This window comes from Hordeum vulgare, chromosome 2H (genome assembly GCF_904849725.1).
Source record: "Hordeum vulgare subsp. vulgare chromosome 2H, MorexV3_pseudomolecules_assembly, whole genome shotgun sequence".
NCBI classification, from domain to species: domain Eukaryota; kingdom Viridiplantae; phylum Streptophyta; class Magnoliopsida; order Poales; family Poaceae; genus Hordeum; species Hordeum vulgare.
Window position 1 is genome coordinate 664,859,697 of NC_058519.1, and position 72,089 is coordinate 664,931,785.

At 43.6% G+C, this 72,089-nt stretch overlaps 3 protein-coding genes across 4 annotated transcripts; all 3 read right to left on the bottom strand.

Moving 5' to 3' along the window:
* Positions 1 to 22,551: 22,551 nt before the first annotated feature.
* On the bottom strand, positions 22,552 to 24,950 carry LOC123428581 (ras-related protein RABC1). Of its 2 annotated transcripts, none has more exons than XM_045112804.1 (6): positions 24,642 to 24,950; positions 24,447 to 24,515; positions 24,087 to 24,152; positions 23,683 to 23,804; positions 23,383 to 23,511; positions 22,552 to 23,016 (listed from the first exon to the last, which is right to left on the bottom strand). In XM_045112804.1, the coding sequence occupies exons 1-6, from the start codon at positions 24,796 to 24,798 to the stop codon at positions 22,909 to 22,911; spliced, it is 651 nt and encodes a 216-aa protein (XP_044968739.1). In that variant the 5' UTR covers positions 24,799 to 24,950; the 3' UTR covers positions 22,552 to 22,908. The 2 variants fall into 2 exon arrangements, with proteins under 2 accessions (XP_044968739.1, XP_044968740.1); XM_045112805.1 differs by having other exon boundaries at positions 24,480 to 24,515; positions 24,642 to 24,929.
* Positions 24,951 to 27,290: 2,340 nt separating this feature from the next.
* LOC123428582 (NAC domain-containing protein 20-like) lies at positions 27,291 to 30,739 on the bottom strand. Its single transcript, XM_045112806.1, has 6 exons — positions 30,537 to 30,739; positions 29,681 to 30,084; positions 29,299 to 29,576; positions 28,386 to 28,766; positions 27,882 to 28,294; positions 27,291 to 27,761 (listed from the first exon to the last, which is right to left on the bottom strand). Exons 2-5 carry the CDS (start codon positions 29,835 to 29,837, stop codon positions 27,902 to 27,904), a joined length of 1,209 nt encoding a protein of 402 aa, XP_044968741.1. The 5' UTR covers positions 29,838 to 30,084; positions 30,537 to 30,739; the 3' UTR covers positions 27,291 to 27,761; positions 27,882 to 27,901.
* A 26,724-nt stretch (positions 30,740 to 57,463) lies between these two features.
* On the bottom strand, positions 57,464 to 58,006 carry LOC123431378 (cytochrome c-like). Its single transcript, XM_045115181.1, has 2 exons — positions 57,718 to 58,006; positions 57,464 to 57,615 (listed from the first exon to the last, which is right to left on the bottom strand). Exons 1-2 carry the CDS (start codon positions 57,961 to 57,963, stop codon positions 57,523 to 57,525), a joined length of 339 nt encoding a protein of 112 aa, XP_044971116.1. The 5' UTR covers positions 57,964 to 58,006; the 3' UTR covers positions 57,464 to 57,522.
* Positions 58,007 to 72,089: the final 14,083 nt, after the last annotated feature.

Consider the following 72,089-nt stretch of genomic DNA (forward strand, 5'->3'; position numbering starts at 1 on the left):
TGAACTGCGAAACAATTTCCACATTGTCTTAACTGCGTATCAAAACTCGTAACTCAGATATTCATTTCCATGATCATATCGTAGACAGTTTATCCTCTTGTTACGACGAATTTCACTCTCAAACAGAATTGAACTTTTCAACATTTGAGACTTGTGATTCATTAAGTAAATACTCCTGTATCTACTCAAATCGTCAGTGAAGTAAGAACATAATGATATCCACTGCGTGCCTCAACAACCATTGGACTGCATACATCAAAATGTATCACTTCCAACAAGTTACTATCTTATTTCATCTCAATGAAAACAAGGCCTTGCTCATGTGGTATGATTTGCATGTCACTAGTGATTCGAAATCAGGTGAGTACAAAGATCCATCAGCATGGAGCCTCTTCATGCAATTTATACTAACATGACTCAAGCGGCAGTGCCACAAGTAAGTGGTACTATCATCATTAACTCGTATCTTTTGGCACCAATATCATGAACATGTGTAACACTACGATCGAGATTCAATAAACCATTGAAGGTGAATATTCAAGAAAATAGAGTAACCATTATTCTCTTTAAATGAATAATCGTATTGCAATAAACACGATCCAATCATGTTCATGCTTAACGCAAGCACCAAATAACAATTATTTAGGTTTAACACCAATCCCGATGGTAGAGGGAGCGTGCGGCGTTTGATCATATCAACCTTGGAAACACTTCCAACACGTATCGTCACCTCGCCTTTAGCTAGTCTCCATTTATGCCGTAGCTTTCATTTCGTGTTACTAATCACTTAGCAACCGAACCGGTATCCAATACCCTCATGCTACTAGGAGTACTAGTAAAGTACACATCAACATCATGTATATCAAATACACTTCTTTCGACTTTTGCCAGCCTTCTTATCTACCAAGTATCTAGAGTTGCTCCGCCTCAGTGACTGTTCCCCTCATTACAGAAGCACTTAGTCTCAGGTTTGGGTTTAATCTTGGGTCTCTTCATTAGTGCAGCAACTATTTTGTTGTTTCACGAAGTATCCCTTCTAGCCCTTGCCTTTCTTGAAACTTAGTGGTTTTACAAACCATCAACTATTGATGCTCCTTCTTGATTTCTACTTTCACAGTGTCAAACATCGCGAATCTCTCAAGGATCATTGTATCTATCCTTGATGCTACTCATTATACCTCTGATCATGATTATGATTATGCTTTGTGAGTAGTTACTTTTGTTCCTGAGGACATGGGATAAGTCATCCTAATAATAATCATGTGAATTTGGTATTCGTTCGGTATTTTGATATGTTGTATGTTGTTTTTCCTCTAGTGGTGTTATGTGAAGGTCGAATACATAACACTTCACCATTATTTGGGCCTAGAGTAAGGCATTGGGGAGTAGTAAGTAGATGATGGGTTGCTAGAGTGACAGAAGCTTAAACCCAGTCTATGCGTTACTTCCTAAGGGCTGAATTGGATCCACTAGTTTAATGCTATGGTTAGACGTTGTCTTAATTCTTCTTTCGTAGTTGCGGATGCTTGCGAGAGGGGATAATCATAAGTGGGATACTTGTCCAAGTAAGGGCAGTACCCAAGCGCCGGTCCACCCACATGTCAAACTATCAAAGTAACGAACGCGAATCATATGAACATGATGAAACTAGCATGACAGAAATTCCCGTGTGTCCTCGGGAGCGTTTTTCCTCTTATAAGACTTTGTTCAGGCTTGTCCCTTGCTACAAAAGGGATTGGGCCACTTTGCTGCACCGTTGCTATTACTTGTTACTTGTTACTTGTTACTTTTCACCTGCTACGTTTCACCTCACTACACCATCACTTGTTACCGCTACTTTCAGTGCTTGCAGTTATTACCTTGCTGAAAACCGTTTATGAGAGCCTTCTGCTCCTCGTTGGGTTCGACACTCTTACTTATCGAAAGGACTATGATTGATCCCCTATACTTGTGGGTCATCAAGACTCTTTTCTGGTGTCGTTGCCGGAGAGTGAAGCGCCTTTGGTAAGTGGAATTTGGTAAGGAAACATTTATATACAGTGCTGAAATTTATTGTCACTTGTCACTATGGAAACTGTTCCTTTGAGGAATTTGTTCGGGGTATCTTCACCACGAAGGGAAGCACGAGGAGTTGCTCCTCAACCTAAGGTACCTACTGAAAATATCTTTTATGAAATTCCTTCGGGTATGCTTGAGAAACTGCTGGCTAATCCTTTTACACGAGATGGATCATCACATCCAGACTTGCATCTAATCTATGTAGATGAAGTTTGTGGTTTATTTAAGCTTGCAGGTTTGCCCGAGGATGAGGTAAAGAAGAAAGTCTTTCCTTTATCTTTGAAGGATAAGGCGTTGACATGGTATAGGCTATGTGATGATACTGGATCATGGGACTACAATTGGTTGAAATTGGAATTTCATCAAAAGTTTTATCCTATGCATTTAGTACATCGTGATCGGAATTATATTTATAACTTTTGGCCTTGTGACAGGAAAAGCATAGATCAAGCTTGGGGGAGGCTTAAATCAATGCTATATTCATGCCCCAATCATGAGCTCTCGAGAGAAATTATCACTCAAAACTTTTATGCTCGGCTTTCTCATGAAGATCGTACCATGCTTGACACTTCTTGTACCGGTTCTTTTATGAAGAAGGATATTGACCACAAGTGGAATTTATTGGAAAGAATCAAGCGTAACTCTGAAGATTGGGAGCTTGAAGAAGGTAAGGAGTCAGGTATGAATTTCCAGTTTGATTGCGTTAAATCTTTTGTTGAAACAAACACTTCTAGAGATTTTAGCGCTAAGTATGGACTTGACTCTAAGATAGTAGCTTCTCTATGTGAATCTTTTGCTGCTCATATTGATCTTCCCAAAGAGAAGTGGTTTAAGTATCATCCTCATGTAGAAGTCAACATAGTTAAACCCAATCTAGTTGAAGAGAAAGTCATTGCCTATAATGATCCTAATGTTCCTTGTGCCTACACTGAGAAACCACCTTACCCTGCTAGGAAAAAGGATTATTCTAAAGCTCCAACTGTGATACGTAGGGGTTACATTAGACCACTTGCACCCCCTGCGGAAATTAGAGTTGAACCTAGTGTTGCTATTATCAAAGATCTCTTAGCCGAAGACATAGACGGGCATGTTATCAAATTCTGTGAGGACTCCGCTAGAATTGCTAAACCTCACGCGAAAGACAAATACGGACCTGTAGTTGGCATGCCCATTGTTTCTGTCAAGATAGGAGATCACTGTTATCATGGTTTATGGGATATGGGTGCTCGTGTTAGTGCAATACCCCGGTCCCTATATGATGAAATCAAAGATGAGATTGCACCTCCTGAGTTAGAACCCATTGATGTCACTATTACGCTAGCTAATAGAGACACTATCTGCCCTGTGGAAATTGTGAGAGACGTAGAAGTCCTGTGTGGTAAGACAAAGTATCCTACTGATTTCCTCGTCCTTGCTACTGCACAAGATAGCTTTTGTCCCATCATATTTGGTAGACCCTTTCTCAACATTGTCAATGCTCATATTGATTGCATTAAACAGACTGTCACTGTTAGTTTCGAGGGTGTGTCTCATGAATTTAACCTCTCCAAGTTTGGAAGACAACCCCATGAAAAAGAGTCGTCTGGTAGGGGTGAAATCATTGCTCTTTCCTCTGTTGTCGTGCCTCCTACGGATCCTTTAGAGCAATATCTGCTTGAGCATGAAAATGATATGCATATGGATGAAAAAGGTGAGATAGATAAAATTGTTTTAGAACAATATCCTATTCTTAAGAATAATATGCATGTTGAACTGCTTGGGGATCCTCCCCCACCAAAGGGTGATCCTGTGTTCGAGCTAAAACAGTTACCAGATACACTTAAGTATGCCTATCTTGATGAGAAGGAGATATATCCTGTTATAATTAGTGCTCACCTCTCGAATCACGAAGAGAAGAAGTTATTAAAAACTTTGGGGAAGCATTGTGCTGCTATTGGATATACTCTTGATGATCTTAAGGGTATTAGTCCCACTCTATGTCAGCACAAGATTAAAACCGATCCTGATTCTAAGCCAGTCGCTGATCATCAACGGAGGTTAAATCCTAGGATGAAAGAGGTCGTGAGAAAAGAAATATTAAGGCTTCTGGAAGCAGGAATCATTTATCCTATTGCCCATCGTGATTGGGTAAGTCCAGTACATTGCGTACCTAAGAAGGGAGGTATCACCGTCGTTCCTAATGATAAGAATGAACTAATCCCACAGAGGATTATTACTGGCTATAGGATGGTGATAGACTTCCGGAAACTGAACAAGGCAATAAGGAAAGACCATTATCCTTTGCCGTTTATCGACCAAATGCTAGAAAGGCTATCTAAACACACACACTTCTGCTTTCTAGACGGTTATTCAGGTTTCTCGCAAATACCTGTTGCACAATCTGATCAGGAGAAAACCACTTTCACCTGCCCCATCGGTACCTTTGCTTATAGACGTATGCCTTTTGGCTTATGCAATGCACCTGCCACCTTTCAAAGATGTATGATGGCAATATTCTCTGACTTTTGTGAAAAGATTGTTGAGGTTTTCACGGATGATTTCTCCGTTTATGGTTCTTCCTTTGACGATTGCCTTAGCAACCTTGATCGAGTCTTATAGAGATGCAAAGATACCAACCTCGTCTTGAACTGGGAGACATGCCACTTCATGGTTAATGAAGGCATCGCCTTAGGACACAAAATCTCTAAGAAAGGCATTGAAGTTGATAAGTCTAAGATTGATGCAACTGAGAAAATGCCTTGCCCCACAGATATCAGAGGTATACGATGTTTCCTAGGTCATGCTGGTCTCTACAGAAGGTTCATTAAAGACTTCTCTAAGATTTCTAGGCCTCTTACCAACCTCTTGTAGAAGGATGTTCCTTTTGTTTTTGATGAGGATTGTGAGGAAGCTTTCGAAATACTCAAGAGGGCCTTGATAACCGCACCTATTGTTCAACCACCTGATTGGAACTTGCCCTTTGAAATCATGTGCGACGCTAGTGATTATGCTGTTGGTGTTGTTCTAGGACAAAGAGTTGACAAGAAGTTGAATGTTATTCACTACGCTAGTAAAACTCTAGACATTGCCCAAAGAAACTATGCTACTACGGAGAAGGAATTTTTAGCAGTCGTGTTTGCATGTGAAAAGTTCAGATCTTATATAGTTGACTCCAAAGTCATTATTCACTCTGATCATGCTGCTATTAAGTACCTTATGGAGAAGAAGGACGCTAAGCCTAGGCTAATCAGATGGGTTCTCCTGCTACAGGAATTTGATCTCCACGTTGTTGACCGAAAGGGTGCTGATAACCCTGTAGCAGATAACTTGTCCAGGCTAGAGAATGTCCTTGATGACCCACGACCTATTGATGACAGTTTTCCTGATGAGCAATTGAATGTCATCCGTACTTCACATAATGCACCGTGGTATGCTGATTACGCAAACTATATCGTAGCCAAATACATACCACCCAGTTTCACCTACCAGCAAAAGAAGAAATGCTTCTTTGATTTGAGACACTACTTTTGGGATGATCCTCACCTTTATAAGGAAGGAGTAGATGGTGTTATTAGACGATGTGTGCCTGAACATGAACAGGGACAGATCCTGCAGAACTGTCATTCTGAAGCCTACGGAGGACACCATGCTGGAGATAGAACTGCTCATAAGCTATTGCAATCAGGTTTCTATTGGCCCACTCTCTTCAAGGATGGACGTAAGTTTGTCTTGTCTTGTGACGAATGCCAAAGAATAGGGAACATCAGTAAACGTCAGGAAATGCCTATGAACTATTCACTTGTCATTCAACCATTTGATGTTTGGGGCTTTGATTATATGGGACCCTTCCCGAGTTCCAATGGGTATACTCACATCTTAGTTGCTGTTGATTACGTCACTAAGTGGGTAGAAGCTATCCCCACTAGAAATGTTGATCACCACACCTCTATTAAGATGCTTAAAGAAGTCATTTTCCCACGATTTGGAGTCCCTAGATATCTGGTGACTGATGGCGGTTCACACTTCATTCATGGTGTTTTCCGCAAGATGCTCGCTAAGTATGATGTCAACCAAAGAGTTGCATCTCCTTATCATCCTCAGTCTAGTGGTCAAGTGGAGTTGGGTAATAGGGAGATCAAATTGATCTTACAAAAGACTGTCAGTAGATCCCGAAAGAATTGGTCTAGCAAACTTGACGATGCACTATGGGCTGTTGGGGAACGTCGCATGGGAAACAAAAAATTTCCTACGCGCACGAAGACCTATCTTGGTGATGTCCATCTACGAGAGGGGATGAGTGATCTACGTACCCTTGTAGACCGTACAGCAGAAGCGTTAGTGAATGCGGTTGATGTAGTGGAACGTCCTCACGTCCCTCGATCCGCCCCGCGAACTATCCCGCGAACAGTCCCATGATCTAGTGCCGAACGGACGGCACCTCCGCATTCCGCACACGTACAGCTCGACGATGATCTCGGCCTTCTTGATCCAGCAAGAGAGACGGAGAGGTAGAAGAGTTCTCCGGCATTGTGACGGCGCTCCGGAGGTTGGTGATGATCTTGTCTCAGCAGGGCTCCGCCCGAGCTCCGCAGAAACGCGATCTAGAGGTGATACCGTGGAGATATGTGGTCGGGCTGCCGTGGCAAAAGTTGTCACAAATCAGCCCTAAAACCCCACTATATATAGGAGGAGGAGGGGGGAGACTTGCCTTGGGGTCCAAGGACTCCCAAGGGAGTCGGCCGAGCCAAGGGGGAAGGTCTCCCCCTCCCAAACCGAAATCTACTTGGTTTGGAAGGTGGAGTCCTTCTTCCCTTTCCCACCCCCTTCTTTTTTTTCCTTTCCTCTTTGATTTTCTTTCCTATGCGCATAGGCCTCTCTTGGGCTATCTCACCAGCCCACTAAGGGCTGGTGAGGTACCCCAAACACCCATGGGCTTCCCCGGGGTGGGTGGGCCCCCCCGATGAACTCCCGGAACCCATTCGTCATTCCCGGTACATTCCCGGTAACTCCGAAAACCTTCCGGTAATACAATGAGGTCATCCTATATATCAATCTTCGTTTCCGGACCATTCCGGAAACCCTCGTGACTTCCGTGATCTCATCCGGGACTCCGAGCAACATTCGGTAACCAACGATATAACTCAAATACGCATAAAACAACGTTGAACCTTAAGTGTGCAGACCCTGCGGGTTCGAGAACTATGTAGACATGACCCGAGAGACTCCTCGGTCAATATCCAATAGCGGGACCTGGATGCCCATATTGGATCCTACATATTCTACGAAGATCTTATCGTTTGAACCTCAGTGTCAGGGATTCATATAATCCCGTATGTCATTCCCTTTGTCCTTCGGTATGTTACTTGCCCGAGATTTGATCATCAGTATCCGCATACCTATTTCAATCTCATTTACCGACAAGTCTCTTTACTCGTTCCGTAATACAAGATCCCGCAACTTACACTAAGTCACATTGCTTGCAAGGCTTGTGTGTGATGTTGTATTACCGAGTGGGCCCCGAGATACCTCTCCGTCACACGGAGTGACAAATCCCAGTCTCGATCCATACTAACTCAACGAACACCTTCGGAGATACCTGTAGAGCATATTTATAGTCACCCAGTTACGTTGCGACGTTTGATACACACAAAGCATTCCTCCGGTGTCTGTGGGTTATATGATCTCATGGTCATAGGAACAAATACTTGACACGCAGAAAACAGTAGCAACAAAATGACACGATCAACATGCTACGTCTATTAGTTTGGGTCTAGTCCATCACATGATTCTCCTAATGATGTGATCCCGTTATCAAGTGACAACACTTGCCTATGGCCAGGAAACCTTGACCATCTTTGATCAACGAGCTAGTCAACTAGAGGCTTACTAGGGACAGTGTTTTGTCTATGTATCCACACAAGTATTGTGTTTCCAATCAATACAATTATAGCATGGATAATAAACGATTATCATGAACTAAGAAATATAATAATAACTAATTTATTATTGCCTCTAGGGCATATTTCCAACATGGGCTTATAGGACTGCTTATAAGAATCCCATGGGCATGTCGCCGTATAAAATGGTTTATGGTAAGGCATGTCATTTACCTCTTGAGCTAGAACACAAAGCTTATTGGGCAATCAAAGAGTTCAACTTTGATTTCAAACTTGCCGGTGAGAAGCGGTTGTTTGATATCAGCTCATTAGATGAATGTAGGGGCCAGGCATATGAGAATGCCAAGTTGTTCAAGGAAAAGGTTAAGAGATGGCACGATAAAAGAATACAAAAACGTCAGTTCAGTGTAGGTGATTATGTCCTGCTATACAATTCTCGCTTAAGATTCTTCGCAGGCAAGCTTCTCTCTAAATGGGAAGGTCCCTACGTTGTCGAGGAAGTATATCGTTCCGGTGCCATCAAAATCAATAACACGGAAGGTAATTTCCCGAGAGTGGTAAATGGGCAAAGAATCAAGCATTATATCTCTGGTACTCCCATAAATGTTGAGACCAATATCATCAATATCATAACTCCAGAGGAGGGATGTTTATCAACCTGTTTCGGACTCTGAAAACGAAGAGGTATGTGTTTTGGTAAGTAATTGGACTCCAAAACTTTTCGAGTAGGAAATTTTCTCTGTTTTGGAATTTATGGAAAAATAGAAAAATAAAAAGCACTCCGGAGAGCGCATGAGGCAGCCACAAGCTTGATAGCCGCGGCCTCCCCCTGGCCGCAGCTACAAGGCTTGTGGGCACCTCGTGTGCCTCCCGGACTCCGTTTTCTTGCGGATCACTCCTTCTGGTCCAGAAAAAATCATTATATATACGCCCGAGGGTTTTGATCTCCGTATCACGCAGTTTTCCTCTATTTTCGTTTCGAGCGTGTTTTCTGCCGCAGATCTAGGTCAAGATGTCTTCTCGGGATTTAGAGGGGGAGAGCTATGTGGTTGATTACCTTGCTAACCCCAAGGTCTATGGGGACTTGGAACCATATGGCTGGACCACTGACGAGGAAGAGGACTATGATCCCAAGTGGGAGGAACAAACGAGTTCCGATGAAGAGGAGGCTCCTCTACCTCAACCTGGACGCACTCATGTGGAGTTCAAGAAGTCGAGCCTCCCTGTCTCAAGGAAGAAGCCTAAGAACTTGTTTATCCCTTCTCATTTCTTGCAGGAGAGTAAGCAGGAACTTTGTTAAAGGGTGTTGAAGCTTGAGGAGGAAAATGATGATTTGAGAGAGCAGAATTTTATGCTCAAGTGGAAATTAGACAAGCTCAAGACCTCTGCAACAACTCCTCCACCACCACCAAAGGAAGAGAACTAAGAATTGGTATGGGCAACTCCCTTGGCTTATGCCAAGCTTGGGGGAGTTGCCCTGGTATCGTATCACCTTTATATCTTTTGCTTTTACCTTTGTTTTAGTTCTTTCCTTTTCAGTTTTTATTTCTTCTCTTAGTGAAATATGTCTTTAGTGTTTAGTTTGAGTCTTTTGCCTTGTGTCTCCCCCGATGTATTCGAGCTTGCGAGCTATATAATAAAGAGTATCTTAGTCAAGGGCTTTGTTTTGTGCCGTGATCAAAACTATGAAAAGAACGATAGTATGAAAGATCATGAGATGATCTTATGGAAAGTGATACCTTCACATATAAGCAGTATGATGATTGAAACTTGTTGAGAATAGACCAACATAGACCCCAGTCATTGTTGCAATTAATAAGAAGTAATAAGGAAAGAGATAAAGAACTTTATTATGCAGTCTGTCTCTTTTATGTCTTCCTCATCACAGGTTCGTACAAAGCTTATTTTCCACACACTAATAGATCATACATATTAGAGAGCAATTTTTATTGCTTGCACCGCTGACAACTTACTTGACGGATCTTATTCAATCCATAGGTAGGTATGGTGGACTCTCATGGCAAAACTGGGTTGGAGGTTTATGGATGCACAAGTAGTATCTCTACTTGGTGCGGGAGTTTTGGCTAATGTGAGGTGGAAGCAATCGTCACATGCTAAGGGATCTCTAATCATATAACATTGTTTGAAACCAAGCAAACACAATTCATTATGTTGTCTTCCTTGTCCAACATCTACTCCTAAGCATGTAATAGTTTGGTGAGTGCTCACAATTGTAAAAAGTGTCTAAGATGATATATTTATGTGTGAACCTCTCTTTCCTTATTACTTCTTATTAATTGAAACAATGACTGAGGTCTATGTTGATTTATTCTCAACAAGTTTCAATCATCATACGTGTCATATGTGAAGCTATCACTTTCCATAATATCGTCTCATGATCTTTCATGCTATCGTTTTTTCATACTTTTGATCATGGCACAAAGCAAAGCCCTTGACTAAAATACTCTTTATTATATAGCTCGCGAGCTCGAATACCTCGGGGGAGAGACAAAAGCAAAAGACTCAAACTAAACACTAAAGACTTATTCCTCTAAGAGAAGAAATAAAAACTGAAAAGGAAAGAACTAAAACAAAGATAAAAGCAAAAGATATAAAGGTGATACGATACCAGGGCAACTCCCCCAAGCTTGGCAGAAGCCAAGGGGATTGCCCATACCAATGCTTAGTTGTCTTCCTTTGGCGGTGATGGTGGTGGAGTTGTTGGAGCAGTCTTGAGCTTGTCTAATTTCCACTTGAGCAAAAAGTTCTGCTCCCTTAGGTCGTCGTTTTCCTCCTCAAGTTTCAACACTCTATGACAAAGCTCCTGCTTACTCTCCTGCAAGAAACGAGAGGGGATAAATATGGTCTTAGGCTTCTTCCTGGAGTTGGGGAGTCTTGACTTCTTGAACTCCACATGGGTGTTTGCAGGTTGAGGTAGAGGAGCCTCCTCTTCATCGGAACTCGTTTGTTCCTTCCCTTTGGGCTCATAGTCCTCTTCCTCATCAGTGGTCCAGCCATATGGTTCCAAGTCTCCATAGACCTTGGGGTTAGCAAGGTAGTCAGCCACATAGCTCTCCTCCTCTGAATCCTGAGAAGATATCTTGACCTAGATCTGCGGCAGAAACAAGCTCGAAACGAAAAAACAGGAAAACTGCGCGATACGGAGATCAAAACCTTCGGGCGAATATATATTGATTTTTTTCTGGACCAGTAGGAGTGCTCCGCAAGAAAACAGAGTCCGGGAGGCACACAAGGTGCCCACAAGCCCTCTCTCCGCCACCAGGGGTAGGTGGCGGTGTCCAAACTTGTAGCCACCTCGTGCGCTCTCCGGACTGCTTTTTATTTTTCTAATTTTCCAAAAATTCCAAAACGGAGGAAATTTCCTATTGGAAAAGCATCGGAGTCCAATTTCTTACCGAAACAGATACTTCTTCGTTTTCAGGGTCTGAAACAGGCTGATAAACATCCCTTATGTACTCCTCTGGAGTTATGACATTGATGATATTGGTCTCAACATTTATGGGAGTACCATAGATGTAATGCTTGATTCTTTGCCCATTTACCACTCTAGTAAAATTTCCTTCCGTGTTAGTGATTTTGATGGCACCGAAACGATATACTTCCACGATAACATAAGGACCTTCCCATTTAGAGAGAAGCTTGCCTGCGAAGAATCTTAAACGAGAATTGTATAGAAGGACATAATCACCTACATTGAACTCTCATTTCTCTATTCGTTCGTCGTGCCATCTCTTAACCTTTTCCTTGAACAACTTGGCATTCTCGTATGCCTCGGCCCTCCATTCATCTAACGAGCTGATATCAAACAACCGCCTCTCACCGGCAAGTTTGAAATCAAAGTTGAGCTCTTTGATTGCCCAATAAGCTTTGTGTTCCAGCTCAAGAGGTAAATGACACGCCTTTCCGTAAACCATTTTATACGGCGACATGCCTATGGGATTCTTATAATCAGTCCTATAAGCCCATAGTGCATCGTAAAGTTTGCTAGACCAATTATTTCGAGATCTATTGACGGTCTTTTGTAGGATCAATTTGATCTCCCTATTACTCAACTCCACTTGACCACTAGACTGAGGATGATAAGGAGATGCAACTCTATGGTTGACATCATACTTAGCGAGCATCTTGCGGAAAACACCATGAATGAAGTGTGAACCGCCATCAGTCATCAAATATCTAGGGACTCCAAATCTTGGGAAATGACTTCTTTAAGCATCTTAATAGAGGTGTGGTGATCAGCATTTTTAGTGGGGATAGCTTCTACCCACTTAGTGACGTAATCCACAGCAACTTAGATGTGAGTGTGCCCATTGGAACTCGGGAAGGGTCCCATATAATCAAAGCCCCAGACATCAAATGGTTCAATGACAAGTGAATAGTTCATAGGCATTTCCTGACGCTTATTGATATTCCCTATTCTTTGGCATTCGTCACAAGACAAGACAAACTTACGGGCATCCTTGAAGAGAGTGGGCCAATAGAAATCTGATTGCAATACCTTGTGGGCAGTTCTATCTCCAGCGTGGTGTCCTCCGTAGGCTTCGGAATGACACTTCTGCAAGATCTGTCCCTGTTCATGTTTAGGCACACAACATCTAATAACACCATCTACTCCTTCCTTATAAAGGTGAGGATCATCCCAAAAGTAGTGTCTCAAATCAAAGAAGAATTTCTTCTTTTGCTGATAGGTGAAACTGGGTGGTATGTATTTGGCTATGATATAGTTTGCGTAATCGGCATACCACGGTGCACTATGTGAAGTGCGGATGACATTCAATTGCTCATCTGGAAAGCTGTCATCAATAGGTAGTGGGTCATCAAGGACATTCTCTAGCCTAGACAAGTTATCTACTATAGGGTTATCAGCACCCTTTCGGTCAATGACGTGCAAATCAAATTCCTGTAGCAGGAGAACACATCTGATCAGTCTAGGCTTAGCGTCCTTCTTCTCCATAAGGTACTTAATAGCAGCATGATTAGAGTGAATAGTGACTTTGGAGTCAACTATGTAAGATCTGAACTTTTCACATGCAAACACGAGTGCTAAAAACTCCTTTTCTGTAGTGGCATAGTTTCTTTGGGCACTGTCTAGAGTTTTACTAGCGTAGTGAATAACATTCAACTTCTTGTCAACTCTTTGTCCTAGAACAGCAACAATAGCATAATCACTAGCGTCGCACATGATTTCAAAGGGCAAGTTCAAATCAGGTGGTTGAACAATAGGTGCGGTTATCAAAGCCTTCTTAAGTATTTCGAAAGCTTCCTCACAATCCTCATCAAAAACAAAAGGAACATCCTTCTGCAAGAGGTTGGTAAGAGGCCTAGAAATCTTAGAGAAGTCTTTAATGAACCTTCTATAGAAACCAGCATGACCTAGGAAACTTCGTATACCTCTGATATCTGTGGGGCAAGGCATTTTCTCAATTGCATCAACCTTAGCCTTATCAACTTCAATGCCTCTTTCAGAGATTTTGTCTCCTAAGACGATACCTTCATTAACCATAAAGTGGCACTTCTCCCAATTCAAGACGAGGTTGGTATCTTCGCATCTCTGTAAGACTCGATCAAGGTTACTGAGGCAATCATCAAAGGAAGACCCGTAAACGGAGAAGTCATCCATGAAAACCTCAACAATCTTTTCACAAAAGTCAGAGAATATGGCCATCATACATCTTTGAAAGGTGGCAGGTGCATTACATAAGCCAAAAGGCATACGTCTATAAGCAAAGGTACCGAAGAGGCAGGCGAAAGTGGTTTTCTCCTGATCAGATTGTGCAACATGTATTTGTGAGAAACCTGAATAACCGTCTAGAAAGCAGAAGTGTGTGTGTGTTTTGATAGCCTTTCTAGCATTTGGTCGATAAACGGCAAAGGATAATGATCTTTCCTGGTTGCCTTGTTCAGTTTCCGGAAGTCTATCACCATCCTATAGCCGGTAATAATCCTTTGTGGGATTAGTTCATCCTTATCATTAGGAACGACGGTGATACCTCCCTTCTTAGGTACGCTATGTACTAAACTTACCCAATCACTATGAGCAACAGGATAAATGATTCCTGCTTCCAGAAGCTTTAATATTTCTTTTCTAACGACCTCTTTCATCTTAGGATTCAATCTCCTTTGATGATCAGCAACTGGTTTGAAGTCAGGATCAGTTTTAATCTTGTGCTGGCATAGAGTAGGACTAATACCCTTAAGATCATCAAGAGTATATCCAATAGCAGCACGGTGCTTCCTCAGAGTTCTTAGTAACTTCTTTTCTTCGTGCTCTGAGAGGAGAGCACTAATAATGACAGGATATATCTCCTTCTCATCAAGATAGGCATACTTAAGAGTATCGGGCAACTGTTTAAGCTCGAATACAGGATCACCCTTTGGTGGGGGAGGATCCCCAAGCAGTTCAATAGGCACATTATTCTTGAGAATAGGATATTGTTCTAAGACAATTTTATCTATCTCATCTCTCTCCTCCATATGCATATCATTTTCATGCTCAAGCAGGTATTGCTCTAAAGGATCCATAGGAGGTACAACAATAGAGGCAAGAGCAATGATTTCATCCCTACGAGACGAATCTTTTTCATGGGGTTGTCTTCCAAACTTGGAGAAGTTAAATTCATGAGACACACCCTCGAAACTAACAGTGATGGTCTGCTTAATGCAATCAATGTGAGCATTGACAGTGTTGAGAAAGGGACTACCAAATATGATGGGACAAAAGCTATCTTGTGCAGTACCAAGGACGAGGAAAACAGTAGGATACTTCGTCTTACCACACAGGACTTCTACGTCTCTCACAATTCCCAGAGGGCAGATAGTGTCTCTATTAGCTAGCTAATAGTGACATCAATGGGTTCTAACTCAGGAGGTGCAATCTCATCTTTGATTTCATCATATAGAGAATGGGTTATTGCACTAACACTAGCTCCCATATCACATAAACCATGGTAACAGTGATCTCCTATCTTGACAGAAACAACGGGCAGGCCAACTACAGGTCCGTATTTGTCTTTCGCGTGAGGTTTAGCAATTCTAGCGGAGTCCTCACAGAATTTGATAACATGCCCGTCTACGTCTTCGACTAAGAGATCTTTGATAATAGCAACACTAGGTTCAACTCTAATCTCCTCGGGGGGTGCAAGTGGTCTAATGTAACCCCTATGTATCACAGTTGGAGCTTTAGAATAATCCTTTATCCTAGAAGGGTATGGTGGTTTCTCAGTGTAAGCACAAGGAACAACAGGATCACTAAAAGCAATGACTTTCTCCTCAACTAGATTGGTTTTGGTTATGTTGCTTTCTACAGGAGGATGATATTTAAACCACTTCTCTTTGGGAAGATCAACATGAGCAGCAAAAGATTCACATAGAGAAGCTACTATCTCAGATTCAAGTCCATACTTAGCGCTAAAATCTCTAAAAGTGTTTGTCTCAACAAAAGATTTAACGCAATCAAACTAGAAATTCATACCTGACTCCTTACCTTCCTCCAACTCCCAATCTTCAGACTTGTGTTTGATTCTTTCCAATAAATTCCACTTGTGATCAATATCCTTCTTCATAAAAGAACCGGTACAAGAAGTGTCAAGCATGGTACGATCTTCATGAGAAAGCCGAGCATAAAAGTTTTGAGTGATGATTTCTCTCGAGAGCTCATGATTGGGGCTTGAATATAGCATTGATTTAAGCCTCCCCCAAGCTTGAGCTATGCTTTCCCTGTCACGAGGCCAAAAGTTATGAATAAAGTTACGATCACGATGTACTAAATGCATAGAATAAAACTTTTGATGAAATTCCAATTTCAACCGATTGTAGTCCCATGATCCAGTATCATCAAGCCTTATCCTTCAAAGATAAAGGAAAGACTTTCTTCTTTACCTTATCCTCGGGCAAACCTGCAAGCTTAAATAAACCACAAACTTCATCTACATAGATCAGATGAAAGTCTGGATGTGAAGATCCATCTCCTGTAAAAGGATTAGTCAGCAGTTTCTCAAGCATACCCGAAGGAATTTCATAAAAGATATTTTCAGTAGGTACCTCAGGTTGAGTAACAACTCCTCGTGCTTCCGTTCGTGGTGAAGATACCCCGAACATACTCCTCAAAGGAACTGTTTCCATAGTGACAAGTGACAATAAATTTCAGCACAGTATATAGATGTTTCCTTACCAATTTCCACTTACCAAAGGCGCTTCACTCCCCGGCAACGGCGCCAAAAAAGAGTCTTGATGACCCACAAGTATAGGGGATCAATCGTAGTCCTTTCGATAAGTAAGAGTGTCGAACCCAACGAGGAGCAGAAGGCTCTGATAAACGGTTTTCAGCAAGGTAATAACTGCAAGCACTGAAAGTAGCGGTAACAAGTGATGGTGTAGCGAGGTGAAACGTAGCAGGTGAAAAGTAACAAGTAACAAGTAGTAGCAATGGTGCAGCAAGTGGCCCAATCCCTTTTTTAGCAAGGTACAAGCCTGAACAAAGTCTTATAGGAGGAAAAACGCTCCCGAGGACACACGGGAATTTCTGTCATGCTAGTTTCATCATGTTCATATGATTCACGTTCGTATGTGGTTGGACCGGCGCTTGGGTACTGCCCTTACTTGGACAACCATCCCACTTATGATTAACCTCTCTCGCAAGCATCCGCAACTACAAAAGAAGAATTAAGACAACGTCTAACCATAGCATTAAACTAGTGGATCCAAATCAGCCCCTTACGAAGCAACGCATAGACTAGGGTTTAAGCTTCTGTCACTCCAGCAACCCATCATCTACTTATTACTCCCCAATGCCTTCCTCTAGGCCCAAATATGGTGAAGTGTTATGTAGTCAACGTTCACATAACACCACTATAGGAAAAGACAACATACAGCATATCAAAATACCAAACGAATATCAAATTCACATGACTATTATCAGCATGACTTATCCCATGTCCTCGGGAAAAAAAGTAACTACTCACAAAGCATAATCATAATCATGATTAGAGGTGTAATGAATAGCATCAAGGATCTGAACATAAACTCTTCCACCAAGTAATCCAACTAGCATCAACTACAAAGAGTAATCAACACTACTAGCAACCTTACAAGTACCAATCGGAGTCGCGAGACGAAGATTGGTTACAAGATATGAACTAGGGATTGGAGAGGAGATGGTGCTGATGAAGATGTTGATGAAGATGCCTCCGCTCCGACGAGAGGAGTGTTGGTGATGACGATGGCGACGATTTCCCCCTCCGGGAGGGAAGTTTCCCCGATAGGATCGTCCTGCCGGAGCTCTAGATTGGATCTGCTCAAGTTCCGCCGCGTGGCGGCGGCGAAACCACGAAAAAGCTCCTCAATGATATTTTTTTTTTGGAACGAAACCCTTCATATAGCAAAAGAGGGGGGCTAGTGGGCCGTCAGGGAGCCACAAGCTTGCCCTCCGCCACCAGGGGTGGCGGTGCAGGGCTTGTGGCGCCCTGGTGGGCCCCCTCCGGTACTTCTTTCGCCCAATTTTTTTATATAATCCCAAAAAATCCACGTAAGTTTTCAGGGCATTTGGAGATGTGCAGAATAGTGGACTAAGATTTGCTCCTTTTCCAGTCCAGAATTCCAGCTGCCTGAATTCTCCCTCTTCAAATAAACCTTGCAAAATAAGAGAGAAAAGGCATAAATATGGTACCACAAAGTAATATAACAGCCCATAAAGCAATAAATATCAACATGAAAGCATGATGCAAAATGGACGTATCAGGTTCACATATAAATATATCATCTTAGACACCTTTTACAATTGTGAGAACTCACCAAACTATTACATGCTTAGAAGTAGATGTTGGACAAGGAAGACAACATAATGAATTGTGGTTGCTTGATTCCAAACAATGTTATATGTTTAGGGATCCCTTAGCATGTGACGATTGCTTCCACCTCATATTAGCCAAAACTCCCGCACCAAGTAGAGATACTACTTGTGCATCCATAAACCTTCAAACCAGTCTTGCCATAAGTGTCCACCATACCTACCTATGGATTGAATAAGATCCCTCAAGTAAGTTGTCATCGGTGCAAGCAATAAAAATTGCTCTCTAATATGTATGATCTATTAGTGTGTGGAAAATAAGCTTTATACGAACCTGTGATGAGGAAGACATAAAAGCGACAGACTGCATAATAAAGTTCTTTATCACATGAGGCAATATAAAGTGATGTTCCTCCGCACTAAGAGGACACACATCCAAACCTCAAAAGCGCATGACAACCTCTGCTTCCCTCTGCGAAGGGCATATCTTGTACCTTTACTTTTGTCCTTGTGAAAGTCATGGTGATCAACACCAATTCCCTGTTCCATCTTCATCTTGAGAACGTCATATGCTAGGGAAAGATCTATATTCTTATATCAACTTGGAGATAAGTAATTATGCTTTATTATTGTTGACTTTACCCTTGAGGTAAATGGTTGGGAGGCAAAATTATAAGCCCCTATCTTTCTCTGTGTCCAACTGAAACTTTGATGCCATGAGTACCACGTGAGTTGTAACAATTGTGGAAAACAAAAGAGATGATTGAGTATGTGGATTTGCTTTACAAGCTCTTATTTGACTCTTTCTGATGTTATGATAAATTGCAATTGCTTCAATGACTATGGACTGTTGTTGGCTACTTCTCGGTAAGGTTTTTGATTCATACTTTGCTTTGTGAAGGAATTGTTACTTTCCCATAAAACCTTTATGATGTATTGTTATCTATGTGAGATCATGATGCCCTCATGTTCGTATTATGTTTTATCGAAACCTTCATCCCTAAACATGTGAACATGTTATGGATCTTGGTTTTCGCTTGAGGACAAGCGAGGTTTAAGCTTAGGGGAGTTGATACGTCCATTTTGCATCATGCTTTCATGTTTATATTTATCGCTTTATGGACTGTTATTATACTTTGTGGTACCATACTTATGTCTTTTCTCTCTTATTTTGCAAGGTTTATTTGAAGAGGGAGAATACCGGCAGCTGGAATTCTGGACTCGAAAAGGAGCAAGTCTGAGTCCTCTATTCTGCGCAACTCCAAATGCCCTGAAAATCAACGTGGAATTTTTTGGGAATATATAAAAAATACTGGGCGAAAGAAGTGCCAGAGGGGAGCTGCCAGGGGCCCACAAGCCTGGTGGTCGCGGCCTGCCCCCTGGTCGCGGCTACAGGGCTTGTGGGCACCCTGGTGGCCCACTGGCCCCCTCTTCTGCTATATGAAGGGTTTCGTCCGGAAAAAAAATCAGGGCGGAGCTTTTTCGTGGATTCTCCGCCGCCACGAGGCGGAACTTGAGCAGAACCAATCTAGAGCTCCGGCAGGACGATCCTGCCGGGGAAACTTCCCTCCCGAAGGGGGAAATCGTCGCCATCGTCATCACCAACACTCCTCTCGTCGGAGGGGAGTCATCTCCATCAACATCTTCATCAGCACCATCTCATCTCCAAACACTAGTTCATTACCTGTAACCAATCTCCGTCTCACGACTTCGATTGGTACTTGTAAGGTTGCTAGTAGTGTTGATTACTCTTTGTAGTTGATGCTAGTTGGATTACTTGGTGGAAGAGTTGATGTTCAGATCCTTGATGCTACTCATTACACCTCTGATCATGATTATGATTATGCTTTGTGAGTAGTTACTTTTGTTCCTGAGGACATGAGATAAGTCATGGTAATAATAGTCATGTGAATTTGGTATTCGTTCGGTATTTTGATATGTTGTATGTTGTTTTTCCTCTAGCGGTGTTATGTGAACGTCGACTACATAACACTTCAACATTATTTGTGCCTAGAGGAAGGCATTGGGGAGTAGTAAGTAGATGATGGGTTGCTAGAGTGACAGAAGCTTAAACCCTAGTCTATGTGTTACTTCGTAAGGGGCTGATTTGGATCCACTAGTTTAATGCTATGGTTAGACGTTGTCTTAATTCTTCTTTCGTAGTTGCGGCTGCTTGCGAGAGGGGTTAATCATAAGTGGGATGCTTGTCCAAGTAAGGGCAGTACCCAAGCGTCGGTCCACCCACATGTCAAACTATCAAAGTAACGAACGTGAATTATATGAACATGATGAAACTAGCATGACAGAAATTCCCGTGTGTCCTCGGGAGCGTTTTTCCTCTTATAAGACTTTGTTCAGGCTTGTCCCTTGTTACAAAAGGGATTGGGCCACTTTGCTGCACCGTTGCTATTACTTGTTACTTGTTACTTGTTACTTTTCACCTGCTACGTTTCACCTCACTACAACATCACTTGTTACCGCTACTTTCAGTGCTTGCAGTTATTACCTTGCTGAAAACCGTTTATCAGAGCCTTCTGCTCCTTGTTGGGTTCGACACTCTTACTTATCAAAAGGACTACGATTGATCCCCTATACTTGTGGGTCATCAGTTCGCCGGAGAAAGAAGCGCCGAGTTCGCCGGAGAAAGAAGCGCCGACTTTGCGGGAGGTAGAAAATCATCTGCTGAGCACTCCAATGTCGCCTGCTGCGGCTACACGAGAGGTATGTATCACACCGACCATTGTTTGATTTTTCTGTCCCCTAGCTCCATGTCTGAATCCTCTAATTTTGATTCTAATCTGATGGACCAAGTCAAGTATATTAATAAAACACAGAACTATGGGGGCGCTTTTAAGGGTTGTTGTCCCACGCACAAATTTAAATATATGACGCACAAATTTAAGAACGAAGGGAGTAATTAAAATGAAAATATATGGAACACTGGTGACCATAATAAAAGGTGTTGATAACCTGTCGAGGAATTTAACGTGCTTCATCAATCAAGCTGGCCATTTTTTCTTTCCAAAGAGCATATGCGAACATTGTAGGAGTCTAAATATTTTTTATTCAGTTGTAACACATGTACATGTGACAAACTGAGACGAAAAAGAAGGAAATAACTGTAGACATAAGACATGTAACAATGTCTCCCGTTGCAACGTACGGACATTTGTGCTAGTAATCAATAAAGATAACATCAACCCTGTATTTTGAATTTTTTTTCTCTTTTTAGTCAGTTTTTTTACTGAACCATTTTAATGCGTTTCATGTCAAACCATCGCACGTGCAACACACGATCCATCACGGCTGGTCATGAGATTCTGGGGGGCCGTCCCGTCAAGAGGTTTTATTAAAAGACTACATACAGGTGTATATAGACATACTTTAAAATGTACATTCATTCATTTTACTCCGTATGTAGTCATTTAGTGAAACCTTTAAAAAGATTTATATTTAAAAACGGAGGAAGTATAATCATAACGATAATTATTAATACATGCATATACTATGTGAAATCTTACCTCGCGATGGTGCCCTAGGGGAATAAAGAAATTAGTTATGGTGCGACTCGCCAACAGAAGCGAAAGGACGTTGCAGTTACCTGCCTACTTTGAACTTTTGTTCAATTCCAATAAAAACCTTAATACACTAACTTTTTTGAAAAATTGAACATTTTTTTGTTTCCCAAACATTGTTTTTCCATTTAGAAAAATTGTTTAATAAGAATATATTTAATTACAAAACAGGCCGTCCGTACATGGGCGGGCCCAAACTGGGACGCTGCATCTTCTTCCAGCTCGTTGAGCGTAGTATATGAGGTCCCTGCTACATGGGCCAGCCCAGGTGGGGATTTCCCTGTGTGAAACATTTTTTATCACTTATTGGTGGCATTGATGGATAATATTTTACAATTTTGGAGGCAATTTTTCGTGGCGTACCATCAAAAGCAATAGGCTCTGTATTATTGCCGGCACATATGCCCGTGTGTTGCAACGAAAGAAAAAAAAATATTCCATGACTTGCTCCTAGAAAACTTTAATTTGATAAATATCAAACTAATTATTTTTTACAAAGTACAAGCCAAATTTTGTCATGTCTTTATGCTCGCAAAAAAATTAGGCTGTATGAAGAATCTCTTTTGCAACATAACACAAATAGAAGGGAATTAGTCCCGGGTCGTGGCAAACCGGGACTAAAGGAGAGGGAAGCTTTAGTCCCAAGTTATTAGTCCCAGTTGATGAACCGAGACTAAAGGCCCTTACCAATCGGGATTAAAACCCTGTTTTCTACTAGTGCATGTTTATTGCTTATTATTAAGAATTGTCGACATGTGACCATATAGTGTAATAAAATGCTTGAGGCGTCATCACATATTGTCCATCCATGTGCATAGCATACTGGACATGAACTGAGAAATGTGTATGTATGCTTATACTTGCATTTCTCAACTGTCTGCCAATCAGTTGAGCTCCACCTGTTCTGCTATTATAGTTTTTCACCTAATCAAATCAGGCTATGAAATCTGGGCAAAATCGTGTTATAAACAATAGAAAGGATATATTGGTCCTCATGTATTTGGGATTACAGTTTCCAGCAGCACAGCACAAATGACATGTTGATCCGATCCACAAGCAGCCATTCTGCTCCCAGGGCCAATTTAAAGCCCTAGGAAGGAAGGATATTTTACAAGGAAATCTTGAAATCTGCAAGGAAGCTCTTGAAGCAGATAAAAAAAAAAAGATACAGATCCCTCAACAAAACAAAAAGGCAGCTGGTGTTGCAATTCAGGCCACAATAAAAACAACCGCGATGTACAGGTTCACAAGCATTCATTCATTCCTAAAACGTACTAGTAAGTTTATAGAGCTTGATTAATAATACGTACGTACGTACATTATATAGAGAGCTGAAAGCTACCAAGGAAGCTACCGCCGTCTTCTGTTTTGTGATTCTGGTTCAACAAGGAGGAGGTCCACTCACTGACTGACTCACCAACTGATTCATATACATCAACACAAAACGCAAAATAAAACAACAACAGAAACAAACAGGCTGCTGCCGCCTAGGTATCATCATCACTTTGTCCAACAACAACCGTTTTCATCCATCGTCAACCAACAAAGATAGATCGTAGATAGATAGATAGATACATAGACGCCCAGGATTAGATCAACAGCAGCCGCTCGCCGCAGCATCAGCCTCCGGCGCCTTCTGCTTGAAGATGTTCTTCTTCGCCCCAGAGGACGCATCCGCCAGCAGGCTCGGCGTGTCTAATATCTGCGTCACCATGTGTGCAACATTCAGATACAAATAATTGACACATGAGAAAAACAACTCAATTCGATACAGATAATTGATACTCAAACTATGCTGAATCATCTGCGCTAGCATTTCTGTTCTATCTCTAAGACAAGGAAGGTTCCACATGTAACAAGACCGACCAACAAGAGATCTAATATATAATACTGGTCTTTCTCTGGACACATAAACAGAACAAGCAGCATTCCACTATCAATCAAGTGCGCGTACAACCATTGGTGCATCAACAACCGCTTTTTTTTTTGGAGGGGGGGGGGGGCATTTTCATGGGACAACCATTGCCAGACACAGAATGAATCAATAACTCAAAGTCACAGCACATACCTTCAGCACGAGCTCCTCAAAGCACTGCTCCACATTCACTTTGGTCTTTGCACTGCATTCCAGAAATAAACACCCGTACTCCCTCGCAAAATCAATGCCTTCCTTCTTCGTGACAGCCCTCTCGCTTTCCTACCAAACGGAACATCTACACTCAGCTCTGCTCTAAAGACAGGGAAAAAACATCCACACAAGAAACCTACTATGCAGCATGCGTCAACACAAATGCAGATAATAAAGTAGTGCTTGTGCCAAGCGCAGATTATAACTGACATACAAATGTACAAGTGCAAGCAGAAATACCTTGTCCACTTTGTTTCCTACAAGCATCTTTATGCAGTCCTGGTTGGTCGAATACAGGTCAATTTCCTTGGCCCATATGTCAGACAGATTTGTGAACGTGTCTCGGCGAGTAACATCGTACACTGGAAAACAGACGAGGCATTCATTAAGTGGCATCTCTCAAAATTAGACAGCGCATTAGATAGAAGTCAAGCTGGCCAAGTTAATCATGTATGTATAACTGAAAACACAACCATCTAAGGTGATGTGTAGTTCATCAACGTAAGGAAATTGACAGAATAGTATATTGTCAAGACTAGCCTAGTTGATGTGGCATCAAGTTCCAGCAATGTAGGACAAGGAGAAGAAAGGAGTATGACACGGCCTTCAACAGTGCAAACAGAAGTCAGAAAAGAAAAAATTACCCATAATGATCCCTTGTGCCCCTCTGTAGTAAGAGCTGGTCAAGGTCCTAAACCTTTCCTGTCCAGCTGCAGAGCAGGTAGATAATACAATGTGAGTTAAATCATGAGAAGCCAAAAGGCATTGCACATATAATCTACAGCAGTTGGAAATGATGGGGAAATTCATTTAATTGTGGGACAGTACATTTGAACAAGCTCGTATATAAAAGAAAAGTAAAACAGAGAGCAGAGAGCAGTGAGATTTGGTGTAACAGAGGGAGGGGGTATGTGTTTGAGATGCAAGTAAGTGGAGAAATTAATATTAATAAGCAAAGAAAGAAATGAAAAAGAGAAAGAGAAAGAGAAAGAGAGGGGATGCACCAGTGTCCCAGACGGCGAGCTTGAGCTTCTTGCCGGCAATGTTAACCATCTTGACCTTGAAGTCGACGCCTGCAATCAAATTTGATTTCATTTCCTCTTAGGATGGATGGATTCCAATTCTATTCCCTTCGGGCTTAGGGTTAGGTAGGTAGGTCTGAGAGATTGGATTTGAGAGGAAGATAGAAAGGTACGTACCGATGGTTGGTGATAGGTCCTCGAAGGAGTCTGCTGTGAATCGGAGGAGGAGACTGCTCTTGCCGACGCCGGAGTCGCCGATGAGGAGGAGCTTGAACAGGTAGTCGAAGTCCGGCTGCAGCTGCGGATGAGAGGACGACGCCGTCGACGAATCCATGGCTGCTCGCGGAGCTCCACAGACAGATGGATGGATCCCGTCCGCACCGCCGCGAGGAGAAGGGATCGCCGGCCGGATCGGATCGCAGATCTGCTTCTCTTCTCAGCTCGTCGTGGGGAGGGTTTGCTTTGCTTTGCTTTGCGGTGAGGAGAGGAGAAGAGAAAAAAAGGAAGGGGAAAAGAGGAGATGACACCACCAGACCCGACCCCTAAACTAAACTATAAAACGGATCCGTAAAAAACGATCGTCGACCCTTGTTTGCATTTCAATTTCGAGCATGAAAATACATTTATTTGCTTCTTTATTTTTAAAAAGCATTGGATACATAATAATTCATCAAATCTTTGCTAAAATAGCAAGACAAAAAAACAAGAATCGTAATTTGGCATTCTAGAAGATATCCAACTTTCGTAACTGCTCCAACTAGTTGGACCAACATCTTCTCCATGCATTCGTTGTTGATCTTACATTCTTCATTCTTCGGCTTTGATTCTAAAGAATTAGACATTGCTTTTCCTTTAATTTCTTTTCTAATTGCACATGTTTGGTTGCATAAATTTAACCAAATAAGTTGACAAATTCAAACAGAAAGAAAAAACATACCACGTCGTTATTGCATTTGAACAGTACCCATCTGAGGTGTTGTCGTGTGCTACATGTGAGCCGCAACACTGTCTCTGTGCAGTAGTCGCACTGTATGAACGACATCGGCAAGCCGGCGAACCGCTGCACGAGCACCGAGCTCGGGCGACGGCCGGAAGAGTCCTTGTCGGCAAACCGACGATGGCGACTAGAGGACGAACCAGCACCTGCATGCGGCGCTGGCGCTTTGCCGAGGCTGCGCGGGGTGCTCCCCAACCAATTCATGGCTTGGCGCAAACGCTGGTGACCGAAAATGCCAAATCCGGTGGCCGCGACAAACAGTCGCCGATCTGCAGCTTTCCGGCTAGCCGAAGCATGAGGGGGTGGTGGAGGTCAATCTGGGCGTGCGGCGGCCCGCCGACGTGATCCCGACAGCTGGTATGGTCGGAATCGAAGGTGACAGCCCGATGACGGTGGATGGGGAAAAAGCGCGGGTTGAAATGTTCCACCCATCAATCGCTCCCGATATATACAAGACACCGACGGGGCGAGAGGGAGAACATGTGTTTTCGCGGGTTGGGATGGGCACGTTGTCGCGCGCCGCAAAAACTTTTATGGGTCGGAGGCGTTTGCGGGGTCTGGTCAGACAGCATTTCCCGCGTCAACCCGTATTTTAACAGTTATTTCATGGGACGGTGCATTATACTAGGTCTGCTAAAGATGCTCTAATCTCCAACATGACCCTTAAACGGACCTTGTCCGTCGACGGTTTACGAGTCTGTAATAAAATATACAAGAGATTGTGCCATCATTAAACTATATGGCATAAACTAATTCTAATTAAACACAAACACATATGTGGATTATAAATACCAATATCAATCTACTTTGTACTGTTGAAGCCAAGTCGCCTCTGGTTTTCGACCCATGACGGGGTTTCCTTCTATGTACGACATTCCGCATGTATTAGGTACTAAATGAATTTCTTAAAATTGTGTCTATATTGGCCTCTACCTTTTGACTTGAGTGGAGAGGAGAGAGCATCCCAAAACTTTTTTACTTTTCTCTATCTAACCAAATGCGCCCTAAGCTCCTTTCTTTCTTGCTGTTTGATTGATTCGGGATATCGTTAGACAAGGCAAGGGAAGAGGGGGGAATCAATACCTAGGGGGAGGAACCCCTATTGTTTTGTTTTTTTACTCTGCATATAAGATTTGTCTGAAGTCAAACTTCACAAAGTTTGACCATATTTATATGAAAAATATACAATAATACAAAAACTAAAATCATGACGGATTTAATGATATTGATTTTGTATCGTGATTGCCGATATTTTTCCCTATAAAGTTGATCAAACTTAACTTAAAAAATCATTTATATATATGCAGAATAAAAAAGACCAAAGGGAGTAATATTTGCAAGGCCTACTTGTAATTAGCACACAAACTAACAGTCTATGCCAGATTCTCAAAAAGAAAAAGAAAAACAGACTATGCCAACAGTACACTATTTTATTATCATTGAAAAATACAATATATTGTTTGCTCCCTAGTACTTTGTTAACTACTTATCTGCCATAAATAACTTTGTTAACAAAAACAACAAGCTCCCTTTCTCAAGGTCAAGAAACAAAAGTCATGCCGACATCTGAATCTTTTTTAAATTAAATTAAATTTCTGACATCTGAATCTTTTTTAAAATTAAATTAAATTGCCGACATCTGAATCTTGTTTGAAATTAAATTGCGGACATCTGAATCTTGTTTAAAATTAAATTGCCGACATCTGAATCAACTAAAAAGGAAACAAAATAGCAATAGGATTCCTAATTTAATCAAACCCTAAACCAACAAAAAAAACTCAATCAACCAATATAAAACAACAACAACATCAACAATAAACAACGCAGACTTGCAAGGAAGCAAAATTTGTTTGCTTCATAATCATCATCCCTAATAGTCACAGTCTCAGGTCAGGACAGGTAAGGTACAACCAACCAACCAAGTAAACAGTCAAGAGTCAACACCTGCATCCTAATCTGATTTGATTGATTAATCCACTCTAGACTGACTGCCTGACTGCTGTTACAATCAGCCCAGCCCAGCCTAGAGGAATAACCTAATCTAATGAAATCAAATGTACCACCATGCTCCCTCCTGCAACCAGTCAACTTTTTTACTTCTCAATCCAACCAACCAACCAATGCTTCTCCATCCAATCCAATCACTAACAAAACTCCAGGAAAGGGAGGGAAGGGACCCTCCCAATATTCACATATTCTCCTCCTTCCATATTTATCAGCCTCATCATCACAACCAATAAAATTAAACGCTTGCTTGTGGATCCTTCGCCGTCTCACGCCGTCGAAGAACCAACCCATGCCTGCAACAGCAACAACCAAATAACGCCACACCTTGTCAGTATCTTACTTTACTTGACACAAGGTTAATGCACAACCACGAATAGAATACAAGGCTACTAATGTGACAGGCAAGAGCGTACCACTGAGACCACCACTTTTTCTAGCTAGACGGGGCCCCTGAGCCAGAAGCTGCTGCAGATACGGCGCCGCTACTATGGCCAACACTGTCACAGGACTCCAGCCCAAGCCCAAGCTTCAGCTCCAGATCCAGCGGAGGGCCCTCACCATTCGACAGCACAACTGCCTGGCTGCTGCTGCCATCTCGAACATGCCCGGCAGCACCGCACCGCGACAACAGGTCATTCAGCTCCACGTACGGTTCGCCTGCCACCGGTTCCAGCAAGGGGTCCACCAGCCGCACGCCGCACTTGTCACACTGCTTGCACAGGCTGCTACCCAGTGAAGAAGGGACAACTTGGTGCGCTATGTCAAATATAGACTCGCTGTTGTCAGACAGTGCTTCTGTGTCTTGGTTAGCGGTCGTCAAATCAGACTGCATCCAAACCGAAGAAAACAAATAAAGTGAAATTCAATATATACCCAACGAGCATGCAGCAGACAGCCAGACGCAGAAAGAAAATTACCGATGGGCCATCTTGGCCTACAGGATTCGTCGAGATATGGCCGATGATATCAGCTAACTGATGTACATGTATGCTGTCCCAATTAACATCCGGGCAAGAAGCCCTGTCAGGACGGGCACCACTGGCAGCGCTCTCCCCATTATTTGATGGCGAAAGACTCAGGGAAACCAGTTGTTCACCCGCAGAGTTCAACACATCACCACGACTTGGTCCGGAGGCGGACTGGGGTGCAGCAGGGGGCGCGGAAGGGGATAAACAGGAAGCGTCCCCTTTAGCATCATTTAATTCCTCTTCCACTTCCTCAAATGGAACGCCATATTGTTCCCCAATCTTGGGACCTAGACCGCTTTTCTTATGGACTTTGCAGAGAACAGAATCATCCTGCAATAAGTAAGAGGTAAACAAGAATAAACATACTGCTGGCGCTAACAAACATTTTGCTAGTAACAAACAGAAAAGATCACGTCAGTGCTAACTTTTTCTCGGTTGAAGAATAAATTACCTTCTTCAGTTTAAAGCGTAGGTAATTGATGCGATTCTTTCTTTGATTAATAAAGACATACTAGGTAATTGCTATTTTTTCCCAAATAAAATCTCAGGAGATATGTAATTTAACAGAAACAAAAGGACATTTGGAGCATTCAATGTACGTTAGCGGCACGTGTATTGTAATGCACGTTGGAAAAAACGGTTCAGCTCGTACGTACTGGAAAAGGAAAGCTTGCGTCTTACTCAACATTAAATAGTTAAGACACGTGTTGAGCGATAATTTGCTGAATCGTGCATGGCATGCTACGTCGTTGTCACTGGACGTGTGTAGTCCAAACGTTGATAATTTGATCTCTTTTTGACAGATAGTAGCATAGATACTGAAACTGGTACGGGAAAAAAAAAAGATGGCAAAGAAGCATACCAGTCTAGCACCAGCGTCAGGTATTTCACCTTGGGCGAGCCTATATTCATACATGACCCAGTCGGTCCTTGTACCCTTGGGCGCCTTGCCAGCATGAAACACCAAGGTCCTCTTCATCCCAACGGTGCGGTTTTCATACACCACTTGCCTGTCCTTCCCAGTAGCTTTCCAGTAGCCGCCTTCGGTGGAGCGGTTAGTTCTATACCCGACAGAGTACTTCCTGCCGCGGGTGCAGAAGAAGTACCACTGGAGATCCCCAGTGGGCATTGACGATTTGGCTGAACAAAGTTGAAGAAACAAAGGGTTAGCTAGAAGAGTTGAAATAAACATGTGGGGATAAATAAATGAATAAAAAAGTAGATAAAAAGAAGAATGTATATACCTGGAAGTTCCCAGGGGGGGAATTTGTAGATGTCGACTTCTGCAACGGTGTTGCAGTGCAGCTTTTTGCCGAGCAGCTTCCTCTTGAGATAGTAGAGGGTGAGCTCGACATCGGTTGGGTGGAAGCGGTATCCAGGAGGGAGCGGCGGCATGTCCATGAGGGAGGGGGAAATTGGTATTGAGATGTGGTGGCTAGTGTAGTGAGATGGATGGAAAGTGAGATGTTATATATTAGGTTAAAAAGGAAATGTAGATTGGTAAAAGGCTTAGGTGAGAATGAATGAATGAGGTGCAATGGTGAAGTATTATTGAACATGAGAATCCCCAGTGAAGAAACCGCATATAATCCTTTCAGCTTGTGGCATCAAAAGATATGTTCGCACCATCCTGATCCTGATCCTGAATCTGTATGTATGTATGTATGAGGAAACGAATTGTTAGCAAACAAGTAGTCGTAGTGTATATGAATATATATATATGTGATGAAGGGATATGCATCCTTGTGAAAGACAGACAGACAGACAAGTAAATAGCAGGACAGTGGTGCGGTATAAATCAATCAATCTATAACAAACAAACAAACAAAAAGAAGAAAGAAATAGAGAGTATTCGTGCAATGCAGACTGAAATTTGTTGAGAGAAAATAGAGACAGATACAGTCATACAGATAGAGATAGACGGTAAAATAGATTGGATCGAGCAATACAGGGCACGCCTTGGGGTTGATTCATTCCGTTCCGTTAATAACGAGGTAATCCAGCATTGGAACCGAGACCGAGACCGAGACCGAGAGATCTAATCTGTTGTATTGTATCTAAGCCCAAGGAAGAAGATGTGGGAGAGGAGAGGGGACTTACGCTGGCGGTGTGTGTTGTTGGCGAGGGACGCGGCGGCGGCGGGAGGCGGTAGGCTGCGAGTTGCGGGACGGCGGTAGGGCTGTGTGTTGGTCCGGTCGGAGGAGCAAAGCCGGCGGCGGCGGCGGCGGCTTCTCGTTGGGTTGGGTTGGGTTGGGTTGGAGGGAGAAGGGGAGGGGTGGCAGAGGCAGAGGCAGAGGAAGGCCGCGCCGCTCGCTCTTTGGCTCTTTGTCTCTTTGGCTCAAGAGCTTTTGGTGTTGTTTGTTTATGCGGGGAGGGGTGGCTTGTCGCCCAAACTCTTCCGTTACTTCTCCCTCACACAACCCTTCCTTCCTTGCTTGCTTGGGCCTCCTCCTTCTTGGGCCTTCCGGGCCTCCCTCGTTATCCGCGCCCCTCATTAATGCATTCCAATTATAACAAATATCCTATTCATCAATGCATTCCAATTATACCAAATATCAATGCATTCCAACTATAAGACATTTCCTAAATTAGCCCCCCTCCCTCACGCCTTAGGGTTTTGTTCCCTCATCATCTTCTACGTCATTAAGCAGTGTCCCTCTCGTCTCCCGTCGCGGCCCGCATCCAATTCGCTCAGGGGCGGTCTCGTCCTGCTCCCCACCCCTCGTCATTCAAGTTTTGTCCCGCTGCCATCTTCTACGGCGTTCGGCGGTGTCCCTCTCGTCTCCCACCGTGGCCCGCATCGGCTTTTCTCAAGGGATGTCTGGTCTTGCTCCCCCCACCCTATTGTTTCGGCATGGAGCCACTAGAGCCTACGGGGTTCCACGCATCTCTTCTCGTTGGGGTTAGGTCGACGTAGGGTTTGCAATGACGACTGATCCTTCGTGTCGGCCGGAATCAAACCAAATGATCTCGAGTCGATGATGGAACAACTAGGGCCACCAGAGGATCATTTCGACGATGCCATTTTTCGAGGAGCAAGACGGGCAAAAGGACGAGGAAGTCATTCGTTAGATGACGGTTAGGGTTTTGCATCGACAAGGAATGTACACAATTATGGTTTTACAAGAACGTTCGACGTAGCACAAGGTGTTTATGTCTGGATTTCAGAGTCCGGAGCGAACGGTCTGATCTCGAGTCCATGTTGAAACACTTAGGAACGCTTGAGGGTCATTTAGAACTTGACATCTTTGAGAAGGAAGTTAGGCATCCGAATGGGAACGATTGCCGGATGAAGGTTAGGGTTTGCACTGACAAGGAATGTAGCCAATTATGCTTTTTATAAGAACGTGTGCACGGGGCATCGGACTTAGCATACAAGGCTGGCTAATGTTCATACCCGTCGGCCTCGCGCACGTTGTTGGATGCATGTGCGATCCAGCGCACCCGGTTGCACCACGTCGTATTTGTGCCCCCCTTGCAAACTGGTTTTATTCTCTCCCTTATCTTCTTCATGGGCCCGCTCCTCCACTCTTCTGATCAATCCCCTTCCTCCCTCTTTCTCTCGCCATTACCCAGTGACTAAGCTTCCCTTGTTTCTCTTCGGAGTTTTTCCACCCCCTCCCCGGCCACGGGGTTCCTCCTATGATGGTCGCTGGATCAGACTGGCACTACTGAAATTCAGAAATTTGTCGTCTGCCATGGCGGACGGCAAATGGGGGAACCACTGACGGCAAAGGCTTTGTCGTCGGTCAGCAGACGGCAAAGTAGACGGCAAAAAAAATCTGATGAAGAGGTTCTTTGCCGTCTGCTTTTTTAAAGCGGACGGCAAAGAATCTTTGCCATGAGGGGGCAGACGGCAAATTAAGGGACAGGGCTACTCCTATTTTTGTCGGAACCGTGTGTTTGTTTTGCTGGGACCGGCCAGAACTTTTGCTGCGATCCGGGGACGACAACCATTGTTTTTGCTGGGACCGTCCAATTTTTTTGTTGCGTTCTGAGACGACAAGCACTGTTTTTGCTGGAATTGGACATTTTTTGCCGGAATCATACAGTTGGTTTTTGTTGGAACCATTTTTTTGTTAACTCTTTGTTGTGCGATTGCGGAACCATGTGTTTTTGTTACTGCTAGGAACATGTTTTTTTTCTAGAACCACGTATGGTTTTTGCTACAACCGCAGAGATGCAGCTGTTGCATGGGGCCGGCAACGAGGAGCCCCGATGAGGGAGGCCACTCGAGAGCATGTGGGGCTGATGAAATGAAAGGGAGCGTGAGATCCGGGGGAGAATCCTTAGTAGGCCTGACCCATTCTATTGGGCATGTTGGTCCGGCCTTTCACCTTTGTGGCCTACCTCGTTGTTAGTGTGCTTTATTATTTTATTCCAATGGTAAGATAACTTCTTATGTAAAAGATAATGATGACAAGGTATCTTCTTCTCTCAAAGATAATAATAATAATAATAATAATAATAATAATAATAATAATAATAATAATAATATATCTTCACATAAGAAAAGAACAAAATGGAAAGGTCACACAAAAAAGTTGAGCAGGTCAACAACACACAACAAGAAGTGGAATGCAATGGAGCAATACAACATAAGATATCTTCTTATATCTCAAAGATAACAATAATAATATATCTTTGACATGAAGAAAAAAACCATAGGTCGCAAAGAAACAAAGTTGAGGAGGTGAACAACACGCAACAAAAAGTGGAATGCAAAAAATACAAAAGTGTATCCACACGCTCTCTATCTCTATCTCGAAGAAAAGTGGCATCAATCTATCTAATCTATCCTCATGAATAAACCCAAAAGAAGAAGAATTACTCAGCCTCGTGCCTCACACCAACCACGATGCAATGTGTTGTCTGGTAGGAGTAGTACACCGTGTATACTACTCCTACCATAAGATCTACTGCATCAATTCATCATTACACTGATGACTTCATCATCGGTAACTAGCGGTACACGCGTCGTCCACCAGTTAGTATTTCCATCATTTGTTTAAATTCTCAAAAAAGTTCAAACTTTCAAATTTTGTTTAAATTAAAAAAATCTTCAAAATGTGTTTGCATTTTCATATTCAGAATTTCAAAATTTATTTAAATTCCCAAAAATATTCAAAATCTCAAGTTAGTTTACCTTTTCAAAAAATGTGTCTAAATTGTTGACAAATGTTCATAATTTAAAATTTGTTTAAATTCCCAAGAAATATTCATATTTTCTTCAATTTTCGAAAAATCAGAATTTCAAGTTTTTTTTAAATTCCAAAAATGTTCAAAAGTTCAATTTAATTAAAATTACCAAAAATATTTAGAATTTCAAATTTTAATTATGTTTTCCAAAAATGTTCATCATTTCAAGTTTTGTTTAAATGTCGAAAACTGGTTCACGATGTGTTTACATTTACATAAAATGTTCAGAATTTTAAAATTTGTTTGAATTCCCAAAAAGTGTTCAAAATTTCAAAATATATAAAGTTTTCAAAAAATGTTCAGAATGTGTTCAAATTTTCAAAAATATTCAGAATTTAAAATTTGTTTAAATTGCCAAAAAATATTTTAATTTTTTAAAAATGTTCAGAATTTCAAATTTTGTTAAAATTCCCAAAATATATTCAGAATTCAAACTTTATTTAAATTGCCCAAAAATGTTCAAAAATTAAATTTTTACTTCAATTCACAAAAAATGTTCGAAATTTCTTTAATTTTTCAAAGAAAGATAGAATTTTTATCATTGTGTATAGTATACACATTACATAAATGCTTTGACCCCAACGAAAAATGTGGTGACCCCATCAACTTAGACGCTCAATGCAAAGCCCAGAAGCTCAGAAGGGAATTGCCACCGTGACAAGCCTCATTGTGGGTCCGTGTTTGCTTCGTGCCCTTAATCCTAATCTATTGTATTTAAACCGCAGCCGCATGACCTTTTGCCCTAGTTATTTAGTTCTTCGACTATGCGATCTGGTCTCTCCTATTTGCCATCAATTGATCACCACTTTTGACACAAGCGAAGAGCTGACAACGGCAGGTCTACGGCGGCAAGCACACTATTATAGTTCAAATTCAAGGTATTGAGATCACATTGTCACATCTCTTGGACATGCCTAATTTTTGAATTGCTAATTCCATGATTGTTTTTTAATTAATTTAGCCTATCGAAAGGAGTTTCTTAAAGGGAAGTTGTCGAGTAACCACATCGAGATAATGATCTTGGTACTTCTAGGCCAACCGTTAGGCGTATGCAAAGTACATCGAATATCGTTGTTGCAAGCGGCTTTTAAAGCCAAATGAATTAATTTAGATATGTTGCCTTATGATTTGACTAACCGAAATAATTTTTTAGAGGACAGTGATACTAGGGTAAGATATTTAATCAGGGAGCCTTAGAGGCCACCACCTAATTTTGATTATCAATGAAGGGCCATTGGCGATATTTCATAAAAAAAATATTCAAACGGTTCAATCAATAAGCATGTTACTTTTTTACTTTTTCTATCATCGTCTAAAGCTATTGCGAGATGCCACTACATCATTGAAGAGACGCATTTCGTTATGAATGTGTCAAGAAAAAGTTGCATAACAAAATGGGTAATTGATCCTTTTGAGATGATGAAATTGAAATGGGACACTCTAAAATGTGAGTGACTTAACATGCTTATTTTGCCTGCTGGCATTTAATTTCTAATCTTTTCAAACTAACTTATCATTTGCTTCAATGTTTTCAAGAAGATGAGAAAGTAGACCTAAGAGTTAAAGTTATTTTGGTACCACTCTTTTTATAACATGTAAAAAGAGGTTTTGTGATTTCGATCTACAAGTATGCACAATACTCTTCGGTTTTTACCGTCACACAATATGTGATAAGTGATATCATAATTCCATTCATTATGTTACCTTTGAGTGATATACTCTTGTTATAATATTGTCTAAAATTAAACTTCACACATAAATAATTTGTATCTAATTCTCACAATAATTCAATGAGTGAACCCAATAGCTATTTTTTCTGGCTCTGCCCCTGTCTTCATGTTGGGGAACATTGCATGGGAAACAAAAAAATTCCTACGCACACGCAAGACCTATACATAGTGATGATCATCTACGAGAGGGGAGATCGGATCCACATACCCTTGTAGATCGCTAAGCGGGAAGCGTTAAGAAACACGGTTGATATAGTCGAACGTCTTTGCGATCCGAATTGCAACCGTCTCACGAACTCCGTCCCGATCTAGCGCTGAACGGACGACACCTCCGCGTTCAGCACACGTACAACTCGATGATGATCTTCGCCTTCTTGATCCAGCAAGAGGGCGGATAGGTAGATGAGTTCCCCGACAACATGACTAATCTAGACGAGGAAGACAATATGTGGAGAAGAGAGCAACACGTGGCTTTTTCTGGTATGCTTTGCCCTCAAAACCTCCACTATATATAGGTGGAAAAAGAGGGAGGGCTGCCTTACCTCCTATTCCAAGGAGAGGGGTTCGGCCGAGCCAAGAGGAGGAGAGTCCTGCAATTCGGTTTGGTGGAGGACTCCCTTCCTACTTGGCCACCTCCTTCATTCTTTTTTCCTTTTGCACTCTTGGCCGAATATAGGTTATTAGGCTGTCCACCAGCCCACTAAGGACTGGTGCGCCACCTCTAGGCCTATTAGGTCCTCTCCCGGATGGGTGGCCCCTCCGGTAAAACCCCGGAACCCATTCGTCACTCCCGGTACTTTACCGGTAATGCCCGAAATCTTTCCGGAAGCCAAATGCAACATTCCTATATATCAATCTTTACCTCCGGACCATTCCGGAGCTCCTCGTGATGTCCAGGATCTCATCCGGGGCTCCGAACAACTTTTGGTCACCAACATACATAACTCAGTACTACCGAAACATCACCGAACCTTAAGTGTGCAGACCCTGTGGGTTCGAGAAGTATGTAGACATGACCGAGACACTCTCTTGTCAATAGCCAATAGCAGGACCTGGATGCCCATATTGGATCCTACATATTCTACGAAGATCTTATCGGTCGAACCTCTATGTCAAGGATTCAGGTAATCCCGTATAACATTCCCTTTGTCCTTCGGTATGTTACTTGCCCGAGATTCGATCGTCGGTATCTCCATACCTATTTCAATGTCGTTACCGACAAGTCTCTTTACTCGTTCCGTAATACAAGATCCCGTGGCTAATTTCTTTAGTCACATTGCTTGCAAGGCTTGTTTGTGATGTTGTATTACTGAGTGGGCCCTGAGATACCTCTCCGTCATACGGAGTCACAAATCCCAGTCTTGATCCATGCTAACTAAACGGACACCTTCAGAGATACCTGTAGAGCACCTTTATAGTCACTCAGTTATGTTGCGATGTTTGATACACACAAGGCATTCCTACGATGTTAGTGAGTTACATGATCTCATGGTCATAGGAATGTATACTTGACATGCAGAAAACGATAGCAATAAAATAACACGATCACATGGTACGTTTATAGTTTGGATCTTGTACATCATAAAATAACACTTGTCGATGGCTCGGAAGCCTTAACCATCTTTGATCAACGAGCTGGTCAACTAGAGGCTCACTAGGGACATTGTTTTGTCTACATATCCATACATGTATTTGCGTTTCTATTCAATACAATTCTAGCATTGGTAATATAAGATTATCTTGAAACAGGAAATATAGCAATAACTATTTTATTATTGCCTCAGTGGCATATTTCCAATAGGCTCCCACTTGCACTAGAGTCAATAATCTAGCTTCACATCTCTATGTGATTTACATTGTAACAAATCTAACACCCATAAAGTTCTGGTGTTGATCATGTTTTGCTCGTGGAAGAGGCTTAGTCAACGGATCTGCAACATTCAGATCTGTGTGCACTTTGCAAATATTTATGTCCTCCTCCTTAATGTAATCGCGGATGGCATAGAAGTGTCGGTTTATCTGTCTGGTCCTTTTGTGAAACCTTGGTTCCTTGGCTAGAGCAATGGCACCAGTGTTTTCACACAACAGATTTATTGGATCCAGTGCACTTGGCACAACTCCAAGTTCTGTCAAGAACTGCTTCATCCAGACACCCTCTTTAGCCGTCTCCGAGGCAGCTATGTAATCCGCTTCGCATGTAGAATCAGCTACGACGCTCTGCTTGGAACTGCACCACCTTACCGCACCCCCATTGAGAATAAATATGTATCCGGTTTGAGACTTAGAGTCATCCAGATCAGTGTCAAAGCTTGCATCGACGTAACCCTTTACGACGAGCTCTTCGTCACCTCCATAAACGAGAAACATTTCCTTAGTCCTTTTCAGGTACTTCAGAATATTCTTGACCGCTGTCGATTGCTCCATTCCTGGATTACTTTGAAACCTTCCCGCCATACTTATGGCAAGGCTGACATCAGGTCTTGTGCACAACATTGCATACATGATAGACCCTATGACTGAAGCATAGGGGACAACACTCATCGTTTCTCTATCTTTTGTAGTCACTGGGCATTGAGTCTTACTCAACTTTATACCTTCTAACACAGACAAGAACCCTTTCTTCGATTGTTCCATTTTTTAACTTCTTCAAAATCTAATCAAGGTATGTGCTTTGTGAAAGTCCTATCACGCGCATTGATCTATATCAAGAGACCTTAATGCCTAATATGTAAGCAACTTCTCCTAGGTCCTTCATTGAAATTTTTTTATTCAAGTAATCCTTTACGCTTCCCAAAAGTTCTATATTGTTTCCAATCAGCAATATGTCATCCACATATAATATTAGAAACTCTATAGAGCTCTCACCCGCTTTCTTATAAATACAAGTTTCTCCAAAAACTTGTATAAACACAAACGCCTTGATCACCTCATCAAAGCGTTGATTCCAGCTCCAAGATGCTTGCACCAGTCCATAAATGGATCGCTGGAGCTTGCACACTTTGTCAACATTCTATGGATCGACAAAATATTTCGGTTGCATCATATACAACTCTTCCTTAAGAAACCCATTAAGGAACGCCGTTTTGACATTCATCTGCCAAATTTCATAATTGGAAAATGCAGCTATAGCTAACATGATTCGGATGGACTTAAGCATCGCTATCGGTGAGAACGTCTCATCGTAGTCAACTCCTTGAACTTGTGAAAAACCCTTTGCCACAAGTCGAGCTTTATAAACGATCACACTACCGTCTGCATCCGTCTTCTTCTTAAAGATCCATTTGTTCTGAATAGCCTTGCGGCCTTCAGGTAGTACTTTCAAAGTCCACAATTTGTTTTCATACATAGATCCTATCTCGGACTTCATGACCTCCAACCATTTGTTGGAATCCGGGTCCACCGTTGCTTCTTCATAATTCACAGGTTCATTGTTGTCTAACAACATAATTGATAAGACAGGATTACCGTACCACTCAGGAGTAGTACGTGATCTTGTCGACCTGCGAGGTCTGATAGGAACTTGATCCGAAGTTTCATGATCATCATCATCAACTTCCTCCTCAACCGGCGTCGCAACGACAAGGGTTTCCCCTTGCCCCGCGCCACCGTCCAGAGGGACCAGAGGTTTGACAACCTCATCAAGTTCTATCTTCCTTCCACTCAATTCTTTCGAGAGAAACTCCTCCTCAAGAAAAGCTCCGTTTTTAGCAACAAACACTTTGCCCTCAGATTTGAGATAGAAGGTGTACCCAAGTGTCTCCTTTGGGTAACCTATGAAGACACACTTTTCCGCTTTAGGTTCCAGCTTTCCAGGCTGAAGCTTTTTGACATAAGCATCACATCCCCAAACTTTAAGAAACGAAAACTTCGGTCTTTTGCCATACCACAGTTCGTATGGTGTCATCTCAATGGATTTTGATGGTGCCTTATTTAAAGTGAATGCAACTGTCTCTAATCCACAACCCCAAAACGATAATGGCAAATCGGTAAGAGACATCATAGATCGCACCATTTCTAACAAAGTACGATTACGACATTTGAACACACCATTACGCTGTGGTGTTCCAGGCGGTGTCAACTGTGAAACAATTCCACATTGTCTTAAGTGAGCACAAAACTCGAAACTCAGATATTCACCCCCCACGATCAGACCGTAGGAACTTGATCTTCTTGTTACGATGATTTTCAACTTCACTCTGAAATTGCTTTAACTTCTCAAACGTTTCAGACTTGTGCTTCATCAAGTAGATATATCCATACCTACTCAAATCGTCATGGAAGGTGAGAAAATAACGATATCCGCTGCGCGCCTTGATACGTCTCAAACGTATCTATAATTTTTTATGGTTTCATGCTGTTATCTTGTCCACTTTGGATGTTTTATATACCTTTTATATCTTTTTTGGGACTAACTTATTAATTCAGTGTCAAGTGACAGTTCTGTTTTTTCTGTGTTTTTGACTCTTTTCAGATCTGATTTTGGAACGGAGTCCAAACAGAATAAAATCCCCGAAATAAATTTTTCCAGAACAGAAGAAGATCGAGGGACTTGAGGGCCAAGGCAGGGGCCCACAGGGAGCCCACAAGCCCTGTTGCCGCGGCCATGGGGGCTCGCGGCGACCAAGCTTGTGGCCTCCCTGGCGCTCCCCTGCCCTAGCTCTTTGCCCTATAAATTCCCTAAAATCCTAGAAAATATCAGGGCGTCCACGAAACCACTTTTCCGCCGCCGCAAGCTTCCGTTTCCACGAGATCTCATTCGGAGACCCTTCCCGGTGCCCTGCTGGAGGGGACTTTGGAGCCGGAGGGCTTCTACATCAACATCATCGCCCCTCCAATGACTCGTGAGTAGTCCACTTCAGACCTACGGGTCCGTAGTTAGTAGCTAGATGGCTTCTTCTCTCTCTTGGATCTTCAATACAAAGTTCTCCATGATCTTCATGGAGATCTATCCGATGTAATCCTCTTTGGCGGTGTGTTTGTCGAGATCCGATGAATTGTGGATTTGTGATCAGATTATCTATGAATTATATTTGAGTCTTTGTTGATTTCTTATATGCATGATTTGATATCCTTGTAAGTCTCTCCGAGTCTTGGGTTTTGTTTGGCCAACTAGATCTATGATTCTTGCAATGGGAGAAGTGCTTGGTTTTGGGTTCATACCGCGCGGTGACCTTTCCCAGTGACAGAAGGGGCAGCAAGGCACGCATCGTGTTGTTTCCATCAAGGGTAACAAGATGGGCTTTCATCATAGATTTGAGATTGTCCATATACATCATGTCATCTTGCTTAAGGCGTTACTCTGTTCTTATGGACTCAATACACTAGATGCATGCTGGACAGCGGTCGACGTCTGGAGTAATAGTAGTAGACGCAGAAAGTATCCGTCTACTTGTTTTGGACGTGATGCCTATAGATATGATCATTGCCATAGATAATGTCATGACTTTGCGTGGTTCTATCAATTGCTCGACAGTAATTCGTTCACCCACTGTCTACTTGCTTTCATGAGAGAAGCCACTAGTGAACACTACGCCCCCCGGGTCTATCCACAACTATCGTCTCCACTTTCACTTTTACTTTGCTTTGTTTCCTTTTTGCTTTCAGTTCTCACTTTGCAAACAATATATAAGGGATTGACAACCCCTTCATAGCGTTGGGTGCAAGCTCTTTGTGTTTGTGCAGGTACTTGTGACTTGACGCGATCCTCCTACTGGATGGATACCTTGATTCTCAAAACTGAGGGAAATACTTAGTGCTTCTGTGCTGCATCACCCTTTCCTCTTCAAGGGAACACCAACGCAAGGCTCCAAGGCCGCGGGGGAATCCTTTGCATATTTTCCAAGGAAGTCCCTGTAGGCGTAGCCAGCAGCAGAAGGACCTCTGACGTCGTTGCCGAGGAAGGTCTTTTGTTGCCGTAGCAGAAGGATTTCTGGCGCCGTTGCTGGGGAGGAGAGATCAAGTCAAGATCCATCCAAGTAGGTGTCACAAACTCATCTCTTGCATTTACCTTTTTTTACAGTTGCCTCCCGTTTTCCTCTCCCCCACTTCACATTTGCCGTTTTCATTTGCCTTTCTCCTTTGCCGTTTTCATTTGCCTTTTGTCGTTTTCCTTTGCCGGTTTTATTGCTTGCTTGTGTTCTTGTTGGTTTGTTGAAGTCATCATGGCTGAAAACACCAAACTTTTCGACTTCTCGAGTACTAATAATAATGATTTTATTAGTACTCTGATTGCTCCCGCCACTAGTGCGGAATCTTATGAAATCAACGCTGCCTTGCTGAATCTTGTTATGAAAGAGCAATTCTCTGGCCTTCCTAGTGAAGATGCCACATCCCATCTCAATACTTTCATTGAACTTTGTGATATGCAAAAGAAAAGAGACGTGGATAATGATGTTGTTAAGTTGAAGCTTTTTCCTTTCTCGTTGCGAGATCGTGCAAAAACTTGGTTTTCTTCTTTGCCTAAAAATAGTATCGATTCTTGGAATAAGTGCAAAGATGCTTACATATCCAAGTATTTTCCGCCGGCTAAGATTATCTCTCTCCGTAACGATATCATGAATTTCAAGCAATTTGATCATGAACACGTTGCACAATCTTGGGAGAGGATGAAGTTAATGATTAGAAATTGTCCCGCTCATGGCTTGAGTTTGTGGATGATTCTACAAATCTTTTACGCTGGTTTGAATTTTGCTTCTCGCAATATCTTCGACTCCGCCTCAGGTGGAACGTTCATGGAAATCACGTTAGGAGAAGCTACAAAACTCCTAGACAATATCATGACCAACTACTCTCAGTGGCACACTGAAAGCTCACCTGCTAGCAAAAAGGTACACGCTATAGAAGAAATTAACTCGCTTAGTGCTAAGATGGACGAGTTGATGAATTTGGTTGCTAGTAGAAATGCTCCTTTAGATCGTAATGACATGCCACTATCTTCCTTGATTGAGAGTAGCAACGCTAGTTTGGACGTTAATTTTGTTGGTAGGAACAATTTTGGCAACAACAATGCTTTTAGAGGAAACTATGTTCCTAGGCCTTTTCCTAGTAACTCCTCTAACAATTATGGCAATTCCTACAACAACACTTATGGAAATCATAAAAAATTACCCTCTGATTTAGAGAGTAATATCAAAGAGTTCATCAACTCTCAAAAGATTTTCAATGCGTCCATAGAGGAAAAACTACTCAAAATAGACGATTTGGCTAAGAGCGTTGATAGGATGTCTTGTGATATTGATGCTTTGAAAGTTAGATGTGCTCCTCCCAAGGTCAACTTGGATGAAACTTTAAAAGCTATGCGTGTCTCCATGAATGAGAGCAAAGAAAGAACCGCCCAAATTCGCGCTAGGCATGAATGGTTTAAAAGTGTGCGTTCTACTGATGCAAATCAAGAAGATCTTAAAAGTGCTTGGTGTGACTCCTCTTGAATCTTTGTTTTCGCGTGTCAAACCTATTGATGAAGGGGCTGGATATGAATCCACTTTGGTTGAAAAACGCCCCAATGATTCGGAGTCCACCTATCTTGATGATAAAGGTGTGGAGAGTGGAGTAGAAGAAATCAAAATATTGGGTAGTAGTGAAACTCCCACTTTGGATTTCAAGGAATTCAATTATGATACTTGCTCCTTGTTTGAATGCATTTCCTTGATGCAATCCATTGCAAACTCTCCACATGCTTATAGCCAAAGCAAAGCCTTTACCGCTCATATCGTAGATGCTATGATGAAATCTCTTGAAGAGAAACTCGAATTAGAAGTCTCTATACCTAGAAAACTTCATGATGAGTGGGAACCTACTATCAAAGTCAAAATCAAAAACTATGAATGCAATGCTTTGTGTGATTTGGGTGCTAGTGTTTCTGCGACTCCAAAGTCTTTATTTGATATTCTTGGTTTTCATGAGATTGAAGAGTGTTCTCTTAATTTGCATCTTGCGGATTCTACTGTCAAGAAACCCATGGGAAGGATCAATGATGTTCTTATTGTTGCAAATAAGAACTATGTACCCGTGGATTTCATTGTACTTGACATAGATTGCAATCCTTCATGTGCCATTATTCTTTGTAGACCTTTCCTAAGGACTATTGGTGCTATCATCGATATGAAGGAAGGGAATATTAGATTTCAATTTCCTCTAAAGAAGGGCATGGAGCATTTTCCTAGAAAGAAAATAAGATTGCCTTATTAATCTATGATGAGGGCTACTTATGGTTTGAGCACCAAAGATGACTATATGTGATTCCATCACCTTATTCCTAGCTAAGGGCGTTAAACAATAGCGCTTGTTGGGAGGCAACCCAACAAATCTATCCCTTTTCTTTCTGTTTTGTGTTTTCCACAGTTTCATAATTCTGTTATGATTGTGTTTTTTGTGTTTCTTTTTGCGTTTGTGACAAGCAAAACCGTTATGATTAGTCTTGGGGATGATCGTTTGGTCATGCTGGAAAAGACAGAAACTTTCTGCTGACGAAAAGAATTTTCATTTTTTTTCTGTACGAGCTTTTGAGTTGATTCTTTTTGCTGTTGATTGCTACGCAAATTCTTCAGACTGGTCTACTGTTAACAGATTCTGTTTTTCTTGATTTGGTTGCTTATTTTGATGAAACTATGGATAGTATCGGGGGGTATTAGCCATGGAAGATTGAAAATACAGTAACCCAACATCAACATAAGTAGAATTTAAGTTTGCTACAGTATCTAAGGAAGTGGTGGTTTGCTTTCTTATACTAATGATATCACGAGTTTCTGTTTAAGTTTCGTGTTGTGAAGTTTTCAAGTTTTGGGTGAAGTTCTTATGGACAAAGAGATAAAGAGTGGCAAGAGCTCAAGCTTGGGGATGCCCAAGGCACCCCAAGTTGATTCAAGGATGCCTAAAAAGCCTAAGCTTGGGGATGCCCCGGGAAGGCATCCCCTCTTTCGTCTTCAATCCATTGGTAACGTTACTTGGGGCTATATTTTTATTCACCACATGTTATGTGCTTTGCTTGGAGCGTCTTGTATCGTAGGAGTCTTTTATTTTTGTTGTGTCACAATCTTCCTTGCTGCACACCTAGAGAGGGAGACATGCACTCACCATGATTTTGTCGAGCTTCACTTATATCCTTTGGTTAGACAATTTAGCTCACATGTGCTTCACTTATATCTTTAGAGCTAGTTGATTTTGCTCTATGTGCTTCACTTATATCTTTTAGAGCACGGAAGCGCGTGGCGTGGTAGTTGAGCTATGCTATGAAAGTAGTCTCAAAAGGGGTAGTTATCGAAAGGGATATGAAAACTTCCACCTTCATGTGCATTGAATAGTTAGAGAAGTTTGATTCATCTCATTTAGTTTTGAGTTGTGGTTGTGGTAATATTGAAGTTATACTAGTAAGGTGTTGTGGATCTAGAAATACTTGTGTTGAAGTTAGTGATTCCCGTAGCATGCACGTATGGTGAACCGCTATGTGATGAAGTCTGAGCATGATTAGTCTATTGATTGTCATCCTTTGTGTGGCGGTCGGGATCGCGCAATGGTTTATACCTACCAACCCTTCCCCTTGGAGTATGCGTTGAATGCTTTGTTTCGATTACTACTAAAACTTTTGCAACAAGTATATGAGTTCTTCATGACTAATGTTGAGTCCATGGTTTAGATGTACTTTCACCTTCCACCATCACTATCTTCTTTAGTGCCGTGCAACTTCCGCCGGTGCATAAAACCCACCATTAGCCTCCCTCAAAACAACCACCATACCTACCTACTATGGCTTCTTCAAAGCCATTCCCAGATATATTGCCATGAAACTACCACCATGACATGTGCCACCACTTCTACATTGCCATTGCATGATCATAAGATAGCTAGCATGATGTTTCCATTGATGTCTATGACATGCTAGATCATTGTCACGTACACTACCGAAGGCATTCCTTATAGAGTCATCATTTCTCTAAGTTTTGAGTTGTAAGTGTGATGATCATCATTGATGGAGCATTGTCCCATGTGAGGAAATAAAAGAGGCCAGCGAAGCCCATTTACAAAAATAGGCCAAAGATGCCCACAAAAAAAAGAGGCCAAAGAGCCCACCAAAAAAATGAGAGAAAAAGAGAGAAGGGACAATGCTACTTTCTTTCCACACTTGTGCCTATTAAGCACCATGATCTTCATGATTGAGAGTCTCTCATTTTGTCACCACCATATAGCTAGTGGGAAATTTTCATTATATAACTTGGCTTGTATATTCCAATGATAGGCTTCCTCAAAATTGCCTTAGGTCTTCGTGAGCAAGCAAGTTGGATGCACACCAACTAGTTTTATTTAAGAGCTTTCACATACTCCTAGCTCTAGTGCATCATTTGTATGGCAATCCCTACTCATTCACGTTGATATCTATTGATGAGCATCTCCATAGCTCGTTGATATGCCTAGTCAATGTGACCATCTTCTCCTTGTTTGCCTTGCAACCTCCACCACACTCCATTCCACTTTTAGTGCTAAAACCATGGCTCACGCTCATGTATTGCGTGAGAGTTGAAAAAGTTTGAGAAAGTAAAGGTGTGAAAACAATTACTTGGCCAATACCGAGGTTGTGCTTGATTTAAATTCGTTGTGCAAGGATGATAGAGCATAGCGAGACTATATGATTTTGTAGGGATAACTTTCTTTTGGCCTTGTTATTTTGAAAGTTCATGATTACCTTGCTAGTTTGCTTGAAGTATTATTGTCTCCACGTCAATAGCAAACTATTGTTTTGAATCTAATGGATCTGAACATTCACGTCATATAAGAGGAGTTACAAAGGACATCTATGCTAGGTAGCATGAAAGCATCAAAAAATCATTCTTTATCACTTCCCTACTCGAGGACGAGCAGGAGTTAAGCTTGGGGATTCTTGATACGTCTCAAACGTATCTATAATTTTTGATAGTTTCATGCTGTTATCTTGTCAACTTTGGATGTTTTATATACCTTTTATATCTTTTTCGGGAATAACTTATTAATTCAGTGTCAAGTGCTAGTTCCTGTTTTTTCTGTGTTTTTGACTCTTTTCAGATCTGATTTTGGAACGGAGTCCAAACGGAATAAAATCCCCGAAATAAATTTTTCCAGAAGAGAAGAAGATCGGGGGACTTGAGGGCCAAGCCAGGGGGCCCACAGGGAGCCCACAAGCCCTGTTGCCGCGATGACCAGGCTTGTGGCCTCCCTAGCACTCCCCTGCCCTAGCTCTTTGGCCTATAAATTCCCTAAAATCCTAGAAAAAATCAGGGCGTCCATGAAAACCACTTTTCCGCCGCCGCAAGCTTCCGTTTCCGCGAGATCTCATCTGGAGACCCTACCCGGTGCCCTGCCGGAGGGGACTTTGGAGCTGGAGGGCTGCTACATCAACATCATTGCCCCTCCAATGACTCGTGAGTAGTCCACTTCAGACCTACGGGTCCGTAGTTAGTAGCTAGATGGCTTCTTCTCTCTCTTGGATCTTCAATACAAAGTTCTCCATGATCTTCATGGAGATCCATCCAACGTAATCCTCTTTGGCGGTGTGTTTGTCGAGATCCGGTGAATTGTGGATTTGTGATCAGATTATCTATGAATTATATTTAAGTCTTTGCTGATTTCTTATATGCATGATTTGATATCCTTGTAAGTCACTCCGAGTCTTGGGTTTTGTTTGGCCAACTAGATCTATGATTCTTTGAATGGGAGAAGTGCTTGGTTTTGGGTTCATACCATGCGGTGACCTTTCCCAGTGACAGAAGGGGCAGCAAGGCACGCATCGTGTTGTTGCCATCAAGGGTAACAAGATGGGCTTTCATCATAGATTTGAGATTGTCCATCTACATCATGTCATCTTGCTTAAGGCGTTACTCTGTTCTTATGAACTCAATACACTAGATGCATGCTAGATAGGGGTCGACGTGTGGAGTAATAGTAGTAGATGCAGAAAGTATCGGTCTACTTGTTTTGGACGTGATGCCTATAGATACGATCATTGCCATAGATAACGTCATGACTTTGCGCGGTTCTATCAATTGCTCGACAGTAATTCGTTCACCCACCGTCTACTTGCTTTCATGAGAGAAGCCACTAGTGAACACTACGGCCCCCGGGTCTATCCACAACTATCGTCTCCACTTTCACTTTTACTTTGCTTTTGTTTCCTTTTTGCTTTCAGTTCTCACTTTGCAAACAATCTATAAGGGATTGACAACCCCTTCATAGCGTTGGGTGCAAGCTCTTTATGTTTGTGCAGGTACTTGTGACTTGACGCGATCCTCCTACTGGATCGATACCTTGGTTCTCAAAACTGAGGGAAATACTTACTGCTTCTGTGCTGCATCACCCTTTCCTCTTCAAGGGAACACCAATGCAAGGCTCCAAGGCCGCAGGGGAATCCTTTGCATATTTGCCAAGGAAGTCCCTGTAGGCGTAGCCAGCAGCAGAAGGACCTCTAACGCCGTTGTCGGGGAAGGTCTTTTGTTGCTGTAGCATGCCTCCACACTCATCGGACCGTACACATCGGTATGTATGATTTCCAACAAGTCACTTGCACGCTCCATTGTTCCGGAGAACGGAGTCTTAGTTATCTTGCCCATGAGGCATGGTTCGCACGGGTCAAGTGATTCAAAGTCAAGTGACTCCAAAAGTCCATCAGAATGGAGTTTTTCATGCGCTTTACACCAATATGACCTAAGCGGCAGTGCCACAAAAACATGGCGCTATCATTTTTAACTCTAACTCTTTTGGTCTCAATGTTATGTATATGTGTATGATCGCTATCAAGATGCAATATGAACAATCCTCTCACGTTGGGTGCATGACCATAAAAGATATTACTCATAGAAATAGAACAACCATTATTCTCTGACTTAAACGAGTAACCGTCTCGCAATAAACAAGATCCAGATATAATGTTCATGCTTAACGCAGGCACTAAATAACAATTATTTAAGTTCATAACTAATCCTGATGGTAACTGAAGTGAAAGTGTGCCGACGGCGATTGCATCAACCTTGTAACCATTTCCCACGCGCATTGTCACTTCATCCTTCGCCAGCCTTTGTTTATTCCGCAGTTCGTGTTTCGAGTTGCAAATATGAGCAACATAACCGGTATCGAATACCGAGGCACTATTATGAGAGCTGGTTAAGTACACATCAATTACATGTATATCGAATATACGTGATTTTTCCTTGGCCGCCTTCTTATCAGCCAAATACTTGGGGCAGTTGCGCTTCCAGTGACCCAGTCCCTTGCAATAATAACACTATATTTCAGGCTTAGGTCCAGCCTTGGGTTTCTTCGTCGGATTGGCAACAGGCTTGCCGCTCTTCTTGGAGCTACCCTATTTGCCTCTCCGCCCCCTCTTGCTGGATCAAGAAGGTGGAGATTGTCATCGAGCTGTACGTGTGCTGAACGCGGAGGTGCCGTCCGTTCGGCACTAGATCGGAACGGATCGTGAGATAGATCGCAAGACGGTTCGTGCAATGGATCGAGAGACGGTTCGTGGGACGGATCGCGGGATGGTTCGTGCAACGGATCGCGAGACGGTTCATGGGACGGATCGCGGGACGGATCGTGGGACGGATCGCGGAACGGTTCGTGGGACGGTTCATGGGGCGGTTCGAGGGACGTGAAGACGTTCCACTACATCAACCCCGTTTCTTAAAGCTTCCCGCTGTGTGATCTACAAGGGTACGTAGATCCAAATCTCCTCTCGTAGATGGACATCACCATGATAGGTCTTCGTGCGTGTAGGAAAATTTTGTTTCCCATGTGACGTTCCCCAACATGTATTATACTGATGTGACTCTGATGTAGCTTGTGGCGAGTGTAAGCCAACTCCTTATACTCATCTTTTCAGTACATGTACTTGTAACGATATCCATTCTCGCGAAACGACGAGATGCGTTTCTATCCCTGTCGAGGCCCTCGTGCCAAAAATAAGGATAGGACCGAATCTTGGGCGTTACAGATTGACAACCTCTCTGTACTCGTGCAGGTCCACGTCTTCTGCATGCGCCAGAGCAGCGGACACCTACTTGTTGAACCTCGGAGTCCTCCTGGTTCGATAAACCTTACAGTCCCCATGTAAGGGAAATCTGCTGTTGACTACATCTCCACCTTCCACTTGGGTAACCAACGAGGGGCGAGAAGTATATCCATCAACTCGTCATCACCCGCCAGTCATCTTTATGCAACAAGTTGCATGTTAGTCGATGAAACCGGTCTCTTGTAAGCGTACAAGTAATGTTGGTCCGGGCTAATTCAATCCAACAATACCGCCGAATCAAGAAAAGACTAAGAAGGGCGGCAAATTGAACATCAACGCCCACAAACTCTTTTGTGTTCTACTTGATACTGATGGGGAACGTCGCATGGGAAACAAAAAATTTCCTACGCGCACGAAGACCTATCATGGTGATGTCCATCTACGAGAGGGGATGAGTGATCTACGTACCCTTGTAGACCGTACAACAGAAGCGTTAGTGAACGCGGTTGATGTACTAGAACGTTCTCACGTCCCTCGATCCGCCCCGCGAACTATCCCGCGATCAGTCCCACGATCTAGTGCCGAACGGACGACACCTCCGCGTTCAGCACAGGTACAGCTCGACGATGATCTCGGCCTTCTTGATTCAACAAGAGAGACGGAGAGGTAGAAGAGTTCTCCGGCAGCGTGACGGCGCTCTGGAGCTTGGTGATGATCTCGTCTCAGCAGGGCTCCGCCCGAGCTCCGCAGAAACGCGATCTAGAGGAAAAACCGTGGAGGTATGTGGTCGGGCTGCCGTGGAAAAGTCGTCTCAAATCAGCCCTAAAACCTCCGTATATATAGGTGGGAGAGGGGGGACCTTGCCTTGGGGCTCAAGGAGCCCCAAGGGGGTCGGCCGAGCCAAAGGGGGGAAGGACTCCCCCCCAAACCGAGTCCTACTTGGTTTGGTGGGTGGAGTCCTTCTTTCCTTTCCCACCTCCTCCTTTTTTTTTCTTTTCTCTTTGATTTTTCTTCCAATGCGCATAGGGCCCTTTTGGGCTGTCCCACCAGCCCACTAAGGGCTGGTGCGTCTCCACCAAGGCCTATGGGCTTCCCCGGGGTGGGTTGCCCCCCCAGGTGAACTCCCGGAACCCATTCGTCATTCCCGGTACATTCCCGGTAACTCCGAAAACCTTCCGGTAATCAAATGAGGTCATCCTATATATCAATCTTCGTTTCCGCACCATTCCGGAAACCCTACGCTCATCGGACCACACACATCGGTATGTATGATTTCCAACAAGTCACTTGCACGCTCCATTGTTCCGGAGAACGGAGTTTTAGTCATCTTGCCCATGAGGCATGGTTCGCACGTGTCAAGTGAATCAAAGTCAAGTGACTCCAAAAGTCCATCGGCATGGAGTTTCTTCATGCGCTTTACACCAATATGACCTAAGCGGCAGTGCCACAAAAATATGGCGCTATCATTGTTAACTCTAACTCTTTTGGTCTCAATGTTATGTATGTGTGTATCGCTATCAAGATTCAATATGAACAATCCTCTCACATTGGGTGCATGACCATAAAAGATGTTACTCATAGAAATAGAACAACCATTATTCTCTGACTTAAAAGAGTAACCGTCTCGCAATAAACAAGATCCAGATATAATGTTCATGCTCAACGCAGGCACTAAATAACAATGATTCAAGTTCATAACTAATCCTGATGGTAAGTGAAGTGAAACTGTGCCGACGGCGATTGCATCAACCTTGGAACCATTTCCTACGCGCATCGTCACTTCATTTTTCGCCAGCCTTCGTGCATTCCGCAGTTCCTGTTTCGAGTTGCAAATATGAGCAACAGAACCGTTATCGAATACCCAGGCACTACTACGAGAGCCGGTTAAGTACACATCAATAACATGTATATCAAATATACCTAATTTTTCTTTGGCCGCCTTCTTATCTGCCAGATACTTGGGGCAATTGCGCTTCCAGTGACCCATACCCTTGCAATAGTAACACTCTGTTTCAGGCTTAGGTCCAGCTTTGGGTTTATTCATCGGATTGGCAACAGGCTTGCCGCTCTTCTTTGAATTACCCTTCTTGCCATTGCCGTTTTTCTTGAAACTAGTGGTCTTATTCACCATCAACACTTGATGCTCTTTACGGAGTTCAGACTCTGCGACTTTCAGCATCGCAAACAACTCGTCGGGTGACTTGTTCATCCCTTGCATGTTGTAGTTCAACACAAAGGCTTTATAGCTTGGCGGCAGTGATTGAAGGATATTGTCAGTGATAGCCTCTTGCGGGAGTTCAATTCCCAGCTCAGCTAGACGGTTTGAGTACCCAGACATTTTGAGCACATGTTCACTGACAGACGAGTTCTCCTCCATCTTGCAAGCATAGAATTTATCGGAGGTCTCATACCTCTCGATCCGGGCGTTCTTCTGAAAGATAAACTTCAACTCCTGGAACATCTCAAATGCTCCATGACGCTCAAAGCGACGTTGAAGTCCCGGTTCTAAGCCATACAAGACTGCACATTGAACTACTTAGTAGTCCTCCTTACGTGCTAACCAAGCGTTCTTAACATCCTGATCAGCCGTAGCGGGTGGTTCATCTCCTAGCGCTGCATTAAGGACATAATCCTTCTTCCCAGCTTGTAAGATTAGCTTAAGATTACGAGCCCAGTTTACAAAGTTGCTTCCATCATCTTTCAACTTAGCTTTCTCTAGGAACGTATTAAAATTCAGGGTGACTGTCGCGTGAGCCATGATCTACAACACAAATATATTCAAAGTGGACTTAGACTATGTTCAGGATAATTAGAGTTTAACTTAATCAAATTATTCGCTAAACTCCCACCCAAAAAGTACATCTCTCTAGTCATTTGAGTGGTTCATGATCCACTTACACTAGCTCAAGTCCGATCATCACGCGAGTTGAGTATAGTTTCAGTGGTAAGCATCCCTATGCTAATCATATCAGCTATATGATTCATGATCGACCTTTCGGTCTCATGTGTTCCGAGGCCATGTCTGCACATGCTAGGCTCGTCAAGCTTAACCCGAGTGTTCCGCGTGCGCAACTGTTTTGCACCCGTTGTATGTGAACGTTGAGTCTATCACACCCGATCATCACGTTGTGTCTCGAAACGACGAACTGTAGCAACGGTGCATAGTCGGGGAGAACACAATTTCGTCTTGAAATTTTAGTGAGAGATCACCTCATAATGCTACCGTCGTTCTAAGCAAAATAAGGTGCATAAAAGGATTAACATCACATGCAATTCATAAGTGGCATGATATGGCCATCATCACGTGCTTCTTGATCTCCATCAACAAAGCACCGGCACGATCTTCTTGTCACCGGCGCCACACCATGATCTTCATCAACGTGTCGCCATCGGGGTTGTCGTGCTACTCATGCTATTACTACTAAAGCTATATCCTAGCAAAATAGTAAACGCATCTGCAAGCACAAACATTAGTATAAAGACAACCCTATGGCTCCTGCCGGTTGCCGTACCATCGACGTGCAAGTCGATATTATCTATTACAACATGATCATCTCATACATCCAATATATCACATCACATCGTTGGCCATATCACATCACAAGCATACCCTGCAAAAACAAGTTAGACGTCCTCTAATTTTGTTGTTGCATGTTTTACGTGGTGACCATGGGTATCTAGTAGGATCGCATCTTACTTACGCAAACACCACAACGGAGATATATGAGTTGCTATTTAACCTCATCCAAGGACCTCCTCGGTCAAATCCGATTCAACTAAAGTTGGAGAAACCGACACTTGCGAGTCATCTTTGAGCAACGGGGTTACTCGTAGCGATGAAACCAGTCTCTCGTAAGCGTACGAGTAATGTCGGTCCAAGCCGCTTCAATCCAACAATACCGCAGAATCAAGAAAAGACTAAGGAGGGCAGCAAAACGCACATCACCGCCCACAAAAACTTTTGTGTTCTACTCGAGAAGACATCTACGCATGAACCTAGCTCATGATGCCACTGATGGGGAACGTCGCATGGGAAACAAAAATTTTCCTACGCGCACGAAGACCTATCATGGTGATGTCCATCTACGAGAGGGGATGAGTGATCTACGTACCCTTGTAGACCGTACAGCAGAAGCGTTAGTGAACGCGGTTGATGTAGTGGAACGTCCTCACGTCCCTCGATCCGCCCCGCGAACTATCCCGCGATCAGTCCCACGATCTAGTGCCGAACGGACGGCACCTCCGCGTTCAGCACACGTACAGCTCGACGATGATCTCGGCCTTCTTGATCCAGCAAGAGAGACGAAGAGGTAGAAGAGTTCTCCGACAGCGTGACGGCGCTCCGGAGGTTGGTGATGATCTCGTCTCAGCAGGGCTCCGCCCGAGCTCCGCAGAAACGCGATCTAGAGGAAAAATCGTGGAGGTATGTGGTCGGGCTGCCGTGGAAAAGTCGTCTCAAATCAGCCCTAAAACCTCCGTATATATAGGTGGGAGACGGGGGACCTTGCCTTGGGGCTCAAGGAGCCCCAAGGGGGTCGGCCGAGCCAAAGGGGGGAAGGACTCCCCCCCAAACCGAGTCCTACTTGGTTTGGTGGGTGGAGTCCTTCTTTCCTTTCCCACCTCCTCCTTTTTTTTCTTTTCTCTTTGATTTTTCTTCCAATGCGCATAGGGCCCTTTTGGGCTGTCCCACCAGCCCACTAAGGGCTGGTGCGCCACCCTCAAGGCCTATGGGCTTCCCCCGGGGTGGGTTGCCCCCCCGGTGAACTCCCGGAACCCATTCGTCATTCCCGGTAACTCCGAAAACCTTCCGGTAATCAAATGAGGTCATCCTATATATCAATCTTTGTTTCCGGACCATTCCGGAAACCCTCGTGACGTCCGTGATCTCATCTAGGACTCCGAACAACATTCGGTAACCAACCATATAACTCAAATAAGCATAAAACAACGTCGAACCTTAAGTGTGCAGACCCTGCGGGTTCGAGAACTATGTAGACATGACCCGAGAGACTCCTCGGTCAATATCCAATAGCGGGACCTGGATGCCCATATTGGATCTTACATATTCTACGAAGATTTTATCGTTTGAACCTCAGTGCCAAGGATTCATATAATCCCGTATGTCATTCGCTTTGTCCTTCGGTATGTTACTTGCCCGAGATTCGATCGTCAGTATCCGCATACCTATTTCAATCTCGTTTACCGGCAAGTCTCTTTACTCGTTCCGTAATACAAGATCCCGCAACTTACACTAAGTCACATTGCTTGCAAGGCTTGTGTGTGATGTTGTATTACCGAGTGGGCCCCGAGATACCTCTCCGTCACACGGAGTGACAAATCCCAGTCTTGATCCATACTAACTCAACGAACACCTTCGGAGATACCTGTAGAGCATCTTTATAGTCACCCAGTTACGTTGCGACGTTTGATACACACAAAGTATTCCTCCGGTGTTAGTGAGTTATATGATCTCATGGTCATAGGAACAAATACTTGACACGCAGAAAACAGTAGCAACAAAATGACACGATCAACATGCTACGTCTATTAGTTTGGGTCTAGTCCATCACGTGATTCTCCTAATGACGTGATCCAGTTATCAAGCAACAACACCTTGTTCATAATCAGAAGACACTGACTATCTTTGATCAACTGGCTAGCCAACTAGAGGCTTGCTAGGGACAGTATTTTGTCTATGTATCCACACGTGTAAATTTGTCTTCATTCAATACAATTATAGCATGGATAATAAACGATTATCTTGATACAGGAATTATAATAATAACTATATTTATTATTGCCTCTAGGGCATAATTCCAACAGATACATCATCTACGCATGAACCTAGCCATGATACCACTGTTGGGGAACGTTGCATGGGAAACAAATCATTTCCTACGCACACACAAGACCTATACATGGTGATGATCATCTACGGGAGGGGAGATTGGATCCACATACCCTTGTAGATCGCTAAGCGGGAAGCGTTAAGAAACGCGGTTGATGTAGTCGAATGTCTTCGCGATCCGAATCGCAAGCTCCCAGGAACTCCGTCCCGATCTAGCGTCAAACGAATGGCACCTCCGCGTTCAGCACACGTACAACTCGATGACGATCTCCGCCTTCTTGATCCAGCAAGAGGGGCGGAGAGGTAGATGAGTTCCCCGGAAGCACGATGGCATGGTGGTGGTGGTGGTGAACTAATCTGGCAGGGCATCGCCAAGCTATGCCGGACTAATCTAGACGACGAAGACGATCCGTGGAGAAGAGGGCAACACATGGCTTTTTCTGGTGTGCTATGCCCTCAAAACCTCGACTATATATAGGTGGAGCAAGAGGGAGGGCTTTCTTGCCTCCTACTCCAAGGAGAGGGGTTCGACCGAGCCAAGAGGAGGAGAGTCCTCCTCTAGTTCGGTTTGGTGGAGGACTCCCTTCCTACTTGGCCATCTCCTTCCTTTTTTTATTTTCTTTTTCCTTTTGCACTCTTTACCGAAAATAGGTTATTGGGCTGGCCGCACCAGGCCACTAAGGGCTGGTGCGCCACCTCTAGGCCTATTAGGTCCTCTCCCGGGTGGGTGGCCCCTCCTGGTAAAACCCCGGAACCCATTCTTCACTCTCGGTACTTTACCGGTAATGCCCGAAATCTTTCCGTAAGCCAAATGCAACATCGCTCTATATCAATCTTTACCTGCGGACCATTCCGGAGCACCTCGTGATGTCCGGGATCTCATCCGGGACTCCGAACAACTTTCGGTCACCAACATACATAACTCAATACTACCAAAACGTCACCGAACCTTAAGTGTGCGGACCCTGCGGGTTTGAGAACTATTTAGACATGACTGAGACACTCTCCGGTCAATATCTCATGGTCTTAGGAATGTATACTTAACATGCAGAAAACAATAGCAATAAAATAACACGATCACATGTTACATTTATAGTTTGGGTCTTGTCCATCATATCATTCTCCTAATGATGTGATCCCGTTATCAAGTGACGACACTTGTCTATGGCTAGGAAACCTTAACCACCTTTGATCAACGAGCTAGTCAACTAGAGGCTCACTAGTGACATTGTTTTGTCTATATATACACACATGTTTTTGTATTTCTATTCAATACAATTTTAGCATGAATAATAAACAATTATCTTGAAACAGGAAATATAATAATTATTATTTTATTATTGCCTCTAGGGTATATTTTCCAACACTCTATACTTGTTCTTGTTGGCAGTAGAGGGCCTTTCGTGCGTGTTAAAATCCAGAAGAGATTCATCCAATTTGCATGGATTGTTGCCACCGGTATATCATCTTTTATTCGCGGATAACAGCTGCTATTCAAATGGTATGGGTGTTATTGAGGTGAACCTGATACTGGACATTTATTGCCAAGCCACTGGCCAGCGAATCGGAACCTGCAGCCAAACGGAGTAGTGTAGCACTTTTTGTGGAAGTATCCAAATATTAAAAACAATTGTATTTACGTTATAGTTGTAATGTGTGACGTTTTTAAAGAAAGAAAAGGGTTGTGCATGCATTATGCTAAAAGTAGACATTGTTTGTATTGAAGTTATATACTATTACTATTTAATTAATTTTAATACTGTATGGCTTAAAGGGATATTTAAACCCAATCCTAATAAATGTGATAAAAATGCATGGATTTTGTAGACTATTCTATGATAATCGTATGAACATGTCGTTATGTGTGTGTGTCCCTAAATATCTCGGTAGATATCTCAAAAGCGTATGGTGTGAGAAATAGTCTAAAAGTGGTTTTTAGTATATTAGTATTAATTATGAGGAGATAAACACCAACATCATATATCCCACAAGTTTCAGTATTAATTATGAGTGGATAAACACCAACATCATATATCCCACAAGTTTCAACGAAAGCAAACCCACAAAAGAGATGAGGAACAACCATGCATGCATATAATTAATGTATTTTCGATAAAGATGCATGCATATATATACGGATCCAGCCAATATTATGTTGAATCAACGACAGAAAGAGATTATAAACAAAACTTGGTCGCCATCTCAATTACATGGATGAATCAATCGTAAATAAACATAATGCAGCAGACAGCTATATATATATATATGCCCGCAGCCGGTGCATGTGTCTGGCAATTAATCTTATATACAGACGTTAGTTAGTTTTTTTTTTTGCGGTAATTAAGCAGTGGATTGCTTGAGGTAGGCAATGAGGTCGGCGCGCTCCTGCGGCTTCTTGAGGCCCGGGAACACCATCTTCGTCCCAGGGATGTACTGCCATGCCATCCATGGATGATGTTAGCAATTGCAAATTTGCAAGGGAGGAAGGATGAAATGAAAATGATCGAGGAAGAAGAAGAAGAAGAAGAAGAGCACCTTCTTAGGGTTGAGGAGGTAGTCGTAGAGGGTTTTTTCCTCCCAGACGACGGCCATGTTCTTGTTGGCGGTGGAATAGGCGTAGCCGGCGGTGGTGCCGGACTGGCGGCCTAAGAGGCCGCTGAGGTTGGGGCCTTGCTTGTGGGCGCCGCCGCGCTCCACCGTGTGGCACTGCGCACACTTGGTCTTGAAGATCTTCTCGCCGCCCGCCGCGTTCCCCGCCGGGGCCTCGCCGAACGATGCCATCTCGATCTAGTCTAGCTAGCTAATTGTGTCTCTCTTTCTTCTTCTTTCTTTGTTTGTTTCAGGCAACATTAATTAAGCCCCGCCAGCATGCATGCCTTAATTAGCTAGACCTGCTTTGCTTTGCTTTGTATGGTTGGTGTTGCATGCATGCATGCTTCAGCTCCTCCCCATATCAACTTAGACACGTACGGAGTTCATCCTAGCTTCTCCATCTTTCCTAAAACGGGATTGCTAAATCTACAGAGACTTAATTGACTCTCAACCCATGCTATATATATTGGTGAGTGAGATCTTACCTCACATTCGTGTTTTTCTTATTTTTTTCTTATTTATATATTATGTCACTTGAAGCCACACCCTATCTAAAATCAATATCAAGTATAGTAAGGAGTGTGTGTATTGGCCTCTCAACTTCGGTACTACTCCTACAGGCTACAAGGTGAATCATTTTTTCAAGTCCTTATTATTACTTTTTTGGAGAAAAATAACTTTAAAAGGAACATAGGCCAACGATTGAGTACTGAACGGGTCCTCCCTCAAGGAGATATCTTGTATGAAAACACCGAAAAAATCTCTTAAGTCGTTGCAAAAAACACTAAGTAGATATGGTTATATTTACTTATTGAAACACAAGTATGAAACATTTGAAAAGTTCAAACAATTTCAGAGTGAAGTTGAGAATCATCGTAACAAGAAGGTTAAATTCTACGATCTAATCGAGGAGGAGAATATCTGAGTTATGAGTTTGGCACTCACTTAAGACAATGTGGAATTGTTTCACCGTTGACACCGCCTGGAACACCACAGCGTAATGGTGGGTCCGAACGTCGTAATTGTACCTTATTGGATATGGTGCGTTCTATGATGTCTCTTGCCGATTTGCCGTTATCATTTTGGGGTTATGTGTTAGAGACAAATGCATTCACTTTATATAGGGCGCCATCAAAATCCGTTGAGACGACGCCATATGAACTGTGGTTTGGCAAGAAACCAAAGTTGTCGTTTCTTAAAGTTTGGGGATGCGATGCTTATATCAAAAAGCTCCAGCCAAAAAAGCTGGGACCCGAGTGGAGAAATTCGTCTTCATAGGATACCCAAAAGAGAGACAGTTGGGTACACCTTCTATCTCAGACCCGAAGGCAAAGTGTTTGTCTCTAAGAACGGAACATTTATTGAGAAAGAGTTTCTCTCGAATGAATTGAGTGGGAGGAGGATAGAACTTGATGAGGTTGTTGAACTTTTACTTCAACTAGAGAGTAGTGTAGCGCAGAAAGATGTTTATGTGGAGCCTACATCAATTGAAGAGGAAGCTAATGATGATGATCATGGAGCTTCGGATCAAGTTGCTATCGACCCTCGTAGGTCGACGAGGTCACGCAATGCTCCTCAGTGGTACGGTAACCCTGTCTTAACAGTGATGTTGTTGGACAACAATGAACCTACGAGCTATGGAGAAGCGATGGTGGGTCCGGATTCCGACAAATGGTTAGAGGCCATGAAATCTGAGATAGGATCCATGTATGAAAACAAAGTATGGACTTTGGAAGTATTACCTGAAGGGCGAAAGTACATTTAGAATAAATGGATATTTAAGAAAAAGACGGACGCGGACGGTAATGTCATCGTCTATAAAGCTCGAATTGTGGCAAAGGGTTTTTCACAAGTTCAAGGAGTTGACTATGATAAGAATTTATCACCTGAAGTGATGCTTAAGTTCGTTAGAATCATGTTAGCAATAGCTGCATTTTTTGATTATAAAATTTGGTAGATGGATGCCAAAACAGCGTTCCTTAACGGTTTCCTTAAGGAAGAGTTGTATATGAAACAATCGGAAGGTTTTGTCGATCCATAGAATGCTGGCAAAGTATGCAAGCTCCAGCGATGGTGCAAACATCTCGAAGTTGGAATCAACGCTTTGATGAGGTGATCAAGGCGTTTGGGTTTATACACATTTATGAAGAAGCTTGTATTTACAAGAAAAATGAGTGGGAGCTCTATAGCGTTTCTAATATTATATGTGGATGACATATTGCTGACTGGAAACAATATAGAATTTTTGGGAAGCATAAAAGAATATTTGAATAAGAGTTTTTCAATGAAGGTCCTAAGAGAAGATGTTTTCATATTAGGCATCAAGATCTATAGAGATAGATTGGGATGCTTAATAGGACTTTCACAGAGCACATACCTTAACAAAGTTTTGAAGAAGTTTAAAATGGATCAGTCCAAGAAAGGGTTCTTCCCTGTACTACAAGGTGTGAAGATGAGTAAAACTCAATGCCCATTGACTGCAGAAGATAGAGAAAAGATGAGTGTCATCCCCTATGCTTCGGCCATAGGATCTATCTTGTATGCAATGTTGTGCACAAGACTTGATGTTAGTCTTGCCATAAGTATGGCCGGAAGGTTTCAAAGTGATCAAGGAATGGAACACCGGACAACAGTTAAGAATATTCTGAAGTACCTGAAAAGGACTAAGGAAATGTTTCTCGTGTATGGAGGTGATCAAGAGCTCATTGTAAAGGGTTACGACGATGCAGGCTTTGACACTGATCCAGATGACTCTAAGTATCAAACTGGATGCGTATTTATTCTCAATGGGGGAGCGGTAATGTGGCACCCCGGCTCAGAGGCAACTGGAACGCCCCGTATTCCAGCCCAAGGACCCGTCTTCTGGAATACGGAACCATTGGCACAGAACAAATCAGCTCTTTATTACTATGGAAAAGATTACAAGAATACATGAATTACATCGCCTTGGCGATACTACACCTGCCTACGGTAAATCCTACGCTAGCAGCGGAACAACTACCGATGTGATGAACTCCATTTCGCAGGGACTCTGGCTGGAACACGCGTCCTAGCTCGTAACTCGGAATCCTCGACAATCAAACAATCAAGGCATGACCTGCAAGCTGGCATGACAAGCCAGGTGAGTACTTTGAATGTACTCGTGATACGTCTCCAACTTATCTACTTTTCCAAACTCTTTTGCCCTTGTTTTGGACTATAATTTGCATGCTTTGAATGGAACTAACCTGGACTGACGCTGTTTTCAGCAGAATTGCCTTGGTGTTGTTTTTGTGCAGAAATCAAAGTTCTTCAAACGTCCTGAAAATTTACGAGGAGCAGCTTTGGAAAATATCAAAAATATCTGCGCCAAGTTCCACCTCAGGGGGTGGGCCACTGGGCCACAAGCCCGTGCTCCGCCACCACCCCCTTGGTGGCGGTGGGCAGGCTTGTGGGGCCCACAGGCACCTGCCGCCCCCAACTCCAGCTCTATAAGTTGTCTTTCATCCCAGAAAAAATAAAGAAGAGAAGTTTTCGTCGCGTTTTTGATACGGAGGCGCTGCCACCACCTGTTCTTCATCTAGAGGGCAGATCTGGAGTCCGTCTTAGGCTCCGGAGAGGGGAAATCGTCGCCATCGTCATCATCAACCTTCTTCCCTCTCCAATTCCATGAAGCTCTTCGTCGTTCGTGAGTAATCTATTCGTAGGCTCGCTGGGCGGTGATGAGTAGGATGAGATCTATCATGTAATCGAGTTAGTTTTGATGGGGATTGATCCCTAGTATCCACTATGTTTTGAGATTTGATGTTGCTACTACTTTGCCATGCTTAATGCTTGTCACTAGGGCCCGAGTGCCATGATTTCAGATCTGAAATTATTATGTTGTCACCAATATATGTGTGTTTTAGATCCGATCTTGCAAGTTGTAGTTACCTACTATGTGTTATGACCCGACAACCCCGGAGTGACAATAACCGGAACCACTCCCGATGATGATCATAGTTTGAGGAGTTCATGTGTTCACCAAGTGCTAATGCGTTGGTCCGGTTCTTTATTAAAAGGAGAACCTTAATATCCCGTAGTTTCATTTTGGACCCCGCTGCCACGGGAGGGATGGACAATAGATGTCATGCAAGTTCTTTTCCCTAAGCACGTATGACGACACACGGAATGCATGCCTGCATCACATTGACGAACGGGAGCTAGCCACATATCTCTCCGTGTTATAGCTGTTGCATGATGAATATCATCCAAACAAATCACCGACCCATTGCCTACGAGTTTGTCCTACTGCTGCTACTTGTCTTGCTCTGCTGCTACTACTGTTGCTACTACTGTTACTTGTCTTGCTCTGCTGCTACTACTGTTGCTACTGCTATTACTTGTCTTGCTCTACTGCTACTACTTTTGCTACTGCTGTTACTTGTCTTGCTCTGCTGCTGCTACTACTGTTGCTACTGCTGTCACTTGTTTTGCTGTGCTGCTGCTGCTACTACTGTTGCCACTACTGTCGCTTGCTACTGTTGCTACTTGCTACTGCTGTCACTACTGCTGTTCCTTGCCACTGCTATTGCTCGTTACACTGCTGCTACTTGTTTCACTGTTGGTTCACCGGACGTTGACGGGAACTGACAACTTCCGTCAACGCGGCAACTTGGCGCCATTGGTACAATTGTTAGGAATATTCTGCTGTCAACAGATTGTTTCTGACACCGTTGTTATCATATTACTTTGCTGTTACTACTGTGCTTGCAGATACTAACCTTTCAGGTGTGGTTGAATCTGACACATTCAGCTGCTAATACTCGAGAGTATCCTCTCACCTCCTTTCGGCGATCTACAAATTGGGTCGAATACTCTACCCTCGAAAACTGTTGCGAACCCACGCGCTGGTGGGCCATCAACAACATTCTTCCAGTTTCATTGCCGAGGAGTGCTAGCAGCATTCTTCTGGTGCCGTTGCAGGAGAAGGTTAGTTGTTATAAGCATTCGTCTAGCTAACGTCAGAGATTGCAGGGTCAGCCCTTTTCTGGAGCCATTGCGAGGGAAGCACATCTAACGTCAACTCGCAAGCTCACAACAAACATCAGCATTAAGGCAAGACAACATCGTAGCAATCAAGATTAAGTAAAGGGCTATTATTACTAAAGAAGTGGCAGAGAACTAACTATACCAGGCTACTCTCACCGTACTCGGGTGATACCAACTCATGTGATCTTACCAAGATCCTTTAGCGAATTTCCTCAAGATGGATACCAGGACTTATCATCGGCATGATGCCCAACTCTTACACTGGCACGATTCCCAACTGTAACACCAACACGATGCCCAACTGTTACACTGGCACGATGCCCACCTGTTACGTACTCAGACGAGTTCTTCCATCATTACTATCATAGATATAGTTGATCAACTACTGAGGTCTGGTCAGGCCGTCCTTTACCGTGGACACGGCTATTCGAATAGGTTTGACACTCTGCAGAGGTTGCACACTTTACCCACACTCTGGAGAATTGACCTCGTGATCCCATTCGGGTGGACCAGCATTGCTCCAACGAGACTTGCCTGACCCGTGGCTCTTTCATCGTTCCTCCGGCAACCACTCCCTTTCGGAGTCTTGCCTTGGGTGGCCCTGTGTCCTCATGACACCTGTGTCCTCATGACACTTGCCACCGTCGTGGCCAAACAAGACTGTCCCAACCGGGGACGTGCGCAGAAAACAACTCAACTGGCTCACAAGGTTATCACTGCCTACCTGATCAGGGTCAGCGCGCGTGCATAACCCTCCCTCTTTGGAGCATATCGATGAAAGAGCACGTGATCAGCCCAAGTCAAGGCCATCCCATATCAGCAAGAGGTGGTTGTGCGGATGGGCCCGGACAAGTGACTCTGATCAACCAACTAGGTTACCTTATCTCCGAATAATATGTCACAGCTGACACTCCAATGTCATAGCAATCTGATAACCTCTAGCCACTACTGTTGATCTATGTTTACAAAGTAATCATAGACAGTAATCTCCACCTCATGTTACCGACTAGTGTGTAATACACTAGTCACTAACGATCCCGTACTCATCTCAGTAATAATTTATTCAACAGTGCATACTCACATTCCAGACTATCAACATATATATTTGTTATTAAAGCAGTTGACGAGACTATAATGTTGCAATGCAATAAAGCAAATGAAAATTGTGGCTTGCCTGGGATGATGGAACCACCGGGAAGCAACGCAAGAAACTTGCAGAAGGAATTGCCGGGAACAATTCTCTCTCGGAGGAGGGGCTGATTACGGCAAGGGCAACCTAGTCATTTCCTCTGTGAGATCACATGGTGAAAATGATACCATCTTGTCGGGCTCCACGAGACGAAGGCGTGGGCTTTGGAATCACCGGAATCGGAGTCACGGATAAAAAGATATGAGGTTTTGTCTGCCAAGGGCTAGTCTGCAAATTAAATAATTGCATTCGGGTCCCTAGGCAGAGCGGCTAGGCTGAGGGCGAAAGCGCCTTCGGCAAGAATGCGCTTTCCAGCGGGCAAAGCGGAATGGCCCAGAAGGCGCGTCCACTTATCCACGCTGGCGACTCTTCCCTCACTGACAGCCAGGGCCCACAACGCCTTCTCTCTCCTCCTCGCCTCACCTTCTTCTTCCTCCCGACGACAGGGGCATGGGAGGCCCGGCAGGGCATGGCTGTTGAGGGCCACGGCGGCTCCGGCCGTCTCCGGCCAAGGAGAGACCGCCGACGGCCTCGGGAGACCACGCGACACCCGTCTGCACCCTAGGTGGGTATCGAAGGGGCTCGGAGCAGCGGCGCCGTGCGGAGGCAGAGAGCGGCGGCGGCCAGATCTTGGGCACGCCAGCAAGGGGCCTCCGTCGATGAGGCGAGGGAATGGAGAGACTCACCGATGCTTGGGGTTCCTCTGGGCACCGAAGATGGAGAGGAGAAGCCCGACACCAAGTGAATCTGAGAGGGGCTTGGCGGCGGCCATGGCGGCAATAGGAGGGCAAGGGGGGCTCTCGCGATGGATGGATGGGTTGGGGAGGACCAGAGGGATGCGGCAAGGGCGATGTACAAGACGAGAGGGGCCCGGGGGCCTTAAATAGCCTCGGCGGCGAGAGGGGATGAGGTCGGCCGCCGTGGCGATCTCATCTTTGTATTGGAGCTCGCAGGTGAGCTGGCTGGACGGTAGCGGCGTCCAGCAATTTCTGGGAGGGACGGGGACGGCTCCGGCAAGGCCTAGGAAGGCTTTGGAGGGCTCCGCGACAGGACGCGACAGCGATGGCAGCTGCGGGTCACTTGCGTGGCTGCCGCACAGCGAAGGAGGGGACTCGAGAGGGGGAGATGGGTCCAGGCAGAAGGAAGACGACACGGGGAAGCTCCTAGACATGCTGAGGTGTCGAGGAGACGAAGAAACCAACGAGGCCGAGGGGCTCCACTGCATAGAGCGCGCATTTTGTTGGAATTATGCCCTAGAGGCAATAATAAATGTATAGTTATTATTATAATTCCTGTATCAAGATAATAGTTTATTATCCATGCTATAATTGTATTGAATGAAGACTCATTTACATGTGTGGATACATAGACAAAACACCGTCCCTAGCATGCCTCTAGTTGGCTAGCCAGTTGATCGATGATAGTCAGTGTCTTCTGATTATGAACAAGGTGTTGTTGCTTGATAACTGGATCACGTCATTGGGAGAATCACGTGATGGACTAGACCCAAACTAATAGATGTAGCATGTTGATCGTGTCATTTTGTTGCTACTGTTTTCTGCGTGTCAAGTATTTATTCCTATGACCATGAGATCATATAACTCACTGACACCGGAGGAATGCTTTGTGTGTATCAAACGTCGCAACGTAACTGGGTGACTATAAAGATGCTCTACAGGTATCTCCGAAGGTGTTAGTTGAGTTAGTATGGATCAAGACTGGGATTTGTCACTCCGTGTGACGGAGAGGTATCTCGGGGCCCACTCGGTAATATAACATCACACACAAGCCTTGCAAGCAATGTAACTTAGTGTAAGTTGCGGGATCTTGTATTACGGAACGAGTAAAGAGACTTGCCAGTAAACGAGATTGAAATAGGTATACGGATACTGACGATCGAATCTCGGGCAAGTAACATACCGAAGGACAAAGGGAATGACATACGGGATTATACGAATCCTTGGCACTGAGGTTCAAACGATAAGATCTTCGTAGAATATGTAGGATCCAATATGGGCATCCAGGTCCCGCTATTGGATATTGACCGAGGAGTCTCTCGGGTCATGTCTGCATAGTTCTCGAACCCGCAGGGTCTGCACACTTAAGGTTCGACGTTGTTTTATGCGTATTTGAGTTATATGGTTGGTTACCGAATGTTGTTCGGAGTCCCGGATGAGATCACGGACGTCACGAGGGTTTCCGGAATAGTCCGGAAACGAAGATTGATATATAGGATGACCTCATTTGATTACCGGAAGGTTTTCGGAGTTACCGGGAATGTACCGGGAATGACGAATGGGTTCCGGGAGTTCACCGGAGGGGGGCAACCCACTCCGGGGAAGCCCATAGGCATTTGGGGGGGTCACACCAGCCCTTAGTGGGCTGGTGGGACAGCCCACCAATCCCCTATGCACCAAGGGAGAAAAAATCAAAGAAAAGGAAAAAAAAAGGAAGAAGTGGGAAGGGGGAAGGACTCCCTCCCACCAAACCAAGTAGGACTCGGTTTGGGGGGGGGGGGGAGAGTCCTCCCCCCTGGCTCGGCCGACCCCTTGGGGATCCCTTGGACCCCAAGGCAAGGTCCCCCTCCCTCCTCCTATATATATGGGGCTTTTAGGGCAGATTTGAGACGACTTTCTCACGGCTGCCCGACCACATACCTCCATAGTTTTTCCTCTAGATCGCGTTTCTGCGGAGCTCGGGCGGAGCCCTGCTGAGACGAGATCATCACCAACCTCCGGAGCGCCGTCACGCTGCCGGAGAACTCTTCTACCTCTCCATCTCTCTTGCTGGATCAAGAAGGCCGAGATCATCGTCGAGCTGTACGTGTGCTGAACGCGGAGGTGCCGTCCGTTCGGTACTAGATCGTGGGACTGATCGCGGGATTGTTCGCGGGGCGGATCGAGGGACGTGAGGACGTTCCACTACATCAACCGCGTTCTCTAACGCTTCTGTTGTACGATCTACAAGGGTACGTAGATCACTCATCCCCTCTCGTAGATGGACATCACCATGATAGGTCTTCGTGCGCGTAGGAAAATTTTTGTTTCCCATGCGACGTTCCCCAACAGTGGCATCATGAGCTAGGTTCATGCGTAGATGTCTTCTCGAGTAGAACACAAAAGGTTTTGTGGGCGGTGATGTGCGTTTTGCTGCCCTCCTTAGTCTTTTCTTGATTCCGCGGTATTGTTGGATTGAAGCGGCTTGGACCGACATTACTCGTACGCTTACGAGAGACTGGTTTCATCGTTACGAGTAACCCCCTTTGCTCAAAGATGACTGGCAAGTGACGGTTTCTCCAACTTTAGTTGAATCGGATTTGACCGAGGAGGTCCTTGGATGAGGTTAAATAGCAACTCATATATCTCCGTTGTGGTGTTTGCGTAAGTAAGATGCGATCCTACTAGATACCCTTGGTCACCACGTAAAACATGCAACAACAAAATTAGAGGACGTCTAACTTGTTTTTGCAGGGTATGATTGTGATGTGATATGGCCAACGATGTGATGTGATATATTTGATGTATGAGATGATCATGTTGTAATAGAAATATCGACTTGCATGTCGATGGTATGGCAACCGGCAGGAGCCATAGGGTTGTCTTTATACTAACATATGTGCTTGCAGATGCGTTTGCTATTTTGCTAGGATGTAGCTTTAGTAGTGATAGCATAAGTAGCACGACAACCACGATGGCAACACGTTGATGGATGATCATGGTGTGGCGCCGGTGACAAGAAGATCGTGCCGATGCTTTGGTGATGGAGATCAAGAAGCACGTGATGATGGCCATATCATGTCACTTATGAATTGCATGTGAGGTTAATCCTTTTTGCACCTTATTTTGCTTAATAACGACGGTAGCATTATGAGGTGATCTCTCACTAAAATTTCAAGACGAAATTGTGTTCTCCCCGACTGTGCACCGTTGCTACAGTTCGTCGTTTCGAGACACCACGTGATGATCGGGTGTGATAGACTCAACGTTCACATACAACGGGTGCAAAACAGTTGCGCACGCGGAACACTCGGGTTAAGCTTGACGAGCCTAGCATGTGCAGACATGGCCTCGGAACACATGAGACCGAAAGGTCGATCATGAATCATATAGTTGATATGATTAGCATAGGGATGCTTACCACTGAAACTATTCTCAACTCACGTGATGATCGGACTTGGGATAGTGTAAGTGGATCATGAACCACTCAAATGACTAGAGAGATGTACTTTTTGAGTGGGAGTTTAGCATATAATTTGATTAAGTTGAACTCTAATTATCTTGAACATAGTCTAAGTCCACTTTATATATATTTGTGTTGTAGATCATGGCTCACGCAAGTGTCATCCTGAATTTTAATACGTTCCTAGAGAAAGCTAAGTTGAAAGATGATGGAAGCAACTTTGTAGACTGGGCTCGTAATCTTAAGCTAATCTTACAAGCTGGAAAGAAGGATTATGTCCTTAATGCTGCGCTAGGAGATGAACCACCCGCTACGGCTGATAAGGATGTTAAGAACGCTTGGTTGGCACGTAAGGAGGACTAATCAGTAGTTCAATGTGCAGTCTTGTATGGCTTAGAACCGGGACTTCAACGTCGCTTTGAGCGTCATGGAGCATTTGAGATGTTCCAGGAGTTGAAGTTTATCTTTCAGAAGAACGCCCGGATCGAGAGGTATGAGACCTCCGATAAATTCTATGCTTGCAAGATGGAGGAAAACTCGTCTGTCAGTGAACATGTGCTCAAAATGTCTGGGTACTCAAACCGTCTAGCTGAACTGGGGATTGAACTCCCGCAAGAAGCTATCACTGACAGAATCCTTCAATCACTGCCGCCAAGCTACAAAGGCTTTGTGTTGAACTACAACATGCAAGGGATGAACAAGTCTCCCGGCGAGTTGTTTGCGATGCTAAAAGTCGCAGAGTCTGAACTCCGTAAAGAGCATCAAGTGTTGATGGTGAGCAAGACCACTAGTTTCAAGAGAAACGGCAAAGGCAAGAAGGGCAATTCGAAGAAGAGCGGCAAGCCTGTTGCCAATCCGCCGAAGAAACCCAAGACTGGACCTAAGCCTGAAACAGAGTGCTTCTATTGCAAGGGTATGGGTCACTGGAAGCGCAATTGCCCCAAGTATCTGGCAGATAAGAAGGCGGGCAAAGAAAAATCAGGTATATTTGATATACATGTTATTGATGTGTACTTAACCGGCTCTCGTAGTAGTGCCTGGGTATTTGATACCGGTTCTGTTGCTCACATTTGCAACTCGAAGCAGGAACTGCGGAATAGACGGAGGCTGGCGAAAGACGAAGTGACGATGCGCGTAGGAAACGGTTCCAAGGTTGATGCAATCGCCGTCGGCACCGTGTCACTTCAACTACCATCGGGATTAGTGATGAACTTAAATCATTGTTATTTAGTGCCTGCGTTGAGCATGAACATTATATCTGGATCTTGTTTATTGCGAGACGGTTACTCTTTTAAGTCTGAGAATAATGGTTGTTCTATTTCTATGAGTAACATCTTTTATGGTCATGCACCGAATGTGAGAGGATTGTTCATATTGAATCTCGATAGCGATACGCATATACATAACATTGAGACCAAAAGAGTTAGAGTAAACAATGATAGCGCCATATTTTTGTGGCACTGCCGCTTGGGTCATATTGGTATAAAGCGCATGAAGAAACTCCATGCTGATGGACTTTTAGAGTCACTTGACTTTGATTCACTTGACAAGTGCGAACCATGCCTCATGGGCAAGATGACTAAGACTCCGTTCTCCGGAACAATGGAGCGTGCAAGTGACTTGTTGGAAATCATACATACCGATGTGTGTGGCCCAATGAGCGTGGAGGCACGCGGCGGATATCGTTATTTTCTCACCTTCACTGACGATTTAAGTAGATATGGTTATGTCTACTTGATGAAGCACAAGTCTGAAACATTTGAAAAGTTCAAGCAATTTCAGAGTGAAGTGGAAAATCATCGTAACAAGAAGATCAAGTTCCTACGGTCTGATCGTGGTGGTGAATATCTGAGTTTCGAGTTTGGTACTCACTTAAGACAGTGTGGAATTGTTTCGCAGTTAACACCGCCTGGAACACCACAACGTAATGGTGTGTCCGAACGTCGTAATCGTACTTTGTTAGAAATGGTGCGATCTATGATGTCTCTTACTGATTTGCCGTTATCGTTTTGGGGTTATGCATTAGAAACAGCTGCATTCACTTTAAATAGGGCACCATCGAAATCCGTTGAGACGACACCATACGAACTGTGGTATGGCAAAAGGCCAAAGTTGTCATTTCTTAAAGTTTGGGGATGTGATGCTTATGTCAAAAAGCTTCAGCCTGAAAAGCTGGAACCCAAAGCGGAAAGGTGCGTCTTCATAGGTTACCCAAAAGAGACAGTTGGGTACACCTTCTATCTCAAAACCGAGGGCAAAGTGTTTGTTGCTAAGAACGGTACTTTTCTCGAGAAGGAGTTTCTCTCGAGAGAATTGAGTGGGAGGAAGATAGAACTTGACGAGGTTGTCGAACCTCTCATCCCTCTGGATGGTGGCGCAGGGCAAGAGGAAACCTCTGTCATTGCGACGCCGGTTGAGGAGGAAGTTAATGATGATGATCATGAAACTCCAGTTCAAGTTTCTGTTGAACCACGCAGGTCGACGAGATCACGCGCTGCTCCAGAGTGGTACGGTAATCCCGTCTTATCAATCATGTTGTTAGACAACAATGAACCTGCAAATTATGAAGAAGCAATGGTGGGCCCAGATTCCAACAAATGGCTAGAAGCCATGAAATCCGAGATAGGATCCATGTATGAGAACAAAGTGTGGACTTTGGAGATGCTGCCTGAGGGCCGCAAGGCTATTCAGAACAAATGGATCTTTAAGAAGAAGACGGACGCTGACGGTAATGTGACCGTTTATAAAGCTCGACTTGTGGCAAAGGGTTTTTCACAAGTTCCAGGAATTGACTACGATGAGACTTTCTGTCCCGTAGCGATGCTTAAGTTCGTCAGAATCATGTTAGCGATAGCTGCATTTTTCGATTATGAAATATGGCAGATGGATGTCAAAACGGCGTTCCTTAACGGTTTCCTTAAGGAAGAGTTGTATATGATGCAACCCGAAGGTTTTGTCGATCCTAAAAATGCTGACAAGGTGTGCAAGCTCCAGCGATCCATTTATGGACTGGTGCAAGCATCTCGGAGTTGGAACAAACGCTTTGATGAGGTGATCAAAGCATTTGGGTTTATACAAGTGGTTGGAGAATCTTGTATTTACAAGAAAGTGAGTGGGAGCTCTGTGGCGTTTCTAATATTGTATGTGGATGACATATTACTGATTGGAAACAACGTAGAGCTTTTGGAGAGCATAAAAGGTTACTTGAATAAAAGTTTCTCTATGAAGGACCTAGGAGAAGCTGCTTACATACTGGGCATTAAGATCTATAGGGATAGATCAAAACGCCTGATAGGACTTTCACAAAGCACGTACCTTGATAAAGTTTTGAAGAGGTTCAAAATGGAACAGTCCAAGAAAGGGTTCTTGCCAGTGTTACAAGGTACGAGATTGAGTAAGACTCAGTGCCCAGCAACTGATGAAGATAGAGAGCATATGCGCTCCGTCCCCTATGCTTCAGCCATAGGCTCTATCATGTATGCAATGATGTGCACTAGACCGGATGTTAGCCTGGCCATAAGTATGGCAGGTAGGTTCCAGAGTAATCCAGGAGTGGATCACTGGACGGCGGTCAAGAATATCCTGAAGTACCTGAAAAGGACTAAGGAGATGTTTCTCATGTATGGAGGTGACGAAGAGCTCGCCGTAAAAGGTTACGTCGATGCAAGCTTTGACACAGATCCGGACGACTCTAAGTCGCAAACCGGATACGTATTTATTCTTAATGGGGGTGCAGTAAGCTGGTGCAGTTCCAAGCAAAGCGTCGTAGCAGATTCTACATGTGAAGCGGAGTACATGGCTGCCTCGGAGGCGGCTAAGGAGGGTGTCTGGATGAAGCAGTTCATGACGGATCTTGGAGTGGTGCCAAGTGCACTGGATCCAATAACCTTGTTCTGTGACAGCACTGGTGCCATTGCCTTAGCAAAGGAACCAAGGT

What these genes read in the sequence shown, in the direction of transcription:
- LOC123431378 (XM_045115181.1), bottom strand. Translation starts at nt 57,963, where the DNA reads ATGGCATCGTTCGGCGAGGCCCCGGCGGGGAACGCGGCGGGCGGCGAG. An exon ending in ACCTCCTCAACCCTAAGAAG is followed by an intron (nt 57,616 to 57,717) that starts GTGCTCTTCTTC and finishes ATGGCATGGCAG; the next exon opens with TACATCCCTGGGACGAAGAT.
- LOC123428581 (XM_045112804.1), bottom strand. Translation starts at nt 24,798, where the DNA reads ATGGATTCGTCGACGGCGTCGTCCTCTCATCCGCAGCTGCAGCCGGAC. An exon ending in GGACCTATCACCAACCATCG is followed by an intron (nt 24,516 to 24,641) that starts GTACGTACCTTT and finishes ATTTGATTGCAG; the next exon opens with GCGTCGACTTCAAGGTCAAG. An exon ending in TTGAGGAGCTCGTGCTGAAG is followed by an intron (nt 23,017 to 23,382) that starts GTATGTGCTGTG and finishes ATGGTGACGCAG; the next exon opens with ATATTAGACACGCCGAGCCT.
- LOC123428582 (XM_045112806.1), bottom strand. Translation starts at nt 29,837, where the DNA reads ATGGACATGCCGCCGCTCCCTCCTGGATACCGCTTCCACCCAACCGAT. An exon ending in CCCCCCCTGGGAACTTCCAG is followed by an intron (nt 29,577 to 29,680) that starts GTATATACATTC and finishes AACTTTGTTCAG; the next exon opens with CCAAATCGTCAATGCCCACT. An exon ending in CTGACGCTGGTGCTAGACTG is followed by an intron (nt 28,767 to 29,298) that starts GTATGCTTCTTT and finishes TACTTATTGCAG; the next exon opens with GATGATTCTGTTCTCTGCAA.